The sequence below is a fragment of the Mercenaria mercenaria genome, chromosome 13 (assembly GCF_021730395.1).
Source record: "Mercenaria mercenaria strain notata chromosome 13, MADL_Memer_1, whole genome shotgun sequence".
NCBI classification, from domain to species: domain Eukaryota; kingdom Metazoa; phylum Mollusca; class Bivalvia; order Venerida; family Veneridae; genus Mercenaria; species Mercenaria mercenaria.
This window is the reverse complement of record NC_069373.1, coordinates 30865056-30926003: the sequence shown is the minus strand read 5'-3', so window position 1 is coordinate 30926003 and position 60948 is coordinate 30865056. Positions and strand designations below refer to the sequence as shown.

The 60948-nt window shown below is 34.9% G+C and overlaps 2 protein-coding genes across 5 annotated transcripts; both read left to right on the top strand.

Moving 5' to 3' along the window:
- Nucleotides 1-452: 452 nt before the first annotated feature.
- On the top strand, nt 453-44278 carry LOC123529007 (versican core protein-like). Of its 4 annotated transcripts, none has more exons than XM_053521421.1 (7): nt 453-962; nt 1481-1576; nt 2535-2633; nt 23687-23775; nt 28598-28673; nt 36162-36204; nt 44130-44278. In XM_053521421.1, exons 1-7 carry the CDS (start codon nt 458-460, stop codon nt 44197-44199), a joined length of 978 nt encoding a protein of 325 aa, XP_053377396.1. In that variant the 5' UTR covers nt 453-457; the 3' UTR covers nt 44200-44278. The 4 variants fall into 4 exon arrangements, 3 of the variants coding, with proteins under 3 accessions (XP_053377396.1, XP_053377395.1, XP_053377397.1); XM_053521420.1 differs by lacking the exon at nt 23687-23775 and adding an exon at nt 15680-15786; XR_006682067.2 differs by lacking the exons at nt 36162-36204; nt 44130-44278 and adding an exon at nt 15680-15786 and having other exon boundaries at nt 28598-28647.
- Nucleotides 44279-44283: 5 nt separating this feature from the next.
- LOC128546216 (uncharacterized) lies at nt 44284-59195 on the top strand. The gene is made up of 3 exons (XM_053521419.1): nt 44284-45257; nt 55283-55519; nt 58286-59195. The coding sequence occupies exons 1-3, from the start codon at nt 44291-44293 to the stop codon at nt 58291-58293; spliced, it is 1212 nt and encodes a 403-aa protein (XP_053377394.1). The 5' UTR covers nt 44284-44290; the 3' UTR covers nt 58294-59195.
- The last annotated feature ends 1753 nt before the right edge of the window (nt 59196-60948 follow it).

Genomic DNA, 60948 nt, shown 5'->3' with positions numbered 1-60948 from the left:
CGTCAGAAATGAAGTAACGGCCGTCAGTAATAATGCAGCAAAGCTGGCAAATCAGACAAATTCATTAATGGAGAATAAACTAAAAACTATCGAGATGTCCACCGATGCCACAAAACACGTCGTTTCAAAGCTGGGTGCTGATTTAAAAATTGTCATAGATATTGTTAAAATGGAGTTGTCACAGAACATTTCAATCGTCAGAAATGAAGTAACGGCCGTCAGTAATAATGCAGCAAAGCTGGCAAATCAGACAAATTCATTAATGGAGAATAAAATAACAACAATCGAGATGTCCATTGATGCCACAAAACACGACGTTTCAAAGCTGGGTGCTGATTTAAAAACTGTCATAGATATTGTTAAAATGGAGTTGTCACATCACATTTCAGTCGTCAGAAATGAGGTAACGGCCGTCAGTAATAATACAGCAAAGTTGGCAAATTAGACAAATTCATTAATGGGGAAAAAAATAACAACAATCGAGATGTCCATCGATGCCACAAAACACGACGTTTCAAAGCTGGGTGCTGATTTAAAAACTGGCATAGATATTGTTAAAATGGAGTTGTCACAGAACATTTCAGTCGTCAGAAATGAAGTAACGGCCGTCAGTAATAATGCAGCAAAGCTGGCAAATCAGAAAAATTCATTAATGGAGAATAAAATAACAACAATCGACATGTCCATTGATGCCACGAAACACGACGTTTCAAAGCTGGGTGCTGATTTAAAATCTGTCATAGATATTGTTAAAATGGAGTTGTCACAGAACATTTCAGTCGTCAGAAATGAAGTAACGGCCGTCAGTAATAATGCAGCAAAGCTGGCAAATCAGACAAATTCGTTAATGGAGAATAAAATAACAACAACCGAGATGTCCATTGATGCCACGAAACAAGACATTTCAAAGTTGGGTGCTGATTTAAATACTGTTATAGATATTGTCCTTCTGGATCAAGCTGGTTATTATTTATCGTACTATTGCATACAGCCATACTTTATTTAGGTATTAGAAGACGAATCTGTTATAAATTTGTGTAATGTATTTCGTTCACACAGACAGTAGCCAATTGTAATAGTTCGTGCAATATCTTTTAACAATCATATGTATTTTCCCTCTAACTGCTTTAAGTAATAAACGATTTGTTCACGCCGTTGTAGATGATAATCATCTGCGGTAGTATATATTGTACAAGGTTTATTTAATGATGATACCATCATTGTTCAAAATATGTATATACTACCAGCGTTAGAATTTGAGTTTATACATCTGTAAGTGACTTAAAGGACAATTGGTCCAGGTGCACCATGTTTACGATCACTATAATCAAATAGTTACTTACAAACCTACTTATCACCTGTTCGTAATGTCAGCGAACGGTTTTACGATAATACTGTGTTACGGCTTGTTAGATTCACATTTCCTGTATATTTTGGCGTTTCAGAGGTCTTAAAACATATGATTAACTTTATTTTTAAGCGACATGCAAACCAAATTGCGCTTACGGCGATGTGTGCTTCAGAGACAACATGTGTAAGTGTAAACCTTTCACAGAGGGACCTCGCTGTGGAAAAGGTAGGCTCACATTATCGTATATTATAAGATTCTTTCACTGGCTGTAGGTGCAGATAGGATTATCTGGCCTCGAGGGTAACTGTTTAGGCGGTAACGAGGCTACCTGCCGAGTTACCGCCTAAACAGTTACCCGAGAGCCGGATATTTCCATCTGCACCTATGACCAGTGAAAGAATCTTTTTCTTGCATACCGATTTCAAGAAATAATAATAAAAATTAAATAAATCGAACAGCTTTCTTTTTAGAACTATTTCTTATGGCAGTGTATTTAAACAAAGCGCGGGAAACCAACGTCCGTAAACAGGAAAGACGTCATGACGTTTCAAAACAAACAATAATGTTTAGTTCCGGTTTTGTTTTATCAGTTGCAGCGTAACGTTATGAATTTTTGATAAAATAACGTGATTTGAATCGAGAAATATACTATCAGGAACCAATAGGTACTGTCAAGTTATTGAATTTTTATTCCGTTTTTTAAATAAAACATAAATTACTACATAAATCTTCTATATATATGTAGTTCGTTATACGTCATTTACAGCACGGGAGTCATCTTACACCCCGGGGTGTAAGATGGATTTTTCCAGCACCGGTAAAGATACCGGAAATCCCCGTCTGGTATGCAAGAAAAATTGTATAAGTACACACACACACACAACAAAACGATAATTAAACGTTTAACAACTCAAGTAAGCTTTCTAGATTAGCCTTTGTGTTTAATTTTGATACATGCTATTTATTTAATGATTTTACCGGAAAGAAAACGATTGCATTTGCCGTCACTTCATAGGTATTGTGTGTGCCATAGCTACGCTTTGCTTTAAAATTTAGAAAGATTACTTTACAGTTCGTTCAATATAACTATAAGAGTCAATCCTATGACCTTAGTGAAAGCTGTTACCATTTCCGTCCAAAATCTCGTGCAAAATAAAGATATTCTTTGTCTCCATATTTTCAGTGATTTGTGATGACAAATGCTACGAGAACGGAGGAAAATGCGTAGGTCCTGGAAAATGTAAATGTCCAGAAAATAGACACGGATCTAACTGTGAGGAATGTAAGCCGTTTATTGAAAACCAAAGAACCATTCAGCCTGCCTAAGTATCTGAATTCGCAAGTCACAATCTTACATCTTCTCTGCTTTTTAGACTCTTTTTAGGATCCCTTTAAACATTTGATTTAAATTAGTCAGTATTTGTGTACTTTTCGAGTCTGTCTTTAAGAAACTGTTGGAAACTGATGCCTTTCACTGCCTAAGATACTCACTTTACGGTAATTATATACACTGAGGGAGACGTTGTTTTTGCACTGTTCGTTCGTCCGTCCATCCGTATGTCCGTCACACTTCATTGCGATCAATAACTTTAGAACCATTTGACATAAAACCTTTCAAACTTCGTAGGTGATAGGGCTTACAAAGTAAAATACCTTATAGTTTTGGGGGCCACTCAATCAAAGGTCACGGTCACAGAACCTGGAAGACCGTTTCCGATCAGTAACTTGAGAACCACTTGATCCAGAAGGTTGAAAGTTCATAGAATGATCGGGTATGCAGCGTAAATGACCTCTGTTGATTTTGGGGTCACTCGATGAAAGGTCAAGGTCACAGGGGCCAGAACATTGAAAACCGTTTCCAATCTATATCTTGAGAACCGCATGACCTAGAATGTTGAAACTTAATAGGATGATTGTACTTGCATAGTAAATGACCCCTATTTCTTTGGGTCAGTAGGTCAAAGGTCTAGGTTACAATGTCAAAACATAGAAAATATTTTCTAATCAATAGCTTGAGAAGTATTTGACCAAGAACCTTCAAACTTCATAGGGTTATAGGTCTTTTAGAGTAAATGATCCCTATTGTTTTTAGGGTCATTCCGTTAAAGGTTTTGGCTACAGGGGTCTGAGCATAGAAAATTGTCACCAATAAATAAGTTGAGAACCACTTTACCCAGAACACTGATACCTTATAGGATGCTTAAATATGCAAAGTAGTTGACCCCTATTAAGTTGGGGTAAGTAGGTCAAAGTTCAAGGTCACGGGGACAAGAACATTCAAAACCGTTACCGATCAATAACGTGAGAATCACTTAACCCAGGACCTTGAAACGGGATGACTGAACATGCAAAGTAGAAGACATCTATTGATTTCGGAATTACTTCGTCAAAGGTCACAATCGTATGTAGGGACTAGAACATGAAAACCCGTTTCCGATCAATCACTTCAGAAATGCTATAAGCAGAACGTTTAAACTTCATATGATGATTAAACAAACATAGTTTCTGGGCCACCCGGTCGAAGGTCAAGATCACAGGAGCATGAACATTGAAAAACGTTTCAGATCAGTAACTTGAGAACCAAATGACCAAAAAAGCTGAAACTTCATCAGATGATGCCGATACGATGACCCGCATTGTTCTTGGGTCACTCTTTCAAAATAGACGACACCTCCTTTTGTTGAGGTAAATCGGTCAAAGGTCAAGGAGTCAGGATATGTAAAACCGTCTTTGTTTTTTTTTAAAACCATGTCCATTGAGATGACCTATATTATCGCTTTTTCATTTCAATCGCTTAGCATCAGGGTCGCTTTGACTTTGGCTCTTGACCCCTATTGACTTCTTGTCTTTCGGGGAGGCATGTGCTTTTCTACAAAAATATCTCTAAGTTTAATTTCAAAAAGGCTGAAATCAAATTTAAAGCCAAATGTTAAATGGGAATTTTTGACTGTTACTTTAGAGAGAAATGTCGTTGATCGTATGCATCAAGAAACAGAATTTTTGCACTAGGATTTTTATATATTGGCATACTTCTAATGCACTCTGGAATTCGTAAACTGTATGCTTCATTCAAGCGTCTGAACGATATTTGTAAAATGTTACAGACACAAAATTCCGGTACAAACCTCCAAAACTTTTGTAGTATACACACAAACATATACCATGGTCAACTTTTAACGAGAATTTGTAAGTATACTCTCCCTTAATTATTGACTGTGTTAAAGCAATTCCCTTTCAAATTGGATTGCCTCCCTTACATTAGCTAAAGTCGTGTTATTCATGACCTAAGTCAATAATTCTTTGTCATGAATTTTGCATTGATCTAATATTTTGCTTTAGGTAATACACGGAAATTAAGCTCGCATGTTACTCCATAGAAAGCAACAAAACATGTAGCCAGTTTTTGATATAAATCATGTTGTTTTATAGATTCATATAGAATTATTATTCATATTATTCATGTAAAGATATACTAGTAAAACACTTCTGTAAAAAAACATTATGTTAGCTTAAGACATTGCGAAATTCGTGTTGTCATGTAACAGAAAATGAAAACATTTAAATAAATTTCTTTTCTTTTGAAACTTCGAATTCCGCCAAACATTTCAATCTGAAAATTATTTCATAAACGAGCTTTCCCACAAACACATGTATACATAATAGTTTTCCTCGAGAAAAACGAAACTTGTGTGAAGATACATGTATTCCCATTTTGACTGATTGTTTTGGTCCATATAACGGTACTTTTGTTTGACTTATATGCCTAGAAGTTTACTCTTTAAAACATGATAAAATAAAGTAATAAACTAAGCAATACTGTATTTGACAAGCAATAGCAAAGAAAAACCCGAGCAATTTAACAAACTTTAAAAAACATACCTGTTACTAAAACACGAACACACGTTTTATTAACTGGTCTTGATTCATATTTCCATGGAAATCAAAGGAAGAAAGAATCTATTGAATTATGAATCAAGTTTCTGATTTACTTTCTGATCAGCATTGGTGGTTGTGTATCATAGAAATCCTAACTCATTTTTAGCTCACCTGTCACATAGTGACAAGGTGAGTTTTTGTGATCACCCTTCGTCCGTCGTCTGTCGTCTGTGCGTGCGTGCGTGCGTGCATCAACAATGTCTTGTCTGCGCGATAGTGGTTTCATTTATGATTTTATTTTAACTAAACTTGCACACAACTTGTATCACCATAAGATCTCGGTTCCTTTCTTGAACTGGCCAGATCCCATCATGGGTTCCAGAGTTATGGCCCCTGAAAGGGCCAAAATTATCTATTTTGACCTTGTCTGCACAATAGTAGCTTCATTTATGATTTGATTTTAACCAAACTTGCACACAACTTGTATCACCATAAGATCTTAGTTTCTTTATTGAACTGGCCAGATTTCTTTATGGGTTCCAGAGTTACGGCCCCTGAAAGGGCCAGAATTAGCTATTTTGACCTTGTCTGCACTATAGCAACTTTATTTATGATTTTATTCTAACCAAACTTACACACAACTTGTATCACCATAAGATCTTGGTTTCTTTCTTGAACTGGCGAAATTTCATTATGGGTTCTAGAGTTATGGCCCCTGATATGGCCAGAATTAGCTATTTTGACCTTGTCTGCACAATAGCAGCTTAATTTATGATTTGAATTTAATCAAGCTTGCAAAAAACTTGTGTCACTATAAGATCTCGGTTCCTTTCTTGAACCGGCCAGATCTCATAAAGGGTTCCAGAGTTATGGCCCCTGAAAGGGCCAAAATTAGCTATTTCGACCTTGTCTGTACAATAGCAGCTTCATTTATGATTTGATTTTAACCAATCTTGCACACAACTTGTATCACCAAAAGATCTTGCTTCCTTTCTTGAACTGGCGAGATTCCATCATGGGTTTTAGAGTTATGGCCCCTTAAAGGTCCAAAATTGGCTATTTTGGCTTTTGCAGCCATATAGAGACTTCATTTATGGTTTTAATTTGATACAAACTTCCAAATATCTTCAACAACAATAAATCTTGGATTCAATGACAAATCAGATCCAATCGTAGGTTCCAGATTAATTTTATATCTGATTACCTCCCCTGATTATAATCAAAATAGATTTATATCAGTTAGTACTAATAGGACTTATTTGAAATTTCATTATTGTTATTAGCTGGACTGAGACAATCAGGGTAGATAACTATGGACTGATTTTATGTCAAATTACCTCCCTTAATTTCAAATTAAAATGAGAATATCTCCATAACTAATGAAGATACTGATCTGAAATTTCATTTATGTCAACAGATTTATTTGGCAGATCCTTCTTTTGTTCACTTACAATACTTTTTTTAATTACTTCCCTTTTACGTTACTATAAATAGCTTATTTTTAGTAACTTTTTTATTATTGGCCGTAGGGAAAAACCGAGACCACTTTTCAAAATGAAAGATTTATGCAATACTCTACTGCACCTGATTGGAAGAGAGTGTCTAGTTTGTCACTCTGCTGATTGTGCAACGCTGAGTGAAATGACAGACAAAGCGTTTATCTTATATGACGCTGTGGAAACTTTGAAATAATGGCGCATTTCTAGCCTGTAGGAAAAATTTTTACTGTCACTGCTATAACAGTTCTATTATATCTGTCAAATAAAGGCAAACTTTTCAAATTTCAAGAGTCGGATAACATATTTCACGTAAGCAATAATCATTTCAATTTAATATGCTTTCAACCGCCTTCTTTACAAACTAGTTACAACACTTGTTGCTATGACCGGAACATGACATTGTTAGCCGATATATATGTTGTATATCTGATGTACTATTTTTTGCATAAAATTGTAAGAATCTTCCACTGTTTGAATTAAAATACATGTATCTAACTCGAGGGTAACTGGTAACGAGGCTTTGCCGAGTGGCCACAAAACAAGTTGCCCGAGAGCCGCCTATCGTATTCTAATGAAAGATATGGAATAAAAAGTATGCTTTTCTGTTAATTAGTAGCTTATTAATTTAAGCATTCATTCATATCATAAATTACAGCATAAGATTAATCTTACATCCCCGAAACAGTGCAGTGTAATATGTTTAAATACAAATTGTTTCAACCATACAAATAATTTAAATTATCATTTCTCATTTTAAACGATTTATTACAATATATAGCCAATCTATTTAAAATTTTCAAATTAGATGTGTTTAGAAGTTCTATGAATTTAAACATACTTGAATGGTTGTAATAGTAACGTGGTATCTACCCTTTTTCTAAACTTAGAATAAACAGGGCATATCAGTAAAAAGTGATATTCATCTTCCAAAACGTTGTGTTCACATAAAATACATTTTCTTTCAGATCTCAATATATTTCTATGTCTACCAGTTTGAATGTTTAAATGGTGAGACGACATTCTTAATTTGGCAATACTATTTCGCAGTTTAACACAATTCATTCTTTTAGGTATTCATATATTCCAAATGTCAACTTAAGTTCTTTAAACAAACAAAGAGAAGATTTGTTATGCATGTCCAGATGCAGATGTACAGATCAAATAATCGTGTTCGTGTAATATTGGAATTAACATTTTGATATCAGCTGATTCAGGATAATAACCATACATCATTAAAACTAGATTTTTGTAATAAATGTTTTACGTTAGAAGCCCAGTTGACCACATTCTTATCTCTATCAGTATCATATCTAAGTGAGCTAAATACAGTTGTTAACAAACAATTATTACTTTTCTCTAAATGTAATTTCAAATAATATTTAACAATAATTCTTATTTGTATAATGACAAACAATGGGAATCTGCCAGTTTCACCATACAATGCGGCGTTACATGTTGACATTTTTACATTGAGAACATTTTTCCGTGTACCCTTTCTTACTGTTCAGATTTTGTGAAACCCCAAACTTCACACGAATAGTTAAGAATGGATGCTACATAGGTATCAAACAGATTAAACATTATTTTGGTAGGTATTTCTAATGATCTTGTGACTGAAAGTACTGAGCTCATCGCTTCAATGGTGTTGTAGTTTGCCTTAAAACCAAACTTTGCTTCGGTAATAACATCATTTGCTATTGCTATAGACCATTTCTTCAACCTTTCATTTATAAATATTTGTAAAGATGACCAGATGAAAATTTTGTTTGCTCATCCATCTTTAGTGCGAATTTGTGCCAAAACCTGTTTTATATACTTCAAAGACGGTATTTTAACTTGTGTAAATAATGTCTCACATTTTTTTTAGGTAACCATTGTGCTTCTTTTTATACTATACGGGAAACAACTGCTAATTAGTTCAATCTGATCGAGGCTGATAACTGATCTTTTAAATCATTTCTTAAATGCGCGTTAGTGCCCTTTTTCATCATTCGGTTTTTTTCCAAACTTCCAGTTTTCATTAGCTTTTAATTTTGAAATTAGCAATTGTTCCTCGGATTTAGCATGTAAATACTATTATTTGTCTCTGTGATTGTGTTTCTAGATTAAGTATACTGTGATAAGTCTCTTATAATTCTTTTAGAGCATGGCTGTGTACAGTTGTGCATGTCTATTGAAAATGGTAATTTTATGTTCTGTACATAGATGAGACTATAATAAAGATATATATATTTATAACAATTATAAACAATTTTGCAAAACAGCTAATCAGCGAAATACCTATGTAATTGTTAACATCTGAATAATCTCCTTTTTTAAATATGGGAATAATAACACCTTTTGACAAAGTTCAAGTTCAAATTTTATTGGCAAATCAGCAAAGTACTTATCTTTGGCCATTTACATTGTAATAGAAATATGGCAAAGACACAATTTTACAAAATCATAACAATATATACATGTACACATAAATAACAAAACTTTTACTAGGAAACAGTAATATTTGACAGGGTATTGTTGCGTTGAGGCATAGCTTCTTTTATAAATTAACACAGGTTTAAGAGATGTTTCTTTCTCATAACTGACATAACAGAAACAAATTTATTTAAAGAGGGCCAAGAAACATTGCCCAGATATTTATGTCTAATATCTCTATATTTGTCACAACACAATAGAAAATGATACTCCGATTCGGTTACATTTTGGGTACATAATTTGCATACTCTTTCATTTCTATCTACACCAGTATATCTTCCTACTTCAATTTCTAATTTATGAGAGGATAATCTTAAGGACGTCAAACACTTTCTTAAATTATCGTTTGGTATAATTTCTATATAATTTTCAAAACAAAATGTTTTCTTATATTTGACCAAGACTTTGGAAAACACTGTTTATCAAGAATATAATTAATTCTAAAACGATCCGATTCATTTTCCTATTAAACAAAGAAGGCAGAAAACAGTGAATTATTATACAACAAATCACTGTTCTGACGTCACTATTATTACGTCATGGCGTCAAACGGCACAGCGGCGCGCTGGAAAAGAAACCGATTGAAAACGGGCAAATATTTAATGAATGTCGTTAATGATGTACTTAAAAATCCTTGGTAACGTGTTAGAATCGAAATAATATATCTCATTTAGTGATTTGCTCTGGAATAAATCATTGTTTGTCGTTCAGATGCGTATTATTATATCACTCGGGCTATTATTTCCTAAATAAAAATTCTTTTTTTTTTTATTTAACGTCGCACCGACACATGAGAGGTCATATGGCGACTTTCCAGCTATTAAGGTGGAGAAAGACCCCAGGTGCCCCTCTGTGCATTATTTCATCACGAGCGGGCACCTGGGTAGAACCACCGACTTTCCGTAAGCCGGCTGGATGGCTTCCTCACATGAAGAATTCAACGCCCCGAGTGAGGCTCGAACCCACATCGATGAGGGGCAAGTGATTTGAAGTCAGCGACCTTAACCACTCGGCCACGGAGGCCCCAAAAAATTCTAGTGGCTGAACAAGTACATCTATACCTTATTTAAAGTACTCGTTCAAAGTAGTATCTATAATTATATCTATAGTAGGGTAGAGTATAAGGGTGCACTTATACTTCCTTGCTATTGAGCTAGCTTTTATAGCGACGTGATATAGTGTCCGCTTTAGGTGTGAGAGCTCCCGGGTTCAATTCCCGGCCAGGGCTAAAGCATTTTCAGTCTGTTACATATCAATTCACAAAAAGAGTTGAATACTGTATGCGTATCACATGAATAAGGGTGTGATTAGCAGATCGATTAAAGTCTTCTAGGTAGAGAAGCGTCTTCCAGATCACAGCTGTAAATATTCGTCGTAGAATAAACGAAACAAAATTGCACACATAAGAAACCTTTATAATAAATTAAAAGCGAACCATTTAAATTGTAATGTTTATAGGCGATAAACATTTTAGCAACAAAGAGGCATTGTGACACTTATACCTTTTACTTTACGTGATACACATCTTCATTGCAGCTAATATTAAAAACGTGTGCATTACATAAAGATATATCTAATCGCTGTGTGACACCCCATCCAACAATAAAGTTATAGCGGGGTTTCTCTATTATTTTCCAAAATATTTTTACTCATGCCCATTTTTTTTTAAGTTTCAATAACTCTTTTTATGAAATTTATTATTTAATTATTTTGCCAGATTAGTAGTGCAAATGGTAGGCAATATAATGCCTCCTTAAGGAGGTGGCCGGTTTACGCCTGTTAACAAAGGGTGTTTTTTTTCTATCAAATTGTAATATATCAAATTGTTTGTAAGGAACTGTAAATTATAGAACTGCTTGATGCATTGCAATTTCTGTGGTAGATTACTGATATTCAAGATGGTCCAAGATGGTCACCAAAATATGTAGGTTTACATTTATTTAGATAATAGCATATATTGTGTTATTAAGTCGATACTGACTGGATCGTAGGATATAAGTTAGATAAATGCATTTTTTTGAAAATTAACAAATAATACTTAATTAAGCAAACTCAGGCTAAAAACGGGTAGAAAAGGGTTTCCTAATTGTTTTTCTCTATATGAATTCACTATTGCATGAATAGATACAGTTACCTTTAATTAATACTTTTTTTATCATATTTGATTTTTTGGTACACATATACATTTACTCTCCCAGCTGGTTATTTATCCTTGTATTTTAAAGTTATTTACCTTGTTACAAATTTCGCCATGAAAAATTCCGAGAAAGAAAACAACTAGAAAATATTAAGCGCATAATTAATTTCTTATAAAGGCCAATCTTTTTTAAGATGCAATGTGTATATGTAGATTTTGAAAGGAGTTAAAGAGCTTTACCTCTTTCATACAAAAATGATAGACTGAACAAAAACAAGAACCCCCATGGTTTTCAGATAATTAAATTAAAGGTTTGGCAATCTTTATACGCAGGTTATGTGCACCACATTTGCAAACTAACTGTTAGAATTATATAGTACACTTATACAAAGACATTGTTATTAAAATTCCCAGTTGTCTAGGAGGGCTTTGTTCCATTTTTTTTTGTATTTATCAATGAAACATAGTTTAAGATTTACGGTATAGAAGCTTTTGAACATTTTTTCTTTGGAACGTAGAGTCCAAACTGCCTAAAATGTCTAAAGGTACGGTATAAGCTCTTAAGAAAAATTGCAAAATCTAAGAATCACTCAGATAATTTGCTCAAGATTAGATTCTAACGGCTCGCATGTACCTCTCAGAAAGCAGGACAAACTTGTTGAGCACATCAACTGTTTGTGCGTTGACAGTCTTTCAGGTAATGACTACACTGACTCAACGGAGAGTTACTTACACAAAACCTGTACATCTGCAGTATGCACTAATACATTCACAAGTGAAGACGTTCCTTTGAAAGTGCATGACAAGCCGGAGTATGTTTCTCATCCATTTTAAGATGCAGTGGTCTTAGTTAATACTGTTGCCTTCCTCCGTCAATGGCATAACATTTAATATTCAGTTTCAGTGTGTGTCTGATAAACGTGTTTCGTTTTCCATTTTCTCTTCCTCTAATGAAGCTGTATTTGCCAGATGTTCTGCTGTTTTATTTCCAAGCATAGAGGCATTTCACGCAATTTCAACATGGCAAACTCGGAGTTCTTGCGTTCTCATTTTGATATATTGAATTGTTGAACAGTAGTTGTGTGTCTCCAGACTAAGTTGTAGTATTCCATTAGCTGAATTTCTCGCGGAATTTTAAACCACCGCTCTTCTTCTTTGGAGTGGCAATAGCTGATAGTTTTCGCCAAAAATAATAGAGACCATTATTAATAGCAGTTTCCACAATAATGTGTAGTCTTCCTGTAGCATGTTTGCGATGAGCCAGCACTACATATTCTTTCCAATACTGAGATATTTATGGGCTAAGCTACTGTTAAAGTTTTCTATGACTGTCACTTTAAAGAAAGGATCTTCATATACATTTTCTTCTTGGTTAGAAATGCTTCATTCTTGTCATTTACTAATGCAGGAACACTCCTTATGTCTTAATCTTAACAGAAGATTAATCGTCTGAATTGTGTCTACATATTTGGGGGAATTTTCAACATGAATATTGTTTGAATGTTTCTCATTGCAGAGTTGGTGCAGCTGTTCTGCGCAAGCGCGGAATTATTATCAAATGGAACGCACGGCAAAAATACTCATTTTTTTGCATGTCCGCACGCATTTAGTGTATAATGTGCATAATATACTGACTAAAGGTTAGGGTTAGAATCACCATGGTTACAAAATATATACATTTAAGGTATTTTTGTTCAAATTTAGTTAATCCGGTATATACCGGAGTCTGTAATATATCACGGGCGCACCAACTCTGTACTTAGTCACAGCCATATTGTTTGGGGTTAGAGTCACACTGACACAAAGCAGATCGTGCTGCGACTTTCCCGTTTTTTGATGGTGGAGGAAGATGCTAGGTGCCCCTTCGCGCATTATTTCATGCACGAGCAGGCACTTGAGTAGAACGAACCACCGACTTTCCACAAGCTTGCGGGATGCTTACATGAACAGTTCTACACCACAGCGAGGTTGGTTTTGAACCTACATTGGTGGGTTGTGGGGTGGTGGTGGCAGGCAAGTGATTTGAAGTTAGCAACTATGGAAGCCGTAATCAGTTTGTTACCTTTTTTAATGTACCTATTTCTGTACTTTATTTATCTTCTTTTTTCTCTTTTTGTTGACAGATTTAATTGTTTTCACAAGTTGAATTCCTTCTGCAATTGTATAATATCATTTCAGGCCAGGGCGCTGCAGTTCATATGTTTTTACGTTCAACACTATGTTTCAATACTGAAATTAAACCCAACTTCTGCATTGCTTTGAATGTTTCTTGGCAAGTTTTGTATACACAATGTCAAATCATTGAACTTAAAATGTTCCTTTTATCATCCTCTTGCTTGAGAACATTAGATACATATTGGTGTATTCCAATAAGATCTTTACAATTTAGCACCCCTGCTTATCCATTAATCTCCATATACTGAATTTTAAGCATTTTTCGGCGGCGATTTTGGACGCCATCTTGAATATCAGTTAATTACCACACATTATGCAGTTTTGTAATCTAGAGATCGGTCAGTATCAATTCTCCCGCATAAAGTGTATGCACGCATTGAATGCACACTATTAAACGTATGTTAAACCTACCCTATAATTCTCCCAGGATAACATGAAACGCGGGGAATTGTAGTATAACTGATAATAGTAGTCAGGTTTATTATAAAAAATAATGGTATATGAAGTAATAAGTACATATTTTTATGTTTTGTTTCTAAATGGCATGGTGGTGTAGTGGAAACGCGTACGTTTGTTTTTAGTAACAGTTTCTGTTATGGACAGGTATAGGTTCGAACCCAGACGACGAAGTTTTTTTCAATCATTTTGTTTTCATAATTTTTCTTTATTTATTGGTTATTTTTCATTTGTTTGATTTTATTTATTTATTGTTTCTTCTTTCTGTTATTAGTTTCAATAACAATGAGCATTTCATGAGTCGTGTAGTATTAAAGTCAACATGGTACATGTACGTATTTACAATATTTAACAACAGTTACAAAAGATAAGTACATTTATCGGCTGTGTCTGTACAGATATACCAACCACCTGATTCAGAGGAAGTGTCTGTCGCCGAGTCACTTGATGTAACCTGAAACTCAAGTTTTTCCATTTCCTTGTCAATAACAATGTCAGCAGCCCAGTATTTTTCCTCGATTGTTTCGATATGCTCGCAACAGTTTTTTTTCACTGCTCGGCTGTTATATTCTGCCAGCTCTGCTATGTAAAATATTCTGTGTCTCCACTTGGATTTGAACCCACAATAAAAGTGTCGTAGGTGTACTATTCCCGCTCTTACTTTTTCTTCGCATTTCTCAGTTAGTTATAAATGCTATTATTGTCACAACCATTACCTAATTTGCTGTGTTTGACTCTTCCGATTAATGGTTGTAAACAAAATATTATCCCGGGCGGACTAATAAAATACATATTAGGTTTAAAGTCAAGCACACCTAACTGTGTGGTGTATGGTGAAACCGGTGTTTAACCTTTGTCAATAAATATCAAATGCAGAGTGATCTCGTATTGGTCTAATTTAGTTATACCAAGATATCATAAATTACCCTGTTTACTGTATCGTTTTCTGTTAAACAATTACAAGAATTGTCAAACAGTGTCAAGATTACGATTTCAGTGGTTAAAACGGTTCAGAATATCCTATTTCAATGTGGAATGTACACTATTTGGAATAATCATGAATTCCCTAACCATAAATGGTTGACATTATCAGTAAAACAGAAACTGTCAGACTTATTTTTAAATGAATGGTATTCTACTGTAGAACAATCAAGTAAATGTATGAACTATAGACTTTTCAAGCACCAGTTTTGTTTTGAAAAATATCTAGTGAAAACTCCATCTAAATTTTTGAAATATATTATCAAAATTAGAACTAGAAACAACAAGTTGCCAGTAGAAACTGGAAGTTCGAATGATATTTCACTGAACAACCGGATCTTTACAACTTGTCAAAAATCTATTGGCGATAAATTTCATTACATATTTGAATGTCCCTCTTTTGCTTTTAGCCGGAAACGCTATTTACACCCTAAGTATGTAAAGAAACATAATATACATAGCCTAGATTTGTTAATGAATACGGATCCTGTAAACATTTCAGAATATAAGAAACTTTGTTTATTTGTTAAAGAAATTATCATAAAGTTCAAATGCAGCAGTAGAGTGTGTTAATGCTGTTAACTACACAAATATATATTTAAAAAAATGTAGTGCCTTCTTGAAGTTTGTGTTTCAGTTATTGTGCCTACATTTTTACATGATATGTATATTTTATTTCGTCTTTTTATGCCATGACATGTATATTTTCTTTCGTCTTTTTATGGTCAGTTATTTGTGAAGACAAATGTTATGAGAACGGAGGAGAATGCATCGGCCCCGGAATATGTAAATGTCTTGAGGAACAAAGTACTTTGGTCCTAACTGCGAACCAAAAAGTAAGTGTAAAATCCGGTTATATATCATGAATTTTGTGCGTTTGTCACTTTCCGTTGCAAAATGTGTAGAAAAAGTGTCACGATTGATCTGATGTCAATTTGGTATTGCTAAACAAAAACAATTACCATAAAGGTCTATGTTTTTTCAATAAGTGAGATTTTTGCAGATGTAATGACTCTTATTTTTCTAAAACAAAACTCAGTTAATTAAACATTGATAACCAAATGACACGTGCATCGATTCTTTTTAAATGATATGTGTCCGCCATGATGACTCCAATCAAAGAAATAAGAGAAGTTTTTACCGCATATTCCATTGGAGTATAAGGTTCACTTTCTTATCTAAATAAAACGCCCATTACTTATCATTTAGCACTGTTCAATCTTTTTTACCCATTTCCAATCCCTTACAATTAAAATAACCACGACGTGTAAACAGAATCACAAACACTGTTCGAATGTTTCCGATTAAGTGGGATGCGTTCTCAGAACTTGGATATTCCATTTGGTTATTTTACAGCCGCCGTTTACTATATAAGTGTGAAAACAGGAATTAAATTTGGCGCTGGAACGAATGCGATGGTATATATAACTTTGCATGGACAGAAGGGAAAAACAGACAGAATATATCTTGAGGGCACATTTGGATCTGACGATCTGGATGAGACTAGAATAGAAGTTAAAGATATACGTCCTGTAAAATATAGCAGTTTCTTAACGATTAAACTGTATTGAGTATAATCACGGTAAGAAATCTAAAAGACAAAATAAATTATTATTACTGATAATCTGAGGCAACTTTGTGTGAAAAGACGCCAAATTCTAAAATATACACATACTGTTTACGGCTCATTTTAATCGCAACAGGTTGGAAGTATTCTACAAAACTTCGTGCATTTAACCGCCAAAATACTTGCAATAGAATCATTGAAGTATAAAGCACATATTACACGATGTACTGAAGTCGAAAGGGTTTGTGTCACAGTGTGACATTTCTCCGGAACTCCTTAAAATTCTAAAATGAATAATATTTATTAATTCTATATTGAAATCGTAAAGAGATTCAGAACACTGAGAAAAATTGTATGATTTAACAATTGTTTTCAACGAATTATTGAATATTACAAATCTTTAATTGAATTTAATTCTGACTATTAACAAAGTAGCTTCAAATTTGGTACTTGGTTAAAAGCGTTGAAACTACATGAAATTAAAAGAAAATTTGTTTGTTTTACACATAACACAAAATCTATTATTTTCTCAGATGGCTGTGCAACTCGTAAAAATATTACATCTATCAATAGTGAAAAAGATCCACCAAAAGTCTGAAAATATGTAGACAATTTCAAGAATAATGACCAGTCTAGTAAGTCAAATGCTAGTCTGAATGATTTAGCTGAGCATTTTAAAATATAAACTCTTTATTTCGAATTTTCGGACACTTGTCCTTTTTCAAGAATATGGAAATATTTTTCTGACTAAGTAATATCCATGTAACATTTATATCACAGGAAATGAATAATGTACATTATTCATTTCCTGTGATATAAATGTTACATGGATATTACTTAGTCAGAAAAATATTTCCATATTCTTGAAAAAGGACAAGTGTCCGAAAATTCGAAATAAAGAGTAAAATTTCAACACAGATTTGTACTATACTTCCCTTCGGAAGATTTACAGACATATTGTAAAATATAAACATTTCAAATTCTGCTCAAAGCAATGAACACTTTTCGCCAGAATGCAACAATTGTTCGTAAACTTGTTGAGTAGTTTGCAGCTGATTTTTTTTTAAAAACCATTGATTCTCATCTGTCATAATGGACATAGACCAGTTTATCTGCTGTATTTAATAGGCGTTTATAGAAACGGTAAAATACGGATTGCTTTTAGCAGGGTGACAATGACCAAAAAGAGGATTATTTTAAGGGATAGGTGGTCGCAAAAGTATAACAAAGGTTGTTATATATCAAAATGTTTGTAGATGTCTGAAGTTTACGATTATGGAAAAATTAAATTAATTGTTTAAGTTTTGATTTTAGTGCGGGCTGAGAAATCTATGATGGCCTCCAGAATGGCCGCCTTTTTGACCAAAACACAAATTTTAGTAAAAAATATTTTCCTTATTTATTGTTTCTCCTATATGAGTGTTCTTATTTAAATCATTGAAAAGCTAAACTAAGCTTTAACTGAAAGTGGAAAATACTTGGTTGCAGTCTCAAGGTCAAGGTCAAACTCAAGGTCAAATCTCCGAATTTTTCAAACATTTCCATATTAACTGCATATTTTTGTCAATTCATCCATTAATTTCAGATTATTTCACTGGAAAGTGTCTATCAATGAAAATATACAAAGTGTACGACCACTTACTGATAAAAATAATTTCACAGTCATCTAGATCTTTTTTCCACGGAAATATCTAAGATGGCGTCTAGTGCGGTTGTCCTTAGGTTAGAGACCACCAATTGTTTTCCCATAAATTTACATTGTAACATTATGGCGTGTACGGCCTTCCATACATCGAAACATGTATATCTAATTACAAGTTTTTCAAGAACTATCTTAGTTCTACCAAAATATCGGACGAAAAGCATATGAATAGTGATACTTTATTTAAGTAATTTTCGTGTGAATGAGATTACCCCTTGTTTACATCACTGACATGGCGGGAGAAATTCGTTTGATAAAACTTTTTTCAATACACATGTAGCAAATTGTGTCAAAATGTATAATAAAATACTGTAAATGCAGTGAAAAAATATCAGTTTTGAAAAAATAATCACTTCCTGGGTTTGTTTACATGACTGACCAATCAGAACGCACAGACGTTACCTTATTCCCAGGTATACACTTACCTCATTCCCAGTAAGTTCCCTGTACTTTTTTGAATTGGTGGTCTCTGACGCTTAGCTAAAATTCTCTTTTTTATAACATTAGTATTAGACTAAATCATACAAGCCAATGATTACCTTCACAAGTAGTTCACTTTCTTTAAAAATGATTTCTACAATAAAAGCTTTATTGTATATTGAAGGTCAATGTAATATGAAAAGTTTGAGGTCAAATTCACTTATATTTTGACTACGGTTGTCCAGAATGAATCCAGCCATTTTCAACATATTTATTCTATTCAGTCTTGAAGTTCCGTATTAAAATATTGTGTTATATTGTGTAATTAAGAACTGAACACCAAAAAAGAAGTCAAAGATTAATATGGGTAATCGAAAAGATTTATTAAGGCAGTTTAGCCCAAAGGTAAAAGCATTTATTGCCATAAAGAAGTATGCCTCAGAACTGAAATTTTATCAAACTAAACAATGTTCACACACACACACACACACACACACACACGCACACACACATTAATACTACAGAAGGCCACATTGAAATTTAAGATGTTTAATATGTTCTAACACTGTTATATATCTTTATGTGTTACCTTCTTTAAATAAAGTTATTATTAACACACACACACACACACACACACACACACACACACATATATATATATATATATATATATATATATATATATATATATATATAAGTGAGATATTAAAGAAAAAACATCAACGAAATGCCTTTCAAACACACTGGATCCCGGAAGGATACAAGAACATAAAGATAAAATTATAGAGTATGAGAAAATATATGTTCAAACAGTGTCAAAAGTTTAATTATAAACCCGAGTGCTTTCGGCTTTTTAAAAAAAGCCTTTTTCAAGGGTAGCATAAATCAAAACAACACAATGACGCGTAAATACCGCCTGTATAGTTCGATATATAAATGCTAAATGAACATATCGATCAGATCAGGTTAATTGATAACAGGTTGAGTGATAAATGAAAATAGCGGTTTTATAACAACAGAGCGTTTTTGATTGGTTCCCTGTATTTTTTCTGGGGATTTTGTTTGTTGGTTTTGTGTTTAACGCAGTTTTCAAAAGAGAAAGCAGTGGAAAAAGAAAATCTATGTCATGGTCGAGGTTAATTAAAAACTATGTCCGATTGCCTGAAGTGATGAAAGAGATTTATATATCTGCTATAATGAAATACTAGTATCTGTGTTATTTAATCTCTGTGGGGAAAATAATGCTTTAGCAGGCTAATCTATTCTCCCTTATTGATGCCTATAGGTTGTAAGGTGTTGAGACGACGGATCCAGTAGGTTTCTCTTTCCTTTCTTTGTCCGTCCATCTGTCATTAAATTCAATGCAACATAGTAGGATATCCGCAAAGGTGTGACCCTCCATGTTAAAATGTTCAGCTACCGGCGACCGATTGAATTTGCATGTTTTCCAGTCAGATCTGTGGAGGTTCATTCGCTTTGCTAGCGTCTGTTTTGTTTCCCCGACATACTTTTTGTTGCACTTCTTGCATGTCATAAGGTATATGGCATTTTCTGTTTTGCAATTAGCCACTCCTTTAACTGCAAATTTACTTCCATTGGAGGAAAGGAATGTGCTGGTGCTTGGCATGGTAGTGCATGTTTGGCATCTTGGGGCACCACAAGGACCTGACTGGCCTGAACTGGTTGTGTCTGTAGCCGACTTGACTTTAGCCCGAACAAGAATGTCTCGCAGACTTTTAGGCCTTCTATATGCAATGAGAGGTTTCTTAGGGAACATTCGACTGAGCCTCTGTGATGACTCAATTGTAGGCCAGTGTCTGTCTACAGTTGCACGTATATTTGGCAGATTTGGATGGTACGTGACCACAAAAGGTGTGCGTTTGTTTGATTCAGTACTTTTGTTTTTGTATTGTAGCAGTTCTTCCCTTGAGAATGCACGTGCTTTTTCGGTAGCAGCGAGAATGCAATCTAAGGAATAGCCTCTTTTTAGAAGGTGTTTTGATAGCTCCTCTGTTCTTTCTTGATACGTTTCTGTGTCTGAGCATATTCGGCGGATTCGCAGTGCCTGACAATACGGAATGTTTTGGCAACAGTGTTTTGGATGACAGCTTGTGGTGAGAAGATACTGGTGGGTGTCGGTAGGTTTTGAATACAGGTCAACAACAATTTTGTTATCTTCAAGCTTTGATACTGTGCCAAGAAACACGTGTCTTACATTTGAAACCTCGCTGGTGAACTTTATAGATGGATGAAAGTTGTTTGCATGGTCAAGGAATGTTTGTAGAGATTCCCGACCATGAGTCCATTGCATATCAACATCGTCTATGAAGCGTAACCATAGATGCGGTTTCAATGTGACCGTCGAGAGTAATTGCCTTTCAAGACGGCCCATGAATATGTTTGCGTATGATGGTGCCATTTTTGTTCCCATCGCTGTACCTTGAATTTGAAGGTAATGCTTGTCATTGAACACAAAATTGTTACATTTCTAGCGACACTTTACTGGTCTCAATGGATGTCACGTCATTGTACACAAACATACCAGACGGAGACGGTATTGCTGCATGTAAAGAAGTATGGAACAACAGAAGTGTTAAGATTCCTCCTACTGAAATGCTAGTGGAATTGCTCACGCTGGGTCTGAAATTTTAAAAATTTAGAAATAGTACCATTATAATAACATATACAAAACCAACCCTTGCTCGATAGAACGAACCATTAGGTCTTGAGTCAGATATCTGGATGAGGCCTTTGCTCTCCATGACGATTCAATAAAGATATCATGTCTTAAGTCAATAGACTTACACCTGTACAACACGGAGAACTTAGCACGTGCCTGTAGAGAACTGAGTAGTTCCGGTACAGAATCCAGGGACACTTGTTAGTTTAACTGCTCAACATTACATGACTGAATTTCAATTGCAAAGCGGTGCTAAACCAAAACTAACAAACAAAAAATGCAGGTATTTAAGTAAACACTTTATATTTAAAACTTTTACCAGGTTGACAAAACTGTTTTAGTGATACCAAATCAAGATATAAGAAATATATAAAATTTTATAGATATAAAATAAATACACTAATATTGTCAGTTTGAAACATTTACAAGAATGACAGAATGTACAAAATACTTTTTTAATATTTTGAATTGAACAGACAGGGACTTAATAGTATAATTTGGTGGAATATCCCTGGATATACCGGAAAATTAAGAGAAACACTACTAAGAAAGACTATGCAATCAATTATCAATTATAACAAATAAAGTTTGATTATCAATTAAGTTACGTACCAAAGGTTATGACAAAGGTATGACCTGTCTTTGCCAAAAGTTCAAACTGTAACAAGAAACTCAAGAACATGACACAGTTTGCTCCAGAATCAAAGTGTAATCAAACGTCATTCATAAAAAATAAGTGATTTTTTGAGCGCCTATGATCTTCTTGTTTTCAGTTGCTTTCTATTTTCTAAATATTATGTTATAAAACCACATATTATTCATAACAGCTAACCACCAAAAGAGCAAACATGCTATATTAGGTAACATTAAAGTGAAAATATCGTAAGTTACATCTTAATCTAGACACGCAGAATGTGATTCTTGTAACACTACTGCCTCAAGATGTGTGCAGTTCATATTTTTCAGACATTTCGTCTGATTTTAGATCACGATTTTAACTAATCCATGCAATTTTCCGATATCAGAACACCTTTTAAGCCAGTGCTAGGGATGTGAGGGCAGTTTCACATTTTCAATACATTTAACAAACAGACACAATCAAATCAAGTCAGCTGTTATTTTGCTTGGTTGTGTTTTTATGCTTCCAAAGGATCATATTAAAAATGTTTGTTTAGTTTTTGTTCAGTTAGTTTTAGTTAATTAGTATAAAATGCTGCTTTTTTTGTCTTAGCTCCATTTTGATACCATTTTTATTGTTTTATCACCAAAACTGACAAAGATATGACTAATTATCATCTATATGGTTGTCCTTTCCAAAACATGAACGGTTGTCATGGAAACAGTGAAATCATATATAATTCAAAAGAGTTTTTCATTTATAATTATTAATAAGTACATAAAAATGTATATGGACGCCATAATAGAAAAATAAGATTTTGAAATTCAGTAAAGCTTTCCCAAAGTATAGGGGAACAACAATGTAAAAAGATCACATTACTATTGGGTGAATAACTCGTTCTAACCTACTCACCATGACGTCGGCGTCGGTGTCATACAATGATTTTAGCTGAAATATGGCCCCTTTTGAAACTGGAAAAAAATCTTGGTTAAAGTTTTTATACTCGTTCATATATTGTGTAAATTGTTTGACATGTGGCTTTGACATTTTTTAAGACTTGTTTATTTTATATAAGACAAGAGTACATAACTTTGTCAACTATTTTGGCTGATTTATGGCTCTTTTTGACATGAAAATTTGTAAAATTTTCGTACAAGTCCACGTTTTTTCTAAATCTATTTGACATGAGGCTTTGAAACTTTGACCTCTTGTTTATCATCGTTATTTCTATCTATAGGCACGAGTGCATACCTATGTCAACTAGGAAATCAGTTAAACTTTTCACACCAGTCAATATTATGCCTAATCTGTCTGTTATATGGCTTTGAAACTTTGACCAGTTGTTTACCATACTAGTCTGTATATATAGGTAAGACTTCATAACTAGGACAAAATATTTTTGTCCCAGTGGGGCTTAAACCTACGCCCCCCCCCCCCCCCCCCCACCTGCCTGAAAATTGCAGTCAAGGTAAGTTTATGGTATTGAATTGAATATTCTTCTAAAAGGAGGTACTCTATTACGTGTCCAATACCTTAAGTTGTCCAATACCTTATTATCTGTATAATAAGTATTGTTGTTATTGAATTAGAAATTTAAAGACCTTTACAATATATAAAATTTTGAAGATTTTAGCAAGCAAAATTCATCAAGCACTATACATTGGGTTGGTGCAAATAATGCAATAACATACTCTAAATATTGAACCAACATTTACGTAAATTTAGTAACTAAAAGATTTGTTCAACAGTTGAAGAAACATGTCCAGCTGGATGGATCTTGAACAGTGTTAGTTGTTATTTCTTTAGTTCAACACAGATGACCTGGACAGAAGCTGATGTGAGTTCATAATTCATTATATACATTGTGATAGTTTCAGCGATTTCTTATTAACGTTAAATTACGTGATGAATAATTATTAGCCCAGCGTTGTTGTGACCATCAAAATTTAGGGGTGGGATGCGTGGGACACTTAGAATTGCTTTTTCCCTCCATCCGTTCTTTCTTTCAGTCTGAATTCTTGCTATGCATATCTCAAAACGTATCTTAAGCAGAATCGTTGTACTTCACATTATTGTCATTCAGCTGTTATTTTATTTGTAATTTCACACAACCTGACCAGAGTAATGGTTATCGACTTCGTCAAAATTTTGCATAAGGGCCTAAAAGATTGTGTTAAATGTATCTCAAGAAGTGTTTTACCTAGCATTATAAAACATTAATGGAATATTTAACAGTATGTGGAGTAATACATATGGGCTTTGTTGGAGATTATATATTTTTTACAAAATATGCATATTTCAAAACGTATTAGAAGCAGAATCGTTGTACTTTACATAATTGTCATTCAACATGTGAAGTTGTAGTCCTGATATTTTACATTGAATTTCATACACCCTAACCAGAGTTATGGCTATTGACTTCTTTATAATTTTGCATAAGGACCTAAAATTGTGTCAAATATATCTCAAGAGTTTTGCCTAGCATTATGAAAAATTATTATTTGAATGTTGAACAGTATGTGAAGTAATACACCTGGGATTTTGTTGGAGACTTCACCAGACCTGAGTTCTGGACCTTTACCTATTAAAAACTATGCATAAAAGGGCATAAAATTTAATGTCACACATATTTTAAAACATATCTGACCTATAGTAATCAAACATAACAGTTTGATTCATTCAGTTTGTGGAGTTGTAGGCATAAGATTATTGTTTTGCTCATCAGAGTTTCTGTACTTTATTCAATCAAAGATATGCATAATGAGCTTACAAGCTTTTGTCGCTTTCAAGTCTTTAACAACAAAGAGGATAAAATTGTTATGTAGCATGTGAAATTGTGCACCTTGTGATCTGTTTGGAATTTTACTCACGTTCCTTGACTTTCAAATGATCTTTCTCCAGACTTCATTAGTGAAAAAATAAACAAGTTAAATGTCTTAAGGTTGGTGTTGCACATGAATTTGTGCATCTGAATTCTACTCACCCTGGCGTCGGCGTCTGAGTCATACTTTGATTAAAGTTTTGCATGCAAGTGAATTTAAAGGTATTATATAAAGGCATATAGCTTTGAAAATTGTTCTTTTTTAATTTTCTTGGTCAATAGCCAACCTCACTGGGTCAAGTCCCGTAACCCTGCATGTAAACTTGATAAATTATGCACCAATTTTGACTTTGAAATCGTGTTTAAGATTTTCATGCAAGTTACTACCTGCAAAACTAACGCAGATATTAAATTGAAACTTCTTATCTGTCGTCGGGGTTATAAAAGTAGGAGATAACATCAGGTCTCCTAACTCTGACATGCATTTTTGTACAAAACAAATTCATGCCCCCCTTTAGACTGAGAAACTCCTAGTTAAAGTTGTATATGCAAGTACATACAGCTATTATTTAAATACATATTACTTTGAAACTTATTTTTTCCTTTTCAAGGTCAATAACCAAACCAAATTTTTCTTGTGCAGCATCTCTGACCGCAAATAACACTAAGTAAATGCCTACCTTCTAGTCCTTTTCTTATCAACACGATATGTTCTAATAAAACTTTTCAATGTGTGATGACATCTGTCTAAGTACCTCGACCATTTGGATGATAGGCTAAAGATTTGTATTGTTGTATACTTAAGCTATGTTGGTCAGACTGTACAGATTTTTGGAGACAAAGAAATGTGAAAATCTTGGTTACGGTCATGACAAAGGATTTACCCTTAGTATTTCTTAAAGATATAGCTTCAGGAAATCTTGTTAAAGCACACATAAATGTCAAAAGATAATGGTTAATTGCAGAAAAGAGATTACACAAAGAGATCAAAAGTCCGGAATTTCCTGTTCAACTGAATCAGGGTTTAGATCCAGTCAAGTTATGTCAGTTGCAAGTGGATTTAACATTATCTTATATGATTTCCTAACAGTAAATGAACACCTTTAAATGGTAAATCATGTCTAACACCAAAAGTCACAGATACTAATCTACACATTTTGCAATACGAATTTCTTATGCGTCTCAACAGTTGCCTGAAAATAAATACCTCTTTATCTGTAAGCTGGCACCCAGTAACCTGTGTGACTTCTGCTGCATGAATACAGAAACAATTGAACACATAATATAGGAATGGCCCAAAGTACACGCCTTAAGGAACAATATGCAAAATCTATTGACTAGGTTACTAACGGAATTGACGTGAAACTGAATACCAAAGATGTGTTTCGGTGTAACGCATAACAATAAGAAAAATGTACAAAAACATTCCAATTTTCGACTGCTTTGTACAATACTTGAAAACTAGGATAGAAATTGAAAGAGAATCCGCACTGATGCAAAACAAGTGAGATAGACATAAAGGAAAATGGTCAAAGTTCCATGAATGTAATAATATAATAACTAGCTCAGTAAACTAAATTTTTCAATCCCTATAACTCTCATACACATATTGATTACTTACAACTGAATCCAGGAAATGATCATCCCCTATTTCTCATTTTATTATTGTTTTTTTTTTATTGATAAAAATGAAATTTCTCAAGTGACATAACTGTTGTTTCTTTTCTTTTTCCTTCCCGTTTATTTATTCCTTGCATTCCCAAAATCTTAATAATGCACAGTATTCGTATTGAAACTGATGTGACTTTAATATGAAACATGTTAAGTTTATGTTTGACTCTGTATATCATAAACATTGTGTTTGCAATCGTATGTCATATGTATGTTATACAAAATAACAAAACAACAAGAAAAGAAAAGAAACGGGGATACCCAGCGGGGCCTCAAAAACAAAAATCATAGTCACAACGCCAGTTACCAAATTTAAGGTTGAAAAAATATTATGTAGGGGTACAGAAACAATACCACACTGAAACCCTTGAATCACAACATTTGTACCAGAAGAAGTCTTCTCAGGAAAAGCAGGATATATGGATGAATAAGAGATTAAAAAGCTAAAGTATCCCTTAGGATTTTGATAGGAGTAGATAAGTGTATCAGATATAAATGGCTCATAATCTACCACGATAGAAGCAGAATTGGTGTCTTTGTCCTCATCAACAGTATTAATAAGTGTACAGTACTGGGCTTTAGATTTCAGAGAGGTAAGTCCTGTAGGTGTTGCCTCATTTCTTCCCAGCTTTCTCTTTAGAGCCCTGCTTCCTCTTTAGAGGGAAGCATTCAAAATGTGTATAGGGTTCCAGCAAAAGCTGCAAGAAGATAAAGACCTTTCGGCAGGTTTATTGTTAGTAAGTTTGGATTTGATAATTTTGTGTATTAGAATTATTACCAGATGAGAACCTAAAATCATTTTGTAAAAATTAGGATTGCTTGTTGAAAATACTGGGTCTTCTTAATTTTCAACCTGATTTTATCCAAGAAAGCTTTTACATAGGTGCCAAAGCAATTTTTTTTTCAGTTAACACATTTGCTGCCACAGCTTATCGTAGTGAGTTCCTGCCTTCTTTGATGGGCACCATCTATCAAATAGCTGCTCTCTAACTTGTAAAAATTCAACATGGGTCCAGTCAGAATCCTTTCTACAATTTCGAAATCTTTGGCTTTGCTCAGGGACAACCCTTTGGCCTTTGAAGATTATATCTTTGACATTATCCAAGTTTGAACTTTGTTTTACAGAGGGATCATTTGTCACTTATAGTGCCAGCTCTTGTTTAACTCTATATCCCCTTCCTCTCCTCTCCTTCTTTTCCTTTAATATTCCAATTTCAACTGCATTTTCTTAGTTTAGATCAGACTGAGTTCCTACAGTAAATGACTCAGCGGATGAATAAAAAGTGTCTCCATCCATGAAATATTTAACAATAATCTTAATGTTTTGCTCAAGTTTTGGTGACTTTACTTCAGACAAGTTATTATGCCTAGCAAGTAGAAGTAAATCCAAGAAGATTTCATAGTTAATTGTAACATTTCCTGGGTTGGCTCAGCAACAAACTATTCAATATCAAACAACATTTTGATAGCTGCTGGTATGAATACTGTACCAAAACATGATGAAGACGATTGTTATACAGATTAATTGATATAATTCAGCTGAAAAGTTCCAAAATATGAATTCAAAAGTATAGCAATTAATATCTGATTCCTGACAAGACCCCTAGTTTTTGTTACGCCAAAGGATAGCAATTGCTCGTAACAGAAGAATAAACCAGCAACTATTAACAAATGTTAAATATCCAAACTGTTGATATTTTTCATTTAGAAATACAAAAATTCTTAAGTAAAATATTACTTGAGGTTCTACCATATCATCGGAATGCTTGTTATTTAAAGTATCATGGAAGGTTCCAGAACATTCAAGTACAACCAATAATAAAAGAATTTTTCTACTAAAAAAAAACAACAACAAAAAAACACGAAAAACAATCAAGACTTTGAAAATAATTGTAATACCCTGTTTATCAGTACTGCGGTAGAACATTCTTGAATACCATAGAAACTAAACAAAAAATGGACATGTCTCTTAGCTAGGTCAGTATTTTATGATACAGTCTGGAACAACTAATTAACTTGATGTTATTAACAAAGTAAAGGGCGAGTAACATATACATAACAGTTTTTTTTTCTGGGAACTGTCAAATAAATGCTAAGTTTACTTATCTGATTTTCACATGTTATCGGATCTATAACTTGATATGGAACATTTTTTATTTTTGCACAGTTTGACTGCAATGCCAGAGGTGGATACCTGATGGAGGTTAATAGTGTAAACGAAAACATGTTTTTATATTATTCAGGTAGGAAACAATTTAATTGCTTTGTTTAAATTAGTATGTAGTGTGAGTTGTTTCTTTTTTTTTACCTGGCGGGGCGGAACTAATCTCTCTTTGGCTTATGCATAATGGTAATCTCAAAACACGAGCAAAATAGGTAAAGCTATAGTGGTTACCATATAAGGTAGATGGTCAGTGAATAAGAAACCATGTTCCCGAATATACTGCATATCCTGCATAGTAATGCAGTGGACCGCCGCATTACCTTACTTAACTACAGGAAAAAATTATTATGGAAATGTACCAAAAAAGTAAGTGTAAAACAAAGGGATACTTAACTGTTAAATAAGGACATGCATTGAGTTAGTGAGTATCCCATTCATTTTATTGTCCCCGAAGGTGGGCATATTAAAATCGCACTGTCCGTCCGTCAGAAAGTCCGTGCGTACGTGTAAATTCTCTTCTGGGCTACTTTTTATAAATGTTCGCTTTAAGTGTCGTGCACACGACCTAGGCCCTTAGCTCCAACATCAAGGTCACACTTTGACGTCAAAAGTTAGAAAAGGGTTGGTTTCATTCCTGGTCAATAACTCTGCCACTTCAAAGGGATTTTAAAATAACTTAGCTTAAATGTTCATCATAATTAGATACGTGTCAAGCACAAGCTCTAAGGTCAATGTCACACTTAAAGGTTAAGGGTTAACATGGTCTGTTTCATGTCCGGTTCCATAAAGGAATTTTAAAATAACTAAGCATGAAAGTTCACTATAATGAGACGATGTGCAAGACCCTAACCACTTGTCCCAAGGTCAAGGTCACACTTAGAAGTCAAATACAGGGTCTTTTTCTTGACGGTTCATAACTTTTATTTATAAAGGGGCATTACTTTGCATAATTTTCCCCATTATATGAGCAAGATCCAGACCCCTAAGGTCGAGGTCACTCTTAGAGGTTAAAGGTGACATAGTCTGCTTCTTGTCCCGTCCATAACTCGATGAAAGGATTTTAAAATTATTTGGCATAAATGCTCGGCGACATTTGTCACTAATAGTGACAGCTAAAAGTGACAGCTTTTGTTTGATCTCCTGATGAATGTAAAGTGTAAGAAGTCATGGTTGAAAATTTAAAATATCATTCTCATCCATCAGATGTTTGTCACTTTAGAAGATATCAAAAAATATGATACTGCGAAACTATCTAATGTATGTGGCAATCTCTGCTACAGACTAATCGGATAAAACAGTAGGCAATGTTCTTCAAGGAATTTTAAAATAACGTCATTCGTCAGGAAACAAAAGCCGCAAGAAAGCAGAATGCATCGACACTTTTCCCTAAATATATAGAGTGGTAAATTTAAAGAAAGTGCTGGTCCGATTTCCGACAAATCCACACAAATATTTCCTTGTCACAATTATTTAAAGGTGAAAATCCAGGCCAGTAGGTCAAATCATTGGAAAGCCAGATTAAAACTATATGTGCCATATTTTTATCTGATCTTCATAAAATATTTTAGAATGTTTATCTCTATGAAATCGATGTAAAATTTGAATCTATGTTATCTAGTAAAGATCAAGAACTATGTTAGAAGATCAGAACATTGATAAGCCTTGTTTAAACTCTATAAAGGCAACATTTTCTACCTGATTTTCTAACTGATCCTTGTGGAATCTAGTCAGAATCTAAGTCAAGTCATCTGTGATCAAAACTAGGTCACTAGATCAAATTATAGAATATAACACTGAGAAGCTACATTTTCTGTCTTGTATGTTCTCTGTCATAATATCTGTCTTTATGAAACGTAAAGACTTGACGATACTAGTAGAAAAACTTTCAGCTTGTCTTAAAAACTTTCCAACAAATAGTCCTTCTGCGACTCTGTACCAAAATTATACATATTATTCCGATCAATTTGTCACAAAACGTGGCCGCTAGAGGATATGCATGGTCACTTTTCTCTATGTGTAAATGCTGCATGCTTTAAAAATCTCCTTGTGTGAAACTACTTGCCCAATAACTCATGGACACCAACGTACATGATCGCTTTAACGTGTATGTATAAAGTGAACAGTTTAAAACCCAATTTTAGAGTAATTTTACTGAAATGGTCCTTTGTGACCCTGTTAAATAATATGTTAATTTATGTCTATTCATCAAAAGAAAAAAGGCAAAGGTAGATTTTTCGGAAGCAGAGTGCACCCCAAACACCTAAAGCGTCATACTTCGTAAAGTAGGCTAAACAAAAAGCTGTAACGGAAAATATTGTAGACGGGTTGCTGAAAGAAATCCAATAAGTACATTTTAATCGAATTTGCTCAATTGTTTATGTTCGGTTTAACGTCGCACCAACAAAGTTAAGGGTGATTTTATCATGAGTTCCAACTTTCATGGTGGAGGAAGACCCCAGGTGCCGCTCTGTGCATTGTTTCATCACGGCGGGCAAGTAGGGTGCACCGCCGACAACCCGTAAGCCAGCTGGATGGCTTCCTTACATAAGAATTTTAAGTCCAGAGACTTGAACCCACATCGGTGAGGGGCAAGTGGTTTAATATTTTACCATTCGGCTACGGAAACCCCTCGCACAGGCTTGGAAATCCCTTGAAAATGAAAGAGTAGTTTGAAAAGATCAGACCTTAAAAATGGGTTCCGTCTTGAAAGTACTTGAGAACCATTGATTTTCAATAGTTCTTGTAAAATAATGCAGACCGGCGACTTGGAGTGCTGAGAAAAGAAGCGGTGGACGTGAGAAATCCGTGTTTTGCGATCCTGGTACATAATCGTCGAGTACGAAAGTTCGTACTGTTTGATAAATGTTATTTCCCTTGCTTGTTTGAAAAAAGCCTGAAAACTTGTTTTTGTTTGTTTATTTGTTTTGTTTTTTCTGTTGTTGTTTTTTTAGCATGTTTATGGTTTATCAGAATGGTAAAGTGTATTTTTAATCGGTAATGGTCCAAAACATGTCACTTGGTGAGGCAATGCGAAGAAAAATTCAAATCATATTGCCGATCCTGCAGTAATAGTAACCTGGAACAACTGATACGGGGACTGGAAACCGGCATTTATCTTATCTGATGCTGTCGTGCAATCGAAGCGTATGCCTCAGGTTATTCTGCTATTACTCAAACACTTGCGCCTTACAGTTTAACTCGTCCGTTCAGTGAAAATCTGGGAAAGCATTTGTTGATTTTTTTGTTGAAAACAAAAGTTCTGCCATGAAATTATTGCCTGCATCTGTTTTTAAATGGAAAATATCTACATTAATGTTACTTTTCGCCCTGTGAAAATGGCTAAATCTAGACTTGTTTTACCCAGAGAGAAAGATGTCGTTTTTTACATGATATTTGCCTTGTTGATTTAGAGTATTTAGAATAAAAAAATTAGGACATATTTTAATAAAAATAGCAAGTCAAAACTGTAAACTGTTGCCCGAAAATATTTGTTTATGATATTGCTCTGTTCTTCACCATTTAAATGCGTGTTAAACCTAGATGATTTTCTGCAGTTTTATCTAAAAGTTCGGAATACTAAATGTAACTTCGTTGTCGGCCTTTTTAAAAAAAAATATTGTTATTTTAATTTAAATACATTGTTTTTTTCACACATCAGTTTTAAGATTAAATTTATTAAACTAATTTTTGGAGTTTAAACAACAATTTCGTTTGAAACATTCCCTACGTTCAAGAAGAATGTTTGTTTCTGTATGTAGAAATCTGACATTATAAACAATAATTGTTTATAATTATGGCTCTACAAGATTAAGAAAAGTGTCAGCTTTCTGCTATTTTCCATTTTTTTTTTATTCAAATCCACCAAAAATCGGCCCTTTGATAAAGGTTTGAAGTTACGTGGTAAAATATTTCTTCAGGGAAGTGAGCTCGAGTTAATTCATAATAATTAAGCATATCACTACATGCAATCGCATGCTGTTTTTGCTTCAGAATCCCTTTAGATCAATCTCTGATCATCTAATTATCGCCACTTAACATGTGACTGGTAAACCCTTTGAACAATAAGTGTTATAACTCGATGATTAACATGAGGTAATATGCTAATTACGCGCTAATCGATAGTGGCGAAAACAAAATATCGATCGCTAACGACTGTTCGATATTTACAGGTATGGACGACAGCATAGTACAGATAAATGTATTGATTTATACGGAGTTTCTACTCCCCGTATTAGATCTTCCTGTAGTAACTGACATTGCTGGGATCACAGGTGCTAGACAAATAATCAAATCATTTTTATGTTTTGCTGATTGACAGGAAAATAATTTATATATTGAAATTATGTGGAATTTTAAGCCGTCCTTTGCTTATTTCGTAGGAATCGACCGGAAATTCATTTTATATATACTGCCAGTATGTATGAATGGACGTTGGAAAGGACATGAATTGAAAGTCACAGCTTTTTGTGAACCTTTTCAGAATTTTATTGCTATTAGAGAGATTTCGTGAAGTAAAAAGTGGTAAAGCTTAAAAGATGTCTTAAGTGGAAAAGATTTCAGTGATTTGGTCGTTTTTTGCAGCCATGTTTTTATGCTTGCTGCCCACGTTGGACACCTTATATCTTTTTATACATATATAGGCTTATACTGCAAAATACTTGATTATGTGACCTGTTCCTGTGGCTGGAATTGTTAAAAGTGCTAAGTATCTCACGCTAAAGGTTACAAGAAAAGGAAGAGACAAGAAAGGATTAGACACTCCTAAATGAAAAATAAAATAAAACTCGTTTTTTTTACGAAAATGATATAATTTCCCTAAAACGGAAGTATTATAGATTACCACGAACACTTTCTGAGATTATGCCACTCATATTAGTGGAACAGGGAACATGACGCAAACACTTTTGATAAAATTGATACCTTGATCGCGGGATGTTCGTTTAGTGTTCACGTTTCACATGCAAATTAGATTTGCCATGAACTTCCCGTGATTAGGAGCAGTAAGCATCTTGCGAACAAAATGCTGCAATCATCCCGCGTCCTTGTTGCTGCACACATGCTGCAAGCAAATTAAGAACCATGACTACCAAACCAAACCTAGCTAGAAGCTACCAACAACATACTTTATACAGAAAAAGTGCAAAAAAAAATAACATAACATGAACTAGGAACATGAATTATTATATAAACTCAAGCAATGAGGCTGTAAAAATCCAAATTTTTAATGTCTGAACGTTTACATATCATAATATTCAGTATGCATGTTGATTTTTAAAGATAAATATGTACCTATGAGTACTGAGAAAAGTCGAGCGTGCTATCTTAGTGACAGCTCTTGTTCACTTAGTTATGGCCATTTATTAATATTTTCTTTATATGTATATGGAAAACATTTGTCCGCGCTATTTCTCGGTCCATATGTGCCAGACTTTTATCAATCCTTGTTGTTTTACCACCCCCATGCCCCGGCACAACGAAGTTGCAAGGGAGGGATACTAGTTTCAGATTGTCTGCCTGTCCGCCCGTCTGTCCTGACACAAATTCATGCTCACAAACTCTCATTATCTCCTGGCCACAATTTACTGAAAACTTCATACAAGTGATCAGTAACAACAGCAGTTGTACATGGTGCATGTTGGATTCAAAAAGCCATTTGCAGAGTTATGGGACTTAGGGGTGGCGGGTATATTCATCACCTTATACGATAGTGATAATTTTATTAGAGTTACTTTGGAAAAACCTCAATAATTTCCTCACATTTTTCATATGCTCTTAAGTATAATTAACTGATGACACTTAGTGATTACATGAGCCCTTGACCATGACATTGACCAACTGTCCTATTTTCTTCGTTCTTAAAATATTGCCATACAATTTGGACTACTTGTACAATTTTAAAGACACATCTCAAAATTGATTTTCAGTGACTTTGATTCTGACCTACTAACTTTAAGTGGCCTTGATTTTGACCTACTATCTTCCTTTAAAGGTACAGCAATGAGATTTGAAGATCTTATACAGTTATGTGCTTAATTTTTATGCATCTTTGTATATTTTCTTCATTTACAATACACAGTGCAATGTATTGTATTTTCAATACCCTTGTTCCTCTGGCAATAAGCTGCTCTCTAGGGGAATTCATCACCAGTAGTGATAGGTCTTGTTATTTACTCAATGGCAGAGCTTGTTTGGCATTTGACTCAGTGCCTAAAGATAACAGTAATTTACCAATAATAACTATCACATTTAGAGATGAAAATCTTAAGTGAATGTTGTTTTGGCATTTGACCCTGTGCCTTAAAATAACAGCAATGTAGACTGTTTACCTGTTTACAAATAACAACAAACATATTTAGAAATGAAAATCTAAAATAAATGCTGTTAAACAATAATCAAAGGCCTGAAGTGCCTGAGAGTCGGCTAATGATTGATGTACTGGTAGTATAGTCTCCCAGTTTCAGTTTGATTTTAGTTTTTTTCCAACTGAACAGAGATTTTGTTACAATAGATGAAACTGACATTCAATCGATGCCTAGTAAAACTTTGATTGACATTATACAAGTATTTAAACCCAATATATTTCTCTAAAATTGAAGAGTGGTTCGCAAAAATAAAAGTGTTGAAAGTACAAACTACAATTTTACAGCTGACACTAAGATACTGCCCATGACTATATATATTTTTCCAGTAAACATTTGCCTCCGGCTTTACCAAAACAAGCAATTATCGGCTGGTATATATTCGCACATGATAAAATTTGAATATGACAATTTATATATTGAAAAATCATAAGTTATAGTGCGGATTGTCACATACAATTTGTAACGGATGGACGAAAGAACTGTTCAGATATTTTACAGATAACTGGCCTGGCGATAACCATGTCACACGTGAGGTATTGTTCAATCATATAATAAGTGATGTGAATTTAATGGGTACTTACTTTCGCGTTTAAAGATATGTAAATGTTTCTGAGTGTCAATATATAGCGTCATGAATGTTTACACTGGGAGGAAAATTGCGCATTCGAAATTTAGGAAAGTTACTCGGACCAGCTACCAATTTCGGAAAAGATAACCGATATTAATAAATGTAGTTCTATTTCAGACCTGTTAACCCCTTAAAAACCATGTCTGTAGTCCCCAAGTCCATGCACTTTCAATTATCCATTTTGATTCATGTAGACAGACAGGCCCAGACTGGGCTAAAAAATGTTTGAGCCATTTTTACGGGGTCGGTAGCAGGGTGGGTGTGGGGATGGGTGTTGCTTCCCGCTTTGAACTGCAGTCAGATTTTGAAATGGGCATTGTGGCAGGTGGTAAAAGGGCAAATGTATCAAACTGTAAAGTGGCAATATGGGGGAGGGTGTGGGAGGATACCCCCACCAGCAAGTAGGGTTTGGGATATCACCACAAGAAATTTTTGAAAATGTAGACCCTTTAGACAACCTTTGGTGCGATTTCTAACTGAAAATTTTATGTTTCACTTTCTAAATATAACCTAGATTCTTTTTAGTATTATAATATCCAAAGTATGAATGACTGTCACTTCATATTTTTACTTTCAGGTCAAGCCTCAGGACTAGAATATAAGTCTGATATAGATTCTATGTATGTATTATAAAAATAAATTCTAGAATCATTTCTGTTACAATAATATCTATCATGTCTGTGACTTGAATGTTAAAATTTCATAACCCAGCTCGATATTAACCCAAAATATTATATCCGGATGCGATTACACTTTTCTTTATACCGCCAAAATCTCCAGTGTCAACAATGTGTTTTACAAATTGTGATGACACGAAGACAGTTTAGCAGCAATTGGCACTATCTGGCATTGAAGTTTACGGTGATATTACCCCTTATTTAAATCATTTCATCAAAAAAATGTTTCGTTTCGTCAAAGCAGTCTAACATAGACGATGTACTTTCGATTTCAAAAACTACAAGAAAATACAATTTAATGTTTCGCCGATTTAAGAAATAAAATCACTTTTAAAATCAGTAGTAATTAAGGTGGAATGCGCCTACTTTGAAGTTGTTAGGTTCCGTTTCGAAATTTTGTTTTTAATAAAAATTCAGCATATTTCTCATAGAATGCGTATTTTACTTTTTTGATATTTCTGTAACTTTTTTCTCTACAAACCTTCAAACACGACCATTGACGTCCATTTTTGATGAACCATAATTTCACGTCCGTCAGACTTTTTTCTTCAATCCTTCTGTTCAGTCAACAAGTATCGATTTGCTTGTTTCTCATCATATTTTCATTTAAAAATGCCTTTGAAATGGTGTATAATTTTTGGAGATCATTTTAACGTTGGAGCCTATATTTACGTTAAAGTGACATCAGAGCGACAAATATGACGTTTAGTTTTGAATAAAAAGTTTGCGTAATCTTGTCTCATGTAAAACCCAAACGATAGACTTTGACAAAAAACTAACATGATTATAAAATCTTTATTTTCTGTCGATTGAAGGGGAAAAAGTGTGAGGTCACCGAATTCATTTTCGCGTAAAATTACGTTACGCTACCCCTACCCCCAAACAACAGCATAGCTTAGTTTGGCTGTCTTTCCCGATATATCTCTTTTCAAATCTTAATATTTTACATTCTCATTCATCAGTTATTCACTACAGGCGTGAAACGAATCATGGAACGTGAGAAAAAGAAATTTCCTTTCAAAAGAGGTCCTTATAATTGTAAAATTGGCGACTTTATTGAGAAATGGTTTGAATGCAGAATGTATTACATACGCCAATAAGACAACTTTGATTAAATTACTGATCATGTTAATTTTGAAAGTCGCTTTAAATATAATTTCTATATGATAAAACTTTTTTTTTAAATATTTCTTATTCAAACTACCAATAAACACGTTTTCCGTTGTAAAACACTGCTAACATGAAGAATATTTGCATATGCAATAGTGTTTATTGTTCGGAGTTTTCACACTTGAAACACAAACAGAAAGCATCATTATTTAAGAAATAATAAGTTCCCAAACGTGGTTTATCGTAGAATAACCCGAGTTTTGAGCTCTTATGCGTAAGAATATATCACGAAGGCCGTAGGCCTGAGTGATATATTGTTTCGCATAAGAACGAAAAATTCGGGTTATTCTATGATAAATCACACTTGGGAACTTATTATTTCGATTCTAACACGACGTATTAGTATCAACAGTGTTAGAAAAAAAAACTACTTTTTACGACCGCGCTACGCACCTAGATCGGATGACGTCATTGCACGCGAGTGGTATATTGCAGAATAACCCGAGATAGATTTTGCTCTACATGTATGTAGGTTATTTCACGGGAGGGGAGGGGATCCAACATATGTATTCCCAAATGGGCACCGCTTAAATTCATATGTTGTGCTTCCGGTAGTATATATGTGGTAAAAATTTCGCAGAAAAACAGGTGAGGTTTTTATTTGTGATTGAATTTTGCGGAAATGACATTGTTTTGCCAAAAAATCGCGATGCAGTGCAACCGAGTATACATTACCTAGCACGTAAAAGCGTGTACCTTACCTGTATTTGTAGAAATGGCAGAGAAAAACTTATCCTCCGTGAAGCGGTATGACTGAAAATTAGCAACATTTTTATCAACAGATAGAAATATGTTGTAATTGCCCTGCGCTTGCTTAAATTTTGCCCTCGAAACCTTCCGTATGCAAAACCCCATCCAGAAAAAGAAGATTATGGTGATCACTTTGCTAGAAAAATGTTTTTGGGGAAAAACCAAATGGGATACATATGTTGTGCATGGGCTACATATGTGGTGCATTAGACTTTTTAGAACTCCACAGATCTTGAGCTTAAATGGTACCTGGATAAAGAAACGAACTGGAAATACTTGCCAAGTATATGTCACATTATTTCAAAAATTATATACATGTAAATTAAAGGGATAAGATATTAGAAACGAGCACAGCTTTAAGCTTACATATGACGCTGTAGAACATTTCCACAAAGGAGTCAACGCATCTCTCCTAAATCCGAAGGCGTGTTGCTGTGTGTGTTGACCTGTGAATGTCGCAAATATGCATGTATAGTTTGGTGTGTAATATATTAGCTGCCGATACGGTCTGCGTAATTATATGTTATTGAACCTAGTGTTCTTTTCGTGTTTGTTTTACTCGTTCATGTGCACCGCTATATATATCTTCGGCGGTATTTTGCATCGTTAACTGTGGAAATTGTCTGTCTTTGAATCATGTACGTGAACTGAGTTATAGAGCCAAATATCTGTGTCTCGGGCAACGGACTCGAAAATAAAATGTTATAAATACTTTAGGGTCTCGGATTTCAGTTCAGGAGGTAATTTTGGTTTGCCCGATACAGAACTATTAGCCCCTGCCGCTCAAACACATAAGATATTGTGGACCTGGCACTTACTTGTGTTGAATTACACAGTAACTTCGCAAGCTAGACCTATATAGTTTGTGGCAATATAGGAGGGAGGATATACTGCAAGGTACTCGGTCAAAAATTGTGTGAATATAACTGAGCATGGTCATTAAATTATGAAATATGTCCTGGGCCCTTAATTTGATTAAGTTACCTACCAGACGCAGCTATGTTCTGATTATATGACCGAGTACCTTGCAGTATATCCTCCCTCCTATATTTCCACAAACTATGATAGGCTAGCTAGAATGTGGAGTTGCGGTATACATGTAACAACATAGTTTTACACAAGTAAGTGCCAGGTCCATAATATCATATGTACATGTAGTGGAGAGGCTGGGCCAGTAGTTCTGTATCGGGCAAACCAAAATACCTCCTGAAACACCCTGACCGTAAAGTATTTATTACATTTTATTTTTGAGTTCGTTGCCCGAGACACATAATTTGCTCTATAACTCAGTTCGCGGACAGACAAATTCCACAGTTAAAGATGCAAAATACCACCGAAGATATATATAAAGGCGCACATGAACGGGTAAAGCAAACATGAAAAGAACACTAGATTCAAGAACATATAATTACGCAGACCGTATCAACAACTAATGTACTATACACCAAACTATACATGCATATTTCCGACATTCACAGGTCAACACACATAAGCAACACATTAACGCCTTCGGATTCAGGAGAGATGCGTTGACTCCTAAGGGAAAATGTTCTACAACATCTAATATAAGCTTAAAGCTGTGCTCGTTTATAAGTTATCCCTTTCATTCACATGTATATAATTTTTGGACTGATTATTATTATTATTATTTACCAGATTTTTATAGCGCTCTTTTCATCTATAAAATAAACGTTCAAAAGTGCTGTACAAACTACATATCACAGAATGATATGGACATACAATACAACACAAAAAATAAATCAACAATAAAAGGTATTTAGCCTGAATCAGGTTTTACTCTACATTTTAATTGTCCTGAATATTTTTTAAAGAACAATTAACAATAGGAAATAATTTCCATTGCAAAGCTTGTTTTCCAGTGCAAAGTGAGTTGTTTCAATAAATCTTGAAGAAAAAGTGTGTTTTCAATGATCGTTTGAAAGCATCCAAGCTTTTAGCGTCTCTAATGGTAACCGGAAGAGCATTCCATAACTTCGGTGCAGCTGATGAAAAACTACGATCACCGTACCTCACAGTTTTGCTTTTTGGAACAACTAGTTGTTTTGAGTTGTTCTTGGATCTCAAATTTCTTGCTGGTTGATAGACTTCCAGCAAGTCTTTAACATAGACCGGTGATTGGTCATGCAATGCTTTGTATGTGTGAACTAGAATCTTAAAGTCCACTCTATGAGTAACTGGTATCCAATGCAGTTCTTTTAATACCGGCGTAATGTGATCATAACGCGATATTCTCGTTATAATTCGAGCTGCAGTGCTCTGAAGACTTTGAAGTCTATTCAGCAAGACCTTCGGAACACCATACAAGAGCGTATTGCAATAATCAAGGCGTGAAGTGACGAGTGAATTTACTAGAGATTTTGTAGCATCTGTATTAAGATATTTCCTGATGTGGCCTATTTGACGTAGCTGTCCGTACCCTGATCTACAAACTGAGTTTATATGTTTTTCAATGCTCATTTTGGAGTCTAGAAAAGCACCAAGACTCCTTACACATTTAGATGGTTTAATGTTCTCTTCTCCAATTTTCTCAGTAACCGATTCAATATGTTTTTCGTTTCTTTGAGAGGTAAATACAATGACTTCAGTTTTATCGGCATTGATTTTCAACATGTTGCTGTTCATCCAAGATACGATTTCTAAGAGGCAGTTTTCAACACAGCGTAAAGCATCCTTTTGAGAGACCGGATTTGTTGGCTTGAAAGATAAATAAAGCTGCCCATCGTCGGCGTAAAAATGATGATTTAGTCCATGTTTCTTGCATATTGTACCAACTGGTTTAGTGTACATTGTGAAAAATTTTGGTCCGAGAACGGACCCCTGTGGGACACTGTATGTCATTTGCACCGGTTTTGACAATTCATTATCTATGGTCACTGTTTGGTAGCGGTCGCTCAGATATGAAGCTATCCATTCAAGTAATTTCCCTGCGATACCAAAGTGGTCGTGGAGGCGGTGCAATAGTGTCTTGTGGTCGATGGTATCGAAAGCAGCCGAAAGGTCAAGCATCACTAGCATTGTTACATCATTTTGGTCATTTTGAACCTTCAGTAATGCAGTCTCAGTGGAGTGAAATTTTCTGTATGCAGACTGGTGTTCTTCGTGGAGACTGTTCAATGACAAGTGGCTTTCCAAACGAGCATCGACTACCTTTTCAAGTATTTTAGACACGTACGGTAAATTAGATACAGGTCTGTAGTTCTTCAGAACATTTGCATCTAGATCTGACTTTTTGATGAGTGGTCTGATCAACGAACTTTTGAAGTATTTCGGTACATATGCTTTTTCCAAAGAATAATTGATTATTTTAGTGATGTGACATATACTTGGCACGTATTTCCTGTTCGTTTCTTTATCCAGGTACCATTTAAGCTCAAGATTTGTGGAGTTCTAAAAAAATCTAATGCACCACATATGTAGCCCATGCCCAGCATATGTATCCCATTCGGTTTTTCGCCCAAAAATATTTTTCTAGCAAAGTGATCGGCAAAATTTTTTTTTCTGGATGGGGTTTTGCATACAGAAGGTTGCGAGGGCAAAATTAAGCAGGCGCAGGGCATCTAAACAACATATTTCCACCTGTTGATAAAAATGTTGCTATTTTTCAGTTATACCGCTTCACGGGGGATACGTTTTTCTCCGTCATTTCTACAAATACAGGTAAGGTACATGCACTTACATGCTAGGTAATGTATACTCGGCTGCACTGCATCGCAATTTTTTTGCAAAACAATGTCATTTTCACAATATTCAATCACAAATAAAAATCCCACGTATTTTTCTGCGAAATGTTTACCACGTATGTACTACCGGAAGCACAACATATGATTTTAAGCGGTGCCCATTTGGGAATACATATGTTGGATCCCCTCCCGTGTATTTGCTGGTCGTGTTAGAATGTACAATATCACTGATCAATATTATACAACAGGTTCATTATTCTAAAGGTTGTGATTTCAGACATATGACCCTTGACTCAACCGCCCCTCCAAGGGAGTAAAGGTTGTTTGTATCTTGTTTTTCATAATATTATCCCTAACCCTCCCTAAGTACGCACACACGCACGCACATTCCGAGGTCTTACATTTTTACTATTTCGTTTCTTACTTCACCACCCTAGTAACCTCTGACCATGAGATAAGTTACCATGGGCTTACCCGGTAAATTACCCGCTCCACGCATATGTTCGCATAATTTGATGGTGGAATTTGGTTTTTACGGGTCAGACTTAATTTTTCATTATTTTGAAATTTGATACCACAGACGCTCTTGGAAATAAATCATAACTTCTACAAGTTCAGTCGTCATGATATAGGAGAGGTTTCGTTGAGTTACAGCGAGTGTCAGTCACAACCGCTGCTTACTTTCTTTCTTTCTTTTACCATATCCGCTTAGCTCAGTAGGAGCGCAGGATCTATGGATGGCGAGTTCGGTCCCTGGGTAGGGCATAACGATTTGATAGAAGGCACCTGTCCGAAATCATTCGTCCTCCACCTCTGATTTATGTGGTGAAGATAGAAAGTATTTGTTGGAAATACACGAACACTGGTTAGGTTAACTTACCGCAGTAACGTAGAAAAACAGAGCTAAAATATTCTTTCTTTTTTTTTGTCATTGAATGTTTTCTTTACTCGTATTTCTTATGTTTCAAATATTAGGAAACAGTATTATGTATGGAATATGTTTCTATTATGTGTCTATGAATACAAGGATAACATTTGTACACACATCTCAGGAGAGCTAAAACCTCTTTGCAAAGGATGGTGTTACATAAAGGCTTTCTAAATTTTAAAAAAATTGTATTAGCACTTTTTTCCGAGTTATGTGTTATGTTAAACTGAATATTTCTCATTTTCACCTACGTTTTACTTTTTTCGTATTGTGCCGAGGTTGGCCAGGTTCTGTTTACCCCAATATTATTTTCTGAAGACTGGTTGTTGTTCGAATCTGCTTCATTAAGAATACACCTATATTAGCTATATTATTAAGATATTTATGACATATATTTATAATGAAGTCCTATATTTGTTTGCCTCAGTTCTATTAGATGCATAAAATTCGTTATGTAACAATTTTTTACGCAAAGATAATACGTCACGGAAATAGCGGCCTGTGATGGAATTCTATACTGGTACTTGTTAATATTAAAAGGTTAAGATAATTCAAATAAAGGATTTTTCGTATATTCTGTCGTGTTTTTTTTTAACTTTATTTTTGTAAATGTTAACAATTTAATGTGCACCAATACATTAGTTTTCATGTATTATTATTAACCTGCGAGATAAATCATTTCACTTGTAACGTTGAATTAACGTTGAATTAAATCATTAATAGTTGTAAAGGCCTCTTTTGAATAAATTCTACTTAAATAGGTTAAAGATGAGTTTGTCTTGACCACGAGAATAAGAAAATCCATTGATTTACGCCTTTTATATATCTGGGGTAGATGTAGAGTAAAGTAATTCAGCGCAAAGGGTAACGGGGTGTTGATTTTGTCGCATTCTCATATATCAAATATAATATAATCATTAAAATCTGAGTTTTACATGTAAGAACCGTGGCGTTCTGAATATTATATTTTATCTATTGTTTTATTCATGGCGCCATATGTGACATTTGGCGTCAATATGTACGTGACGTCTAGTATACGTTTGACGTCGTTTCCGCCCGTTAGTTTTGTTATAATTTAAACATGAGTTAAACAGCTTGGATGAAATTTACTTTGTTAAAGTAAATTTATTTGAGATACTAAAGTTAATTTAATTATTTATCATTAAGTAAATATTGTTATTATTTAAAACATCCATTTTTGCAGTAAAGAATTGATTTAATATTTTTATTAAATGCAATTTTTGAATGTTTGTATGAATGTTGTTTTGTATAAATTTCTTGTACGTTTGTTTGAATATCTGTTTTTAAATTTATTGTAGAGAATCGGCATTTACGGCATTAACGGCATTTACGGCATTTATGGGGATACACATGATTGTCAGAAAATAAATGATAGAAGAAGCCGCATATCTCGCTTGTGTATGAGTAAGAATCCCGAGTCGCTTACAATTCTCAACTCGTATCCTGAAAAGATCGAAAGATGGAAACTGCGAAGTTTACCTCGGCAAAGAAGTCACGTTCTGCGCTCCTCGCACAGTTGACCAAAATTAACAATGAACTTGAGAGACAGATGGTGTCTACAGAAAACGCTGAAAAGGTAAAACACTTATACAAAAATCTATGTGACAGATATGAACAGTTTAAAAACGCTCATTTTCACTGTCTGGAATTATGTGATGATCCCTCTATCATAGAATTGTTGGAGACGAATTATTCTAGTCAGCAGAAAAATCTAACGGAATTCAACGAGCATTATTCCGAGTGGCAAAAACAGTCACTACAGTCGGGTCAAGATGATAATATATCTACAATAAGCAGAACGGGTACAGCACGGTCATCTCGTGCGCAGTTACAAAATGCAAAAGCGAAAAGACTGATTGCAGAACATAAACTAAGAACACTAAAAGTAAAACAAAAAATAGAACAAGAGCAAAGGGAATTAGAAAATAAACGGCAATTACTTGAACAAGAGAGCGAATTAGAAGAAGCAAGGATCGAGGAATCTGTCTGGCAGGAAGATATCGAATGTCCTGATAATAATGGTGGTCGGAACTGTCCGGAAGTAGCACGTGACGTATCCGTATCCGTTAGCGGGCAGGATTCAGCAGAAACGGTAATTTCTCATGACGAAAGCAATGATAAGTTGGAAGATTTGACATCCACAAATATAGATACGGCTTTCTACAGGTTGGCATTTACTTTGCAGGAAGGATTTAATGTGCCTAAACCGGAACTGTTGACATTTAACGGAAGAGTGACAGATTATTGTAAATTTATAAAGAACTTCGAAACAAATGTTGAGGAAAAAATCAGTGACAGTAGGTTAAGATTAAGTTATCTTATACAGTATTGTGTAGGCGAGGCTAAAAGTTGTATTGAGGACTGTGTTTTACTTGATCCAGATGATGGTTACAGGCGTGCAAGGAAAAATTTGCAAACTCGCTATGGTAAGCCTCATGTAATTGCTAGAAATTATATTGATAGTTTAGTTTACGGCCCTCAGGTAAAAGCCTCCGATGTTGATAAACTTTCTCAGTTAGCTTTAGAGATGCAAAAATGTGAAATTACCCTGTCCCAGTTAGGCTTTATTTCTGATGTAAATAAAAATCTCAGGCGCATTGTTAAACGCTAACCTATGCATTAACGTTAAAAATGGGTAGGAGTTGCGCACGCTATTATTGAGTCTGGCAGAGAACCCTGCTTTATTGATTTAACAAAGTTTGTAGATGAAAAATGTCGCATGCTCAGTGTATGGCCTTGATCTCTAAAAAACGAGTCCCAGTCAAAGGTTGACAAACTGACCAATTGTAAATCAGATACTCTTGTTAAAGGCAGAGTGACCACGTTAACCACTCAAACAGGTAATGAAAAACCAAAGTTCGAACGTAAATGTTATTGTTGTTCAGAGACATGTTCAGATTTGTCATCATGCAAAGTATTTGAGTCTATGTGTTTAGGTGAGAGAAGAAAACTTGTTAGCAAGTTGAAATTGTGTTTTAACTGTCTGAAGGGCAAACATATTTCAAATACTTGTAGAAAACCAAAACAATGTGTTGTACCTGATTGTACCTCTAAGCATCATACATTGTTACACATTTGGGTAAAGCCCGAGTCTGACCACAGAGTTACACAGCCGTCTGTAAATTGTGCTGCTACGAATGGGTTATTTTTAAAAACATGTCTAGGGATTATACCTGTTACTGTAATAGCTAGGAACGGTAACTCTTGCCAAACGTATGCGTTGCTTGACGACGGCGCGGATAAGACTCTGTGTGATGAACGGTTGTTGCAAAAGCTAAACTATCCTGGGAAACCTGTTACCTTTCAAATATTCACCGTAAGTTCCGTTGCCAGTAGTACCGCAGGACAGGAAGTTGACCTGCACGTGAAACCTGTTTCCGGTGGTGATGAAGTAAAACTTAACAATGTATGGTCCGTGAAAAGGCTACCAATTACTACTAGGTCTGCTGCTACTGCGGAAGATACTCGCAAAATACCCTACCTATCTGACTTGACTACCCTGGCGAAATAAAGATGCATACTTACCAAATAACCTGTCACTTGCAAATGCGCGTCTTCAACTACTAAAAAAGAAGTTTTCGCGAGACGCAGAACTTCATGAAAAATACACACTGACAGTAACTGATTATATAGGAAAGGGTTATGCTAAAAAAAGTGACATCTACAGATACAAATCGAACTTGGTATCTGCCTCATCACCCCGTTACAAACTAGAACAAACCTGGGAAGGTCCGAGTAGTATATGATTGCGCTGCGAAGTTCAAGGGTATTTCATTGAATAGCCAACTACTTCAAGGTCCTGATTTAATGAACAATCTAGTTGGAGTACTAACCCGTTTCAGACAAGAGAAAATTCCTTTGATTGCTGATATCGAGGCAATGTTTCATCAAGTGCGCGTGTGTGAAAATGACTGCGACGCTCTTCGCTTCCTATGGTGGCCTGGAGGGGACATAACTAAACCTCCGAAGATATATTGTATGCAAGTCCACTTGTTCGGTGCTACATCCTCCCCAAACTGTACAGCGTATGCACTTAAACGAACAGCCGCTGATAACGCTAATAGTTATGAACCGGAAGTTATATCAACAGTTAACAGAAATTTCTATGTGGACGACTGTTTAAAATTCGTATCATCTGAAAAGAAGGCAGTAAAACTTGCGAGAGATTTACAATCACTGATGAGTTTAGGTGGTTTCAGGTTGACCAAATGGCACAGTAACAGTAGGAAGGTTATAGATTCGACACCTGAGGCAGAGCGTGCCCCATCAGTCGTCAAGCTTGAACCTGGTACCTCTCTCCCTAGCGATCGTGCTTTAGGTGTGATGTGGAATGTTAACGACGATACACTCAGTTTCAAGGTTAAGTTGACAGATAAACCTCTGACGAGACGTGGAATATTATCAGTTGTTAGCTCCATATTCGATCCACTAGGACTTGCATCACCAGTAACATTACAAGCAAAAGCAATCATACAGAAACTCTGCAAAGAGAAACTAGGATGGGATGATGAAATACCACAGTCACACTGCCATGAATGGAAAAGATGGTTAGCCAGTTTGCCATACTTTGAAAACATTGTTGTCAGTCGATGTTTTCGTCCAAAAGATTAAGGAAATATAAAGAACACCCAGTTGCATATGTTCAGCGATGGTTCGGAGTTAGGCTACGGCGCATGCGCATACCTACGTATGGTGGATGAAGATGACAGAGTGATGTGGTCCTTAGTCCTCGGTAAATCTCGCTTGGCACCAATGAAACAGATTTCAATACATCGCCTAGAACTGTCTGGAGCTGTAGTCGCATGCCGCATGTATGCAATGCTATCAGAAGACCTCGACATGAAAATCGACCAAGCCGTGTTCTGGACTGATTCTACAATACTTCTGGGATATTTCAATAACGCATCACGCCGTTTCAAAACGTTTGTAGGTAACAGACTCAGTGTCATTCATGAAGCTACGTCACCTGACCAATGGCGCCATGTTGATTCCGGTTCGAATCCTGCCGACATTGCGTCTAGAGGTATCGACCCAAGTGACACACAAAGACTACAAACATGGCTTAAGGGTCCTAAATTCCTTCTTCAAGATCCAACTGCTTGGCCTGCCCATAGCCATGTGCCGGAAGTAGCAGATGATGACACGGAAGTAAAGAAGGAAGCTGTAATAAATAGTACAACGACAGGTACAGAAATTGACAGAATTATAATGCGTTACTCCGACTTGACCAAACTACAACGAGCATTCGTATGGCTGCAAAGATTTAAAACTTATTGCAGACACCGTTATCTAAAACATGACGTACAAGTACCCACAGGAGATATTACAGTAATAGAAATACGGAACGCCACACGAGACATATTAAAATTTCTGAAGAACTCTCAGCACTGAGAATGGATAATCCAGTGAAGAAAGATAGTAGAATCGCATCTTTGAATCCCATATTACATGACGGTCTCATACGAGTACATGGGAGAGTGAGACGGGAGAATTTCCAAGAATATCCGGTTATTCTAGCCAGCAAACATCACGTGACTACGCTAATAGTTAGACATTACCACAACATCAATGAACACGTAGGAACTCAGCAGGTGCTTGCAGCTACACGGGAAAAGTATTGGATACTACATGGCTCCAGTTCGGTAAAAAAGACAATAGGGAATTGTTTTATATGCAGACGACAACACAGTCCACTACTGACACAACAGATGGCACCAATTGTTTCAGAACAAAGCACTCCATACAAACCACCATTTACCTACATAGGCGTAGATTACTTCGGACCACTGTTAGTTAAGTCGGGACGCTCACATACGAAGAGATATGGTTGTCTGTTTACTTGTTTAGCAACTAGAGCAGTTCACATTGAAATTGCCTATAGTCTGACAACAGATTCATTTATCGCAGCCTTTCAGCGTTTCACCAGCCGACGTGGGACTCCTGAAAAGTTATTCAGCGACAACGGATCGAATCTTGTAAGCGGTGACAGAGAACTAAAACAATCAATACAAGAATTGAACCAGTAAAAAATAGGACAATACCTGGTTCAACATGAAATTGAATGGCACTTCAACCCTCCATACGCCAGCCAAGCTTGGGAGAGACTGATTTGGTCAACGCGTTCTATTTTAAAGGCCATCGCTAGAGAGCAACTACTCACAGAAGAAAAACTGGTGACATAAATGGCGGAAGCTGAGAGAATAATGAATGATCGACCGATAACACAAGTGAGTAAAGATCCAAATGATCCTATGGCACTTACACCTAACATGTTATTATTGTTTAAAGCCAATTCAAGCATGCCCAGAGGAAATTTCAATAAAATTGATACGTACTCTAAACGATGGTGGAGACAAATACAATATTTGTCCGATGTATTCTGGCGAAGATGGATTCGTGAGTACTTGCCTAAGCTCCAGTTACGTCAGAAATGGCATAGTGTGAAAACTGATCTACGTGAAGGCGATGTCGTACTTGTTGCTGATTACAACGTGCCAAGAGGGCAGTAGCCGCTAGGCAGAGTTACCAAACTATATATTGGTCGGGATGGGCATGTACGTAGCTGTGTGGTAAGGACTTGCAATTCAGAATCAGTTAAACCTATCACTAGACTAAGTCTGTTAGAGAGTTCACAGTAATGTTTACAGTCAATAACTCGGATTACGCTTTACGTATGTACTATTAAGTAGGCACTCAGATAATTGTGACTTGAAAAGTAATGACATTTTTTGTTTATATCTATTAAACTTTAGGCTTCTACAGTAAGCTGTATCCACATGTATAAAAACGCATGTAACGCTAATTGAATTTTAATTGGCAATAAGAATATTGTTTTTATGAATCAGTATATAGACATGTTTTATTTGTAAGAGTTGCTAACAAAAGTACATGTATTTGATGAAATTTAAGAAATTTCATGGCGGGGACTGTAAGAACCGTGACGTTCTGAATATTAAATTTTATCTATTGTTTTATTCATGGCGCTAAATGTGACGTTTGGTCACAATTTGTACGTGACGTCTAGTATACGTCTGATGTCGTTTCCGCCCGTTAGTTTTGCTATAATTTAAACGTGAGTTAAGAAGCTTGGATGAAATTTACTTTGTTAAAGTAAATTTATTTGAGATACTAAAGTTGGTAAGGTTTTGTATTTTTTATTCAGAATTAATTGGTATCATTAAGTAAATATTGTTATTATTTAAAACATCCATTTTTGCAGTAAAGAATTGATTTAATATTTTTATTAAATGTAATTTTTGAATGTTTGTATGAATGCTGTTTTGTATAAATGTCTTGTACGTTTGTTTGAATATCTGTTTTTAAATTTAATGGAGAGAATCGGCATTTACGGCATTAACGGCATTTACGGTATTTATGGGGATACACATGATTGTCAGAAAATAAATGATAGAAGAAGCCGCATATCTCGCTTGTGTATGAGTAAGAATCCCGAGTCGCTTACACTACACAGAAATTATTTCGCTAATGTAACAGAGTTTTAAAGGCTATTTTGATTTAATTTTACTAGGAAAATAAAATAGTAGAGTTTATCTTAAAAGGACGAGATACATGAAAAAAATACTCAGTTGCGCTATCTTGTGGTTTGTGTGGGGGTGGGGGGGGGGGGGGGGTAGCGTAACGCAATATTACGCGAAAATAAATTTGGTTATCTCATAATTTTATTCCTTCAATCGACAGAAAATAAAATTTTCATGATCATGTTAGTTTTTTTGTCAAATTCTATCGTTTGGGTTTTACATGAGACAAGATTAACGCAAACTTTTTATTCAAAACTAAACGTCATATTTTGTCGCTCTGATGTCACTTTAACGTAAATATCGACTTCAACGTTAAAATGATCTCCACAAATTATACACCATTTCAAAGACATTTTTAAATGAAACTATGATGAGAAACAAGCAAATCGATACGTGTTGACTGAACAGAACGATTTAAGAAAACAGTCTGACGGACGTGAAATCATGGTTCATCAAAAATGGACGTCAATGGTCGTGTTTGAAGGTTTGTAGAAAAAAAAGTTACAGAAATATCAAAAAAGTAAAATACGCATTCTATGAGGAATATCGAAGAACTTCAAATTAGGCGCATTCCACCTTAAACAAACCAGTAAGAGCTTCTTTTCCCGATAATTTATTCGCTTACTGACTGCAAAATTCAACACATGTGTCATTATGAAACGCAGAATGGGTGACGGTTTCATTTTTTGCGACCTGAATCGTAAGCAAATGATCCGAACCAGTCAAAATTCCAGAAAGGTTACGATAAAGTTGAAGTTGTATGTAGACGTAGGAAAGACCCGTGGTGACATTTCAACTTCATTATTTCACGCTTTCTGCTTCATGATTTCACGATTTCCACTTCATGAATTCACGATTTCTGCTTCCTGATTTCACGATTTCAATTTTATGAATTCACGAATTCACGGTTTCACAATAAAACTTCACGAATTCACGATTTCACAATTTCCTCTTCATGAATTCACGATTTCACCATTAAACTTCACGATTTCACGAATTCACGGTTTCAACATCAAATTTCACGATTTCACGAATTCACGATTTCCACTTCAAGAATTCACGATTTCTCGATTTCACGATTTCATAATCATAGTTCAATTTCAACTTCTCGCGATTGTATTAGTCACATGACTAATGTATGACGTAGAAAACCGCGGGTGATATTCGCTACATGTAAGATGGCGTGTTATATAATTGTACAACCAGGTTTAGATACTGAAAGTGAAAACTGGCCGAAAATGCCTCAACTGATGAGGAAATAGACTTACAAATAATACTTTTAAAATGCATTATTGCTTAAAATGTGAAATTGTTCCAGTCCCTTTTTTCGGTTTTAGTAAGCTCCCCATCTTTGTGCTATTAAATGAAAAGCGATGCATCTTATTCATATGTAAGTTATTGCCACCTGCTGTGTAAGTGGTATGCAAACTGGGTTGATCAAGAGTACGGCCTTACCACGAGGACCGTTTAAAACGTAAAAGAGCGGCTTAGACGTTTATATAAATATATAATATATAAATTCAATCCATGCAAGCATTCTCTTTTAAATGAACAGAAACCAATGTGTCTATGGACGGAAAGACGGATTCCAAAATAACGGAATGACGGACGGACAACTGCAAGGCTTAATGCTCCGTCGTCATAAATGGCGTGGGCATACTAAACATACTTATATATTTTGGAATTGTCTAAAACAGTAAAGCTACTTGGGCATCTTATTTTGTTCATACATGTTTTAGTGTTTAAAGTACCAGATACCGTGTTGGTACAGACACCAATATCCCTCCCCAACCTCCACACAGATGTATGCAGGAGTATAAAGTAATCCTCTGTAACCCAGTACATTCATTACGTTTACACTTCAATGAATGGAAAGTAACGGAATGGATTGGCCAAACGAAACAAGTGAAATCAAGAAATCATGAAATCATGAAGTTTAATGGTGAAATCGTGAAATCAAGAAATCGTGAAATCGTGAATTCGTGAAGTGAAAATCCTGAAATCAGTAAGCAGAAATCGTGAAATCGTGAAATCAAGAAATCGTGAAATCGTGAAGTTTTTTTTTTCGTGAAATTGTGAAATCATGAAATCGTGAATTCGTGAAATCGTGAATTCGTGAAGTGGAAATCGTGAAATCAGGAAGCAGAAATCGTGAATTCGTGAATTCTTGAAGTGGAAATCGTGAAATCAGGAAGCAGAATGCGTAAAATAATGAAGTTGAAATGTCACCACGGGTCTTTCGTATAGACGTTTGCAATTTTCGCCACTCGCGATTTTGCAGCATTTTGATCTGGTCGATCTTCGTAGTACTTTTTCGGTGAACCGAAGTCCGTATTTTCAAGCGCAAAGTTGTAGAAGCGTTGTTATAAACAGGTCACGTGTGTCCGCCGGCAAGTGCCCAGAATGTAATTAGGATTCATCTCCGAAGTCTCGCGGAAGAATTAACGTACTGCACATATCTAATTCGGGCCATTTAAAATGAAGCTGTCATAATTTAATTTCACCGATGTGGTAAACTCTTTGATAAAAGACATTCCAATGCTTTCAGAGGTACCCAACTCAATGAAATACTAGCAGTATGTTCTGGAACTATATTTTGTCTTTCGCTGGATTTTACGCAAGCTTGGTAAGCCTGCGCAAATCATGAAATGCACAGCACAATAAATTTGTTATTTGCGCAATAATTTTAAAGATTCTTTTTTGAAACGGACAGGGTAACAAATGGATAATTTGGCTAATAAGTTAATATGCAGTTTTTATTTGAATTTGTGAATATCATAATTATTGCTATTTTGTGACAAAAGGGCATAAAATTAGTCACCATTATCATATTCGCAAATGTATTACCAAATCCCGCAGAATCGTTATGCGTGTTTATGCTTAATGAGTTACCGCGGAAGAAAATACGTGGCTTTATTCGAGTACTGCACAATTACACTTCATAAATTTGACAGATTACATCGTATATTGGTCATAGCAAATGGGATTGATATAACTGAACTTCATCCGATCAATGAACTCTTTGAAATTAGAGACAATCTAATGGAACTACATCTATTCGCTGTGTTGTGAGGCCATTTAATGAGAATGAGAAATCGGGCGAAAGCAAGGACTCGTTAAACGCTTTTAGCGTTTAGCCGACTCAAAGATCAAGTTAAATTACATGTACTTAATTAAAGCAGAATACTTACTAATTTAGAGAAAAATTACAATGAATTTAGCAAAATTCCTAGGTTAAGAATAGCCTAATATGATTAAAAGATTACTAACTATTTATTTCTAAGCCCTAAGAGGTTTGTATTAAATGTTGTCAGTCTAAACTTTCCTTACAGAATGATGAAGTGGATTAGAAATTCTACTAAACTCTGAAAAATTACATTTCTTCCATACATGGTGTAAAGTACATTCTTATTGGTCAGCCAACATTATCTTACAAAATCGGCAATGTTTATGTATTATTTTTTATTTTAAATAATCCACCGCCACAAGTGGTTGGGGATATAGGAATTGTCTTCGTCCGCCCATCCTTCCGTCCGTCCGTCCGTCCGTAACATTTCGTGTCCCTTCTATATCTGCTTAACCCCATGAAGGATTTTCAAGAAACTTGGGTGAAATGATCACCTCATCAAGAAAATGTGCAGAACCGATGAGTCAGTCATGTTGGCTGAAGATCAAGGTCACAGCCCGAGATCAAATGCTTGAGCCTTCAATTTTGTTTCCTCTCTATATCTCCTAAACCCCTCGAAGGATTTTCATGAAATCTGGGTCAAATGCTCACCTTATCAAGGCAATGTGCAAAACTAATGAGTCAGCCATGTTGACTCAAAGTCAAACTTACAACTCTGGGCCAAATGTTTAAGCCTTCCATTTTGTGCCAAACCCCTTGAAGAGATTTCAAGAAACTTGAGTCAAAAGATCACCTTATAAAGACAATGTGTAAGATCACAACTCAAGGTCAAAGGTTTGAGCTTTCCATTTTATGGCTTCTCTGTATCTCCTAAACCCCTTGAAGGATTATAATATGTCTTGGCTGTAATATTCCCCTTATCAAGACAATGTGCTGAATTCAAAAACCCCACTCCCTGTCAGCTTACATCAAGGCACAATTCGAACTCTAGTGTTAAATGGCTTCACCAAATACCACCAACCCTTTCATTATACATAACAGTGACGGAGAATATAGCTATCTTTCATACTGCCTTATCTAAATATAGAAACGAGAATAGCTGCTTAAAGTAAAATTAAATCATGCAATGATATAATATGCAGTTTGTAATAATATAATATTAAAGATAAACTGAAGGCACTGATGATTATGAAGTATATAAGCAGTAATACAGTACTATGAATGGATATACTGAACTGAAAAATGATCTATGTAGATAAATCAGCAGTCTTTATTAGACAAGCAGAATGCCCTAATGTCTATGCTTTCCAAACTTAAACACCATACTATTTGAGCATGCAAACATTTATGAAAACATATATTATCCTGTTAGATGATACAATGCAATAATTGAATTATGTATCATCTGTAATTCTATTTTGTAAAATCTACTTTACAGCAGGTACTTCAATATACGCATACATTATGCCTATTTGCAACATCTCAGAATATTAGGGGCAATTTTGAAGTTATTTGGTGAAAATGTGACTTCTTACCCAGGTGTAACATATAAAAGCTGCAATACACCAGTAAGCGACCTAGGGCAAAAGTGTCTTTTTTACATGTATCATACACTGTAGGCAGTGGATAATTCATAAAACCAACTGAAACACAAAACACTGAATTATGCATAACGTTGAAAGGTATGAAAACAGTCAATTAGAAATGGGTCTTAAAGTGAAATGTGAAAAAAATAAAACACAAAGTTAAATTAGTTACAACATTATAGACTGATTAAATGTTGCAGACTATGACGATTTTGACGGTGTCTGGATTGGCCTCAATGACATAGCAAAGGAGGGCGAATTCGTTTGGTCTAATGGTGGAAGCGTATTGTTTGACAAACCGGTAAACTACAATACTGTAGATGCTGACTGTGTTTACTTCTATAATTATGGGCTTGGGTACTCTATATCAAACAACTGGTATGCCGCTTATTGCAATGGACCTACGTTTAACTACGTTTATGAAAGGGGATTGGCTGGTAAGTCGAAGAAATTGTTAAACTTAGCTTATTACTTTTAAAATGGAAAAAGTGAAACATAAAGTTGGTCAGATTTTATCAGAATTTTCATTTGATATTTACTAAAGTAAGGCATGATAAGCATGTAGTACGGAGCATGTCAGAGTGCACTTAGACTTTCTTTCTATATGAATTTGCTGTTATATCGGCATTATAGATTGTCCGCCTTATGCCCTGGGTTCGATTGCCAGTCAGCTGTGAACACTGTTACTCTTCACTTATATTATGTAATATAATGCAATTTTAAGTCGTTTATTATCTATATTTAATATTATACGAATTTCTGGTGTGTTTTACTTTTACTTAATGTAATAATAATTGTACAGTACTGCTAATTAAGGGAAACGACATCAGTTGTTGTGAAAGCAACCTTGGGCCAAAACTGTTTACTAACATAACATACAAATCAGTTCTGGAAAGAAACACAATTGTTGGTCCGACGCAATAAAATCTGGACGACAAATATTAAAGTACGTTAGTGCTAAAGTTCTAAGAGAAATGACTGTCATTTGGTACTCCTGTAATAAAGCAGAAAACATAACATCCACCTGTAAAAGAGTTCACCGCCTTGCATGCGGTGTGTTAGGTCAATCTGTGTTTACCGAGCCCGCTTGCGGAAAGTTAAAGCATAGTCATACAAATGGCTGTTCAGTGCTTCCGTCTGGATTTTTTTATCTGGACAATAACTTTGACATGCATGGAGCAATCTTGTCTATATTTAGCATAAATGTTTACTTCAATGAGACGGAGTGTTGCGCATATACCCCAGGTTCTTATCTCAAGGTCACATTTGGTAATTTCAGATCTTGACTGTGTCATAACTTTGACATGGATAAAGAAATCTTTTTGTTATTTGGCATAAATGTTTACCTCCACGAGACCGAGTGTCGGGTGCAAACCCTAGATGTCTATCTCAAAGGTCAATAATATTACACTATGTCGAGAACTCTGGCACCAATTTTTTTCCCGTTTTTACTTAGAATTATAGGTTGATTTTGATGCATTTTCACTATATCTCTGTTATTACAGAAGTGATTCGATTCACACTTTAAGCGATTGTTTGATATTACCATTCACATTATATGACACAACGGTCATAACTGCGGCACAAATATTCATAAATTAGCCACGTGATATGACATAGTATAACGGGGCATAACTTTTACATACATTTTCCATGAATTGTGTTCCTTTTATACTTATTTAATGTTTTTATACACTTATCTATCTCTATTATTACTAAATTACTTAAAGTGACATTATGCGCATCTTACTGCACATAGTGTGTTTTTGATGAATGTTTTATAAAAGCAATTTTCGGTTGTTGTGCATATAAATGTGATAAATTAACGATATTCCCGCATGAGTATTTGAAGTTGATGCTTTAGATATAAAGAAACCGGACTAATAAAATAATAGTTCTTTTCTTCAATCTTCTACGCAGTGATCTCCCTTACCAACAGGTAGAGATTTCTGTAGTTGAAGGGAAGCAACTCATGCTTGCAGTTTGATTTTTCTAAAATGACTGCCCCAGTCAAAATAAGAAACGTCATATTTGGAAACCTATTTTTCAGACTGGTAACAGGAAGGGTTTGGCATATTGGGTTAAAAGCTATAATTTCATCCACACTTTTTACTCGCACATCTACTTCAGCTAGATTTTCACTTGAAAAATGCGCATTTTCCCACTTTAAGCAATAGTCTAATATCGTCATCCACATTGGAGTAACTAAACAATCCAGTGATTGTTCAAGCTTCCTCAGATATGTCCATTTTCACTATCCAGCACCGGAATAGTAGAGCAAGCTGTCTCCTGTGACAGTTAGTATTTTTTTTTTATTTGGCATAAATGTTCATCTCCATGGAGTGTCACGAGCAAACCTCAGGTCCCTGACGCAAATGTCGAAGTCACACTTGGGGGCCAAATATCATTTGATAGAGCTTGTCAAAATGTCATTTTAGAACTTGTCTTGGATGAAAATTTGCCATGTATAGAGCAATCTTTTATTTATTCGGCATAAATGTTTGCCTCAAATATATGGGTGATGGTCTTGCTATTAAGTTAAAAAAATATTATGTACATTGTAATAGTACTGTAACTGGTTATAGCTTTGCAACCAGGTCATAATCTTAATATTGAACAATAGCTTTCTATTTCATGTCAGTGTAACTATATACCAGCCTTGTAATTGAGTAATAGCTTTGTAACTTTGTACCAGCCTAGTAGAGTAGTATGGTGATAGTCTTAAAACTGGGTTATTACATTACAACGAGGTACATTTCAAATTCATACTTTAGACACTTGTAAAATGGATTATGCTTTGTACTAACTTCATGTTAATTACATTAGAAGAATCATTCTCCTGCTTTACCTGCACAAGGTTAGTGTTGTACTCAGGTGCACATGTTTCCTGGAAGAGATGCCTGGACGGGTACCAGACATGTTCCTAAAATATCCACTATGCAACGCGTACCAGACATCGTCCTTCACTAATAAAATGAAAAGTTTCCATATGATATTGTATCAGTGTAACTAACAAAATTCTAACAAAACAAAATTATTTGTAGTATATTTATGCAGACTATTTAAAAATCATTTCATGCTTTTATTTTTTAATAATGCAAAATGTAAAACAGAACCATAATTTTATGTAACATGTTAAAATCATATACGTATATTTTGAAATAAATATCATCTGTAATAGGTTCTCATAATTTCATTTACAGCTAAATAGACGAGAGAGATGTGTGCTTGGAGTGACTTAAACCGGACAACTCGACTTGGAATAGTTTGACATTGTCTCAATGGACCCCGTGATATTATGTGAAACCTTTTTTTTACATTGTGTCAATATATTGAAATCTTTTTATTATAATATTTCAGTGGATTGAAACCTTTTCCTAACATTATGTCGATGGATTAAAACTTTTTCTTACATAATGTCAGTGGATTGAAACCTTTTCCTAACATTATGTCGATGGATTAAAACTTTTTCTTACATAATGTCAGTGGATTGAAACCTTTTCTTTACATTATGTCAGTGGGTTGAACCATTTTCCTTACATCATGTCAGCGGGTTGAAACTTTCTTTACATTATGTCAGTGAGTTGAAACCTTTTCTTTACATTGTCAGTGGGTTGAAACATTTTCTTTACATTATGTCAGTGGTTTTAAACATTTTTTTTACATTATATCAGTGGATTGAAACTTTTTCTTTACATTATCTCAGTGGATTGAAACTTTTTCTTTACATTAAGACAGCGGGTTGAAACTGTTGCTTTACATTATGTCAGTGGGTTGAAACTTTCTTTACATTATATCAGTGGATTGAAACAATTTCTTTACATTATGTCAGTGGGTTGAAACAGTTTCTTTACATTATGCCAGTGGGTTGAAACATTTTCTTTACATTATGTCAGTGGATTGAAACTTTCTTTACATTATGTCAGTGGATTGAAACATTTTCTTTACATTATGTTAGTGGGTTGAAACTTTCTTTACATTATGTCAGTGGATTGAAACATTTTCTTTACATTATGTCAGTGGGTTGAAACTTTATTTACATTATGTCAGTGGAGTTGAAACTTTTTCTTTACAATATGTTAGTGGGTTGAAACATTTTCTTTACATTATATCAGTAAATTGAAACCTTTTCTTACATTTTGTCAGTGGATTTAAACTTTGTCAGTGGGTTGCAAACCTGTTCATGGAAATTCTTTACATATATATTGGATTTGAAAAACATTAAATCAGACGCTTATTCCCGATTCTCAAAAAATAAAAGCATTTCAGAATAAAAGTGTTTGTCGTCTGTATAAAAAAAAGGCAAGAGATGGACCTTAGTTTGTTTAAAAGCGGTAAGTCAGTAAAGTCAGATTGAAACATGTTTACTGCAGGCTGTATGTAAATCAAGCCTTATTATACCCCGCCGAAAGCTTAGGCATTGTCCGTCCGGCTGTACGTACGTCCGTCCGTGTGACTGTCCGAAGTTTAAAATGCTTATAATTCTTACAATATTTTAGCTATAATCCCCAAGTCCCATATAATTATTGATTAGCATATGGCCTTTACTGATATAATTATAGTATCCTCCTTGACCCAGTGAAGGCAGAGTTTTCCCGTTGATTTGGTAAAAATAATAGAAAATGCTTATAAGCAAAAAATATTTTAACTAGAATCACCAAACCTCAATTATTAATTAGCACATGACCTTTACTTACTTGTTAGCTCACCTGAAACTAGGTTTAGGGTGAGCTATTAGTATATGTGGATGGTCCGTCGTTCATATTTCACTTTTAAAACAACTTTTTCTCTGAAACTACTTGTCAAAATTACACCAACTTGGTCAGTAGCATCCTGACATGGCCCTCTATCAAGTTTGTTCAAATGGTTTACCTTGGCCCCTTCTAGGGGCCACCAGAGCTAAAAATAGAAAAACCTTTAAAAATAACTTCTTGATCTTCATCAAAGATGGTCTGTAGCATCATTATAAGATCCTGTCACAAGTTTGTTCAAATGGGGCACTTGGTCTCAAAGGGGCCACTAGAGCAAAAATTAGAAATACATTTAAACGACTTCATCTCATGAACTGCTTGAAGGATATTCATCAAACTTAGTCTGTAGCACCATTATAAAGTCCTGTCCCAAGTTTGTTCAAATGGGAGCACCTAATCCCTTTTAGGGGCCACTAGAGCCAAAATTAGAATACCTTTAAAAGACTTCTTCTCATGAACCTCTTGAAGGATTTTGATCAAACTTGGTTTGTAGCATCATTATAAGGTCCTCCTCCCAAATATTGTTGAAATTGGGGCACTTGGCCCCTTTTAGGGGCCGCTAGAGCAAAAAAAATATTTTTAAAGTATCCGATCCACAAATAGGTAAATTTTGATGCCTGGTGACCCCATGGTTTTTGGTATTATTTGAAAGAGTTGTGTCTGCTGAACAAGAATTGTGTCTGCTGAACAAGAATTAGTAAATAAGATGACCATAAATAATAGGTAAGAATCATTTCAGTCATGTTTTTGACCGCAAAATGATAAATCTTACACTGTAGTAACTGGATTTCTGTTGAAGTATCACTGAAAACTATAAAGTAAAAAAGATAAAAAAAAATTATATCAATTTTTTGTGATGTACTTTATATTTTCTTTTTTCAGTAGACAATTCACTTTCAAATGATACAAAAACTATATGAGCTTACCAGGCATCAATATTTGATATTTTTAGAATGTGATTCATCGTGGTATAGAGATCATCTGGATTTTTTTTCCATTTTTTCTTTATAAAGTGCTTGTAGGTAAGAATACCTATAATTGCGAATTTTTGAAGTAATATAGCTGGAATAAAAACGTTTAAAGATAAAATTTACAGACCGTCCTTTTGCAAACTG

Excerpts from the sequence above, each read along its gene's own strand:
- LOC123529007 (XM_053521420.1), top strand. The coding sequence starts at position 458 with ATGGGGAAAAAAATAACAACAATCGAGATGTCCATCGATGCCACAAAA. Across the intron at positions 15,787-28,597 it reads TCCTAACTGCGAACCAAAAA|TTTGACTGCAATGCCAGAGG; the intron begins GTAAGTGTAAAA and ends ATTTTTGCACAG. Across the intron at positions 36,205-44,129 it reads AAGTCTGATATAGATTCTAT|AGAATCGGCATTTACGGCAT; the intron begins GTATGTATTATA and ends AATTTATTGTAG.
- LOC128546216 (XM_053521419.1), top strand. The coding sequence starts at position 44,291 with ATGGAAACTGCGAAGTTTACCTCGGCAAAGAAGTCACGTTCTGCGCTC. Across the intron at positions 45,258-55,282 it reads AAATTTGCAAACTCGCTATG|ACTATGACGATTTTGACGGT; the intron begins GTAAGCCTCATG and ends TAAATGTTGCAG.